The following is a 72,089-nucleotide window of genomic DNA, read 5'->3' as shown; positions in this document are numbered from 1 at the left end:
TGTTCCACCTCTTACACTGGAAGTTTTAGAAGAGTATCTGTGTCTGCGTATGAAACTGTAACTACCTCACCTCAGATCTGTCCCTTGTCTTTAGGGACAAATTTACATCAACAGAATAAAGCTATTTAGCATGAAAACATGTTCAATACTCAGCAGAGCTAGGCTCTGGTGCCCAATTGGCTTCAGCTGATCATCCAATACCTACCAATCACAGCATAATTACTTAGATACTCCTCAAGCATCTCTTTGGAAAGTTCTACCCAACATAAGGATGGCAGAAGGATAGGCTGAAGCATATCCATTTCCCTGCTCTCTTTTGGGTCCTTGTGCCAGAAAATAGTGCCTTGGAGGTCTGGAGAAAAGAGACTAACCAGGGCTGACACACACAACATTCATGACCTTCCCGTGGAGTGGCTTAAAGATAGGAGTGAGATAGCACCCCATCAGAGACCAAGGTATTTGCACCTTTAGCAGCAAGCTGTGCCTATCGCTACTCCATCAGGGAGACACATGTGCTTGCTTTGCTCATGGTCAGGATGAATGAATTGCTTCACTGCTGTGCCAGAAGCCTGACTCTGACTGGCGGTGAGCAATTTTATAGATCTGCATCTTCCCTGCAAATGCGCCAGCTTCAGACATGCCTTTAACTGGCCTCAAAAGGTAATTTAGGTGTTCACTGCCATCAGCTCATTTAAGTTGTCAAATGCAGACCCTGTTCATTAGGTTTTCTCACCATTGCAGTCTCCGTTGTCTGGTTTTGCCTTCCCAATACAAATAAAAGATTTGGCAGAGCAGCATGTGGGGAGAAATAAGAGGTTCAGAATGGACAGCCCTGCCTACATGTAAAATCATTTTCTTAGGCAAAGGGCTCAGTCAGACTGGGCAAATAAAATGTAATTAAACTGATTTCACTTAATTTGTGTATTAAAGGGACTCATCCCTGCTAAAATGGCAGCAACAGGAGAAACCACAAGTTTTGCCTACATGAAACCTTGCTTAGGTCATGAACAGAAATACCAAGTGTGGTGAGCAGGACATCTCTGACTCTGAGCACCCAAAATACTGCACAAGGTTCATCTTCAGAGCACATAAGGATATCAGCATGTATCACCAAATATGTCTGTGATTTAAAATGCTAGTAAATTATGCTTCCCAGACATATGAGCCAGATCTACAGCTTTAATAAAGTGCCACATTTTTCTTCAGGTCATAGTTTGAAACCATGCCTGATTCAGATAAAACTTCTGACACTCAATTTCTTTGTTGATCACAAATATGAAGGATTTTGGTAATAAGGGTTGAGCGCACACACTGGCCAAGTGCACAGCAAGCAAGTCCTTTATGCAGTCCATTTCTTCTCAGTATTATTAGTAAAACTATATAAAGCATAATTGGTCTTTTAAGTTCTTGGCTAGGCTCTCATTCCACTGTCTGAATGAAAATAAAATTAAAAAACTCTAATGAAAAATTCCTGACAGATGTTTTGTGCCACTAAGCTGATACAGGTGCAATACACCATCCCACTAAAGCAAATTATTCTGGCTCTGAAAACTTGAGACATTTATTATTGAGTCCAAATTTAAAAACCTTTAAAATTTGTGTTAGAAGTGGAAACCTGGGAGTAAAGCAAACCAAAGTCTGCTTAAGTTAGTTTTGGCAAAATTAGTAAAGAAAACAGAACAAAATAAAATATGAACAAGGGAAGGGGAAACCCACAAACATAAAGGCACTTATAGTGTAATTTTTTTGAAGTAGATTTTCACCAAAAGTAGTGCATAAACTCAAAACTTCATTAAAACATAAAGCCTGAAAGGGTTTAGTGGGTGAGGCTCTTGTTTATTACGTGTGACTGTGATGTCAGTCCAGGTGAAGGCTGTAATGAAAACAGTTCCAAGATTTTAGTCCAGTTTCTTTGAAGCTTAACCCAACATCACAAACACAGCAAGTCATATAACACCCATGGGCCAGGCCAGGACTCCTTCCATCCAGCTGGCCCTAAGACTGTATGGACAGTACATGTACTAACCTACAAATAGTTTGTGGGCCAGTGGCTTAGTAAACATTGGTTAAACTATTATCAATAGCTTGGAAAAGATGAATGCCCAGTCTTTCCAGAAACATGCATCTGTCTTCAGCGTGAAAAATATCCTCCAGGTGTGAATGCCCTCAGTATTTGCACAAACCTGAGAGCATCTAATTTGCAGTTTACTCCTGAGTGCTGTGCACACTCATGTCACACATGATGCAGAACATTCAAAAAGTAAAGCAAACAGCATCTTTTTAGGAAATATGCTAGAAACCCGGAATGGAGAAGGGGAAAGAAATGAACTCAGCTGAGACAGGAAACTCACCCACATACCAAAAACTTGACAAGATTTTTATGAGATGCTTAAGAGAAACTCCTCTCAAAAGGCCCATTAGGGCCTGAACCAGCCTCCAAAATCCAAATATTTCACAAACTTCTTTGCATAAGCCTGTTCCTAAAGAAGATAAAGGAGGGGGAAAGAAATTCCTGATTTCAATTTGGAAAAGAAGGAATATTTTCTTTTAAGATAGAAAATTTGTGATATGCTACCTCTGTCTGTTGCTGCCCAGGGAAAAAAAATCGCTGTGGGGAAACTTCCTATTAACACTTCTATAACTTCACCTAGGTTAAAGGAATTGCTACAGGCCTTTTTTAAGGCTTGGCCACTGTGCACTGAGGGAACTGTCACACACATGTACACTCAAAAGGCTGCATTACCTTATTATGGAGTATGCACCAGAGCCTGAGCAATGTACCTACATTAAACACAATTCTTTGCTAAGGAGGTCTTTATTCCAATGTTTCAGGAGGGAAACCAGTCTCTTGCAAAGCATGCATTTCAGATTTCTAACTCAGGCTGTCAGGGGTGGTGCTCTGTGTGCTCCCAGTGGGGGGCACATATTCTCTCATGTCCTGCACTAATAGCACAGGGGATCCATTACTCCCATTCGGTACCTGGATACCTTGTCAGACACTTTGTATGGAGTCCTTGGATCTTCTGGAAGCTGAAATGCTGATTGTGAAGCCAGTGAAATGTGCTGGGAGACAGAGCAAAACTCTGGGGCACGTGAGACTTAACTCTGTTGGCTGCAAGATTTACCTCTCAATACCCATCAGTATGGGCCTTGTCCTCATCAGAGGTCCTAAAACCATGTCAGACGCTTTTCATGAGAAGAGGGTAGTGTTATTATTTATTCTATATATACTGAATGTGCCTTTTGGGAAAGGTGGGGGGCAGATTCTCATGTTTTACACAGGTTTCACTCGTTAGATGAATCATGAGGAAACACCTCTGCCAGGAACACTGTGTGTCAGACCCTGTGAGAGCATGAACAGAAAATGCCTAAAGAAGCAGACCTGCAGGCAATATAGATCTGCTAATAGCTTGTTTAAGAAGAGCTTAAACAGGTAACAGCATGGACATATCCACACTTCAGTAGTTATGACATGCTGAGAGGCAGTAATTTGGCAGTCAGACAGCTCCATTGCCTCCCTAGGCAGATATGTTGGAAAAGCTACTTGGAGATTTGAGGGCTGAATTCAGGTAGCTGAAGTGGCAGGTGGGTGCCTCAGCCCATCTGGGGTCTGATCCTCCCCTGGTTTGCTAAATACAGATTAGGAAACTGAAATTTTTCTGCATGACTGAAAGACAAATTGTGCGGTTAGTAAAAAAACCTAGACTGCAAGAAGTCTTCATGATTTCTGCAAGGAAGACCTTGCCACAAGCCCAGGCAGCTGTATCCCAGCACAGCCTTTAGAGACAGATTTATGGACCTCTGCCACTGCCCTCCATTGAGCATGAGCTCCCCCAGTGCTTACACAGTAACACGGAGCACATTCAGACTCCAGCTAGCCCTCAAACATCCAACTCTAGATGTATTTTCCTGACCCATATTTCTCATCACTGTGGCAGTGTTTGGCTCTGGTTTGTAAAAGCCAGCACCAGAAGAAACCATGCATTATATTTTTTTGTTCTGAATTTGTTGGATTATTTTCCATCTGTCAATGCCAGACCCTCCTCCCCTGCAAAGCAGCAAGTTAGAAAGACTTCTGCTAAAAATTGCCACCTAAATAAGCTACCACTAAATTCTGCTAACTGAGCATTTTTGCACGATGTATGAGGGACCCAGATTTGCCTGGTGGCTGGAACTGACTCAGATATTCTGGGTTTCCAGGCAAGTGCTGCCTGCCCAGGCTGTGGTCCAGACCTGAGTACTAAGTCAGCCTTAGGCTGAAGTAGGAGACCACACGATGGTGCAGTGCCTTGGTTTGGGTACACCCAGATTCAGTCCAGGGATACAGAGTACAGGCCTACTAACCAATGCAGAGTAACACACATCCTGAGGTCTTCCATAATTCAGCATCTTTGTAAATGTAATGACCATTGGCACGTTGTACAGACATCCCTTGGATTTTATTTAGAATTAGAAATTTTCATAGAATTAGATAAAGACTTAGGTTGATTAGGACATTCAAAGACTGAGTAAAAGGACATACATTTGAAAGCCAAATGCCATAGGTCATATGCTCACTTATTCCTCAAATCACCTTCTCTGGAAACAAGTAGCAAACATATCTGCAGTTTTAAACCAAAGAAGAAATTAATGCTATTTTAAAATAATTTTTGGTGATTTATGAACAAGAAGTGATGGCAGAATGGCACTTGCATCATGGCCAGCACAGCATATGAGGGGAAAGAAGATATTGCTGGGCACAGCATAGTTCTACCTCAGAAGTTCTCTGAGTCTTGAGAGGGACCCCAGAGCTCTCCTTCCCATAAAGCGTTAATTAGTTTGCTGTTATTGTAAAGTATTTATATTTTTTAGCATCTAACAGCAGTTATGCATTTGCTTTTACACCTTTGTTGGGAATTTAAACTCTGCTGTTCTTAGACTGACCTATTGCTTTATTAGCCAATTCCAAAGAAATTGCCTTAGAAAAGAAAATATCTTTTTTGCAAGACTATTTTTTAAGAGAAAACAAATGCCGTTTTAAAAATGTTCTTTATGTTTCTAACCTCATTTTTATGTTTCCTTCCTTCACACTAATTGCTCATTCCTGACCAGTTTTGGTTCCCAGTATCCCATCTGAACATCATTACACTCTGGATGTATTCAATCACCTTTTTACCAGCTCAGAAAGAGGGGCTAGTAACATACTATTTTCTCTAGCTTACTTTTATTCAAAGAAAAATGTTACTATAGGGACACAGTATTTTTTTCTTTTTTTATTCTGGCTATTGATGTTATCATCTGATATCCATCAATGAAGCCTTTTATTCTGTATATGTCCATGTATTGTATAATTCAATTGTCTGGAGAATCGGTGTGAACTTTTACAAATAATTAAAACACGGTACAAGCTCCTTTATAGGTGATAGCAAGTGAAAGCCTTGTGCAATTAGAGTAACAGAGCAGGTTTGGTTTGGTTCCCAGATGTGCATATTCCACTTCTCCCATAACTCTCTGAAGATCACAGTTTGGCTCAGTATAACGAGTCTATTGAAAAACTCCCCTGTGACATCCATGTTAGCACAGAACTGCTTGGCTGCTAGAAGGATTCCAGAGTTTGAATGTTTTCCTGTTGGATGCTGGGCTGTGACATCACCTTGTCCCAAATCCTATTTTTCTTGTTTAAACTGCTCTGTTTTCCCATACTTACAGCAGTTTAAGCTCCTCTGGCAGCCTGTTAGGTCAGTGGAGAAATTTTTGACTCTTTCATCTGAAGTCTATCAAGAAAATATTGGTCATGTAGCATGAAGGGAGGGCTTTATTTGCTGAAGTCTGCCTCTCAGGGGAAGTTTATTGGCATATTTGGAGAACTGAGGATGTTTTTGTAGTACAGAAGCCAAGCTGACCATGATAAGACCCTGTGGGGTGGGACACCAGGGTATTTTCTTTGTTTAGTTAAACTCTCATATCTGTGAGTTACTTAAAATGCCGATTAGATTTTCTTGAAGACTTGTGATTCTATTTTCTCCAGAGGCCTATAAACATGAGGGTCATCTTAGTCTAAGAACAACTCATATTCCAACGCCAAGATCTAAAACAAACAAACAAAAAACTCCAAATTCTAACTAAGACAATAGCTGAGATCCTAAAGGCTTATAAATTAATAAGCTTTCCAGAATGAAGAGAGGGTGAAGTCTAGGAGAGTAAATGACTTCCCAAAACAATGTGCTAAGCAAGCCAAGGTGGGATCAAGGCTTGCTGAAGGCACTGAAAGGACTCTTTTCAGTTGGACATGAATCTAAGGACTCTGCAACATCCAATAGCACCATGAAATAGGGAACTGTGACTCAAATGTTATGACATATTTGGGTCATTTGCACACAGGACATTTGGAAGCACTATCTACTTTATGGATAAGAACAACAAAGAACTTCAATTTTATATATGTGAGACTATCTTGACATAAGTCTGTGGTGTAGCAGAAGCTACCAGTGGCAATCATTGCTTGAACAGTTATAGGAATCCTTGTTTTAGTTTGTCTCATTAACACAAACACATAGGGCAAACCTACTTCTAAATTCCTGTCTATCCTTGCTGAGTGATGCTTGTATGGTGTGTGAAATAGGTACAGCAGCATGCTATGCACACAACCACTGTGCTGAGAGCTCTACCCTGCTGAAACGTGCTGTTCTATGTAGCTACCATACAGCTAAGAAATATTCATGCTAAACACTACTTCTGTTGGAAACAACCTTCCATGTTTGTGACAGTCACCAAAAGAATTACAAATGTGCAACAATTCCATACACTTTGAATCTGAAATACTCCACAATTTACAAAACTATTAATTTCATCATTTCCAGGAATTCTGCCCTGCTTTTTCCCATTGTCTGACCTGAAGGACTTTCATTTCCATCGAACCCACACTGTTTTCTCGTGACAAATACAGAAACCTCTCTACTCTCTGTAGCAAAGATTGTAGTCATCTACATATGTAAAATATGGAAACACAAATTAAGTAAGCTCTATAATACTTTGCTAACTGTATGTTGGATTCTTTTCCTGTGCTAAGCTTCTCTGTTTCTGTAGGACCTCAAGTTCACACCAGTTGTGTATCTGCTTTAAACAGCCATATGAATAGACATCCCCTGGAGAGGAGGGGATGCAGTTGATGGGATTTTGACCAAATCATCCACAATGAAGAAAGAATTGTATGTGGTTATGTATGTGGTTATCCTGTGGACAGACCAGGATAAATTTGTAGATTTAGATTGGTAGTATCGGTCTAGAAACCTTTCTCTAATTATGAATGTTTTAAAAGTCAACCTATTCAAAGTTTTAATTTTGCAATATCTTACTCAAAACAAAATTGGAAACCTAAATATCTAACGATATGCTTCTGATTTTCATATATTTGAATCTTAATTCATGAGCACCCATCTGCTACTCTTGACTATTAACTAAAAATAAATAATGATTTTAGGAAAAGACAGTTCTCAGGATTTTTTTGTTTTGGGAAATGGAACTTTCATAGTATTCTAGGGTATTTTTGCTACATACATTATGTAAAGTACTGTGAGAAATATAACTTCAAGCACTAGGGTTTTTTCAGTCCTAGAGCTGAGGGATCAAGCAGCCAGCCAAGAAACACCACAGAAGAATGTGTTGAGGGAGTAGCAGTTCAGGTAAATGGTTTGGCCTGTTTCCTTCTCTTGCACTGCTAAATTCCAGAGGCCTGGACTTGCCAGGACTCAGTGCAGCCTTCTGCATAAGTTACAGCCCGATGGGGCTCCCAGATTCACTAGACTCACACACCAGAAACCTGCGAGCAATGCTGCAAAAATGTAACTCTTTGAAGGCCAGTTACAGCCTGCAGCAGCAGAAAGGCTGGTATTGATATTCTCACAGTATGTCCAGAAAATCCCACCTTATCAGCCTCTTGCCATCAGCATTTTAAGAAACCTTTCCAGAGTCTACTATAAATTGTTATTTTTCTGGAACAATATGCCTTTCATTTTGTCACAAAATATAAGACCCTGAGAAGTTTTAATTTTCTTTTAAAATGCTTTAGGAGTTCTGCAGTAATTTGTTAAGGTCACTTTCTGGCTTTATCCTTATCTAATTTTGTGAAATGCTTTCATAAAGGAAATAATTCATTAATGGCAGTAGCCTTTAGCACAGGCCCAAATGAGGAAGGGAAGTCTGGGTTCCCAGTTGCTGGCGATGGCAGTACATAGGAAATCCTTGCCCAATCCTCCCACCCAGAACTTGGCATGGACCTGGTCAGAGAGCAAAAGGTCAGAGCCTGGGGAAGCGCTATATTGAAGGTGATTACGATTTATTAGGGCTATACACAAACAAATCCTCTGCACTAATTAGGGAGGCTGGCAGAAGAGGGGCTAAATTGCAGCTTAAAAGGAAGACAGGAAAGTGAACTGATAAAAAGCCTCCCTGACCAGCAGCTTGCAGGCACTGCTGTCAACACTGCCTGTTTTCTGTCCCATGCTGAACTACCAAGTTAAAATCAATGCTGCCCATTGCGTGTCATGGTCTCAACAGGACCCTCGTTTCAGCTGTCATCTCTAGAGACTTTATTCAACAGGAATGAACTTGAGCAATACAGAGGAACAATAGGAACATTTCAAGAATTCTCAAAAAGTTCATCCAGAAGAAATTACAGGCTGTGTGGCTTTAAATTATGTGGGCTGTCTCTGTAAAGCACTGCTACAGGGAAGGATCAAGGCTTTTCAACACAGCAAAAAAGATCCTTTCTCAGACTATTTCCTTTGGCATCTAAATATTCCTTTGTATTATATTTGGAGTGACAGAACCAGGTTTTCCTACTTTCCATGTACCTCAAAACTCTCTGTGATGGAAAATTCTCTTGTTTAATCTTTTCACAGGCTTAGTTGGTCTTAGGCTTTGCTGGCTCACTCCTGATCCTATAGTCTCCATCTGTAAAGCACACTCAGTGTAGCACTGTCTTAAATTTTGTCCGCTGTTCTTGTTACTAGAAACATGATTTCATTGATGAATGTTTATAACACAGCTTGAGGAATTTCATCCTCCCCTGGTAAACTGTGTAGGAGATTGCCTTAATGGACAAAGAAAAATGTCTGCTGGACTTTAGCCAGAAGCTTGGACTTGCTTATAAAGAAGAAAATACAAGTATAACCTTTTGTTGCTGTGTACAGAAGACATATTTTAAAAAAATATTCACTTCTCTTCTTTACAAAATAAAATTGAACCAGTGAAAGATTTATGTAGTTTTCACTATTTTCTGTTAAATTCCTTAGTTGTGACAAGTTTAATTCCATTTCTTGATCAGATATCTTACAAGGCTATTTTCTCCAACAAATACCTCTAACTGGGAAAATAAATTACAGATGACTGTGAAAAAATGAAGACAACCTAAAGTTAAGAGAAGGAAAAATAGTCATATGCTTCATTTACAGGTGTAAGGAATTTAATTTGAAACAGCAAATGGAAAGTTAAAGCCCAGTTTTAACTTCCCTGAATAATTTACTTGAGCAGGACTTGGGATATGAATTCAGCAAAGCCATGATGTTAGTTTGATTTATGCTTGTTCTGTTTGTTTAATCAGGGCCTGAATAAAGACTTTGGGGTTTGAGCTGTTCTGAAGGCTATGTGAGACTGGGTGTTCCTGTGCTTAAGTTAAATTCCCTGTAGAGCAGTTTCAAACTTCTGCTGAAGAGAAGCAGAGTTCCCCTGTGTTGTCTGGCTAATCTGTTGTGTTGCATTTATGGTAAAGGAAATATATATGCTATATTTCACTGCTTGCTGAAATAACCTGTAGATCCTAGCAGTTTTAAAGAAGAGTTTCAAACAGGACACAAGCATAGCTGAGGTAGCAGCCAGAATGCACTGACGCCTTTCTCAGCCTGAGAACAATAATTTGGAACTATGAATCACTCTCTTGTTTCTTCCCCTCACTCCCTGGTGTAGGTTAAATGCCCTTAACTATATCCCCACAGAAAATGTTATGTGCCAGGAGTGGAGAAGCACAGTAGTCCCATGTAGCTGATGGAATGATTAAAAGTCAATGGGTCCCTTCTGCCAATGCATCTCAGAAAAGGAAAAGAGGACGCCTTTATTTCCTTATAGCAGCTTATCCCTGCTGCTTCTTCTGGGTTGGAGAAGGATGGATGGTCTTTTGGCTGTTGGCATTGCCTGAGGTGCTCTGGAATAGGAGACTGACTGCTCTCTGCTTCACTGGAGCAAAGAGCCCTGGAGAACCGGAATTTGTCTCCCACATTTCTAAAAAGACTACCCATCCAAAGTGGCAATGGGACCTTGAACATACTCCCACCTCTCAGGTTCACAGGTTCCTTCGCTTTCCCTATTGAGCTGTCAAGAAGCCCAGAAAGCATGTGAACTGCCAATGGAGAAAGCCAAGTAAGCCTGCAGGGTAAGCAGGCAGCTTAGGATCCTGCCTGGCTTCTCTCACAGCCAATGTGCTACTCAGAAACCTGTCAATTACACTTTGGGTTATTTTTTTCCCAGAGGAGAAATTTGCTGTCAGAAATTTCCAGCCAGCTCTGCTCTGTGCTGCTACTGCTGCTCCAAATAAGAAAGCCAAAATGGCCCAGAGGGCCTCACACAGGGAAGGTGCAGGGCCTTGGGATCCCTGGCATGACAGCAGGTCTGCAGTCCTGGCTGCCACAACCCAAGCACGAATGCACTTCCAAAATGTCAGAGGTTCCCTCCAGAATTACGTATGCATATTCACTCTAGTGTGACCGCCAAAACACTGCGTGTGCCTTGCCAGGGACTTCAAAGGCTTTTGTACAACACTGTAGTCCTCTGATACAAAGTTCTGCTTCTTATTAGAGCCCTTGTCCTGGTCAATATTCTTTGAATTTAAGAGGTAAGTGAATTCTTCTGTTTTTTTTTTTTTTTTTTTCATAAAGAAGGACTTCCCTTTTTACAAATTAAACTGTTTAATAACTTGCATTTTGTTACCTTGCCTGTCTGAAATAGCCAAGTTGGACAATGGTGCCTATCTGAAGTATACAGAACTACAAAAACTACAGGGTCCAAAACTATTACCACTGAAGCTGAGCTCTTCAAATGAATTGGGACAGTGCTCCTGATGGGTAATATTGTCGAAATGTTACTATGACCGGCTGACTCAGCTTATACAACAAATCAGTTATGTTACTTTCTTAAATAATAACTCTCCATATACTACCTTTTCCGATATATTAGAAAGTGAAACATGATGAAAATTATGATGAAACCTGATGAAAATATCTGCTTAGTGCACTAGGTTTTTTACCTTCTCATGGTATTTAGAAGTAGATGTTAGTAAATTAAGTAGGAGTTAAGTAGTAACTTGACTGGTTAACTAAAGTACCTATAACAATGCTGTTTTCTAGCTCAGTTTGAACTAATTTTTATTATGCACTACAGTTGAACAGAGATTTTGGTCTTAGAATCATCACAGATAAAGATGGCCATTGCCTCAGAACAATTAAAGTATTTAAAAAAAAAAAAGGGAAAGAAAGATGCAGATAAGAAAAAATGCATTGAGAAACCCATGTTTGTTTATAAATACTGGCCAAGCTTGTTTGCTGCACCAGACTGCTGTTCAGTACAAATCTAGAGGAGAAGGCAGCCAAGATAAGCAGGGAAGTCACCACAACTTCGTGATATTCTGCTTGTCCTCCTGTTTCAGTTCAAAATAGATTGCAGGACATTTTGCCAAAGGTTGTAAATAAAGTCACCCTTTTTACTACCAAAGAGATAATGAGTATCACATGGGCTGGCCTCCCATATAACGCAACCCAATACATGCCTCAAATAATTTCCATGACAAGGATGTCTTGCAGGTGGCAGAGGTCAGTATACTCTAGGCACATAAAGAGCAAGAGTGATGTCTACAGCCTGAAGCAGTTGGACAACTACTGACACTGAACTTGAAGAGTTGTTCCCTTTCCAAGCGGTCTTTCTCCCAGAGAAGTTACAGAAAACCTTTAGCTATGTACCCTGGCGACACATGTAAATTCAGGAGGGAGGAATCCAGGTCATGACCACCTTTGTTGCAGAAACAAGCTCTCTTGGCATTTAGAATTTTACAGAGACTTTCTCCACCTTCTTTTTTTCTACCTTTACTTTTCATTTGTGGTTATTCTACTTCTGAGCATCTGTTCTACTGCTTCCATTTCTCTTTGGGTTATTTTTTTTTTTTAAGACTTGAAGGACACACCACTCTGAGCTGAATTTTTTTATTAGGGACAACTTACACCGAGCCAAGCCACACCATGATAATGGACTGTCATTCAGATCTACGTTAGAAACAAGAGCATATACTACAAATACATGCTGCTGTCTTAACTAGTCCTGAGATCTGATAGTCTGCCTCTGGTACAGGTATGAGACACAAGGTGTTGCCTTTCCTTCCTTAATTTGTATCTCTTGCACCCTTTCTCCTACAACAATTGCAATTAGCGATGCACTTCCATGGGATGAGCCAAATCAGTCACTTTTCTCCTTCAGCTCCTGGCCACGCGCTCGTGCCTTTTTTTCTTACCAAGGGCTTTGCCTTGAGCTGATTCAACCCAGCAACCTGGCAGAACAGTGACAACAAAACCACCGTTTTCTCAGCCAAGGCAGTGAGCAGAGCTATCTAATAAATGCTGGATTCAGCGCAAGGAAGGATGTAAAAGAAGTACTGCTTTGGATGGCAGCAGGAACCCATGGCACGCCGCTGCCATCCGATCTCTCCAAACACACGCGCGAAGCACCCGGACAAGCGAGGAGCCCCGGGGATGGGCGTGCTTTAGAACGTTTCCTTCCTTCCCTCGTTTCCAGGGGCGTCGCCGGCCTCCGGGACACGGGCAGGGAGCGAAGGCGAGAGAGGGACAGCCCCTGGCGGCCGCGGCGCTCGGGCGCCACCCAGTGGTGCCGCTGGGTGCGGCCGCGTCCGAGGGCGCCCGGGAGAGGCGGAGGACGGGGTGGCAATCCCTCAGGGACAGTGACCCGTCTGGCTGCCGGGCCTCCGAGAGCCTGTGGTATGTGGGGACATGCTCGGGGACGCGGTGGGCTCCGCGCCCCTCCTGCCCCAGAAGCACGTACGCCATGTATGGCGCCGTGAACCGTGTGCCTCCTGTCCCCTGCTGTCCCAGGGGAAACCGTCCCCTCACGGCCCCTGTGAAACCAGGCAGCGACGCTGCTTCTCACGCTCCCTTGCCAGGCTGTTGTGTAACCCGGCTCCTCTGACAGCTCGAGTCTGCAGGCTGTGCCTGCCCATGCCTGGCACGGACCGCCTTGCTCTTGTGCCAGGTGTGTGCTTTGGCACGGGTACCCTTCTCCCGTGTGAGCCTGGCTGCCCCGCCCCGAGCTCCGGTGGCATCACCCCTCGGCAGGAGCTGGCTTTGGGGTTGGACAAACTCCAGCCCTCGGCAGGAGGCGGCTGTGGGGTTGGACAAACCCCAACCCTCGGCAGGAGGAGGCTGTGGGGTTGGACAAACCCCAACCCTCGGCAGGAGGCGGCTGTGGGTTTGGACAAGCCCCAACCCTCGGCAGGAGCTGGCTTTGGGGTAGGACAAGCCCCAACCCTCGGCAGGAGCTGGCTTTGGGGTAGGACAAACCCCAGCCCTCGTCAGAAGGTGGCTTTAGGGTACGACAAACCCCAGCCCTCGTCAGAAGGTGGCTTTAGGGTACGACAAACCCCAGCCCTCGGCAGGAGGGGGCTTTGGGGTTGGACAAACCCCAACCCTCGGCAAGAGGCGGCTGCGGCCGCTTTGGGGTTGAGGGGACGGTGACAAACACACGGCGGTGTGGCCGTGAGGCAGGTGCTGTCCTCAGGACGGTGTGTGGCCTCGGGCAAATCCTGTGGGCCACGTGTGCCTTAAAGCAGCCCTGCAAAAGCTCTGCTGCTGGGAGGGAACCAGGCTGGTTATAGGGAGCAGCTTAATCCATGCGTGGCCTTGGAGGCAGCCAGTAGCTGGCTTCTGCCCTGACTTCCCTAACCTGGTGTTCTGGATGTGCACAGCCCCACCTTGCCCTCCAGACTCCCACTTGCAAGCCCGCAACAACAGTTCCAAACATCACGGCCCAGAGGCGTAATTGCATCATGACACTGGCACGGTATTGTTTTTAGTGAAAATATCAAAGAATTTTTAAATGCTGTTGCTCAATATTGGTTTGCCGGCCTACACAAATGAGTAGATGGTGCCCGGAGATGAAACAGATTTCCTATTCTGCACATTTACTCATTTGGGATAATGCTGCAGTAAGTTAAAAAATAAGCCCATTTTTTAGCATTCTTTCTGTATTTTGGAATCAGGTTTTGATGCAAAATAGTGCAATGGATACCTTATCTACATCATTTGATGCCTCACATGCTGTTGGCTCTTCAGAGTAACTCTTGATTAGTATCAGACTTGTTCAGGGTGTGGTGCTAAATTTTGTGCATATTTCAAACTTCTTGCTCAGTAGGACTTGTAGTTGTGTGAGGAATACAGATCTATAGACTCCTTTAAAAGTGTTTTACATTTTAAAAATGTTTTTTAAAAATAGAAAAGTGAAAAAAGGATTGTTTCACAACTGCAAGATAAACCATATTTTAGTATAAATAAAATATATTACAATACTTTTGGAAATTATTTTCTTGCCCTTTGGAAGGGCAGGGCTGTATTTGACTCTTCTAGGTGTTTTGGTTGCTTAAATCCTGTTTTCACAATCCAAGACTATTGAGAAAAATATTTCTTTTATGAAAACAGATGATCTTGAAAAGCTGCTTTGTAACTTGGTAAAGTGGATTATAACAGTATGCAATAGAAGTCTGTCAAAAATTCTATGTGCCTGCTGACATACAAATCTGTATGTCCACGTGCTTTTGCAAACTGGAAAACAAACAAACAAGCCAAATAAAAACATGTTTCAGTTGTTTGCACAATTTCTTCCTAGCTCTGGAATTTTACTCTGGTATTTCAGTTTGACTATCAAAGCCCATGCCAATGAAAATGCAGCTATAACAACTAGTCTGGCCAAAAATCTGCCTGTTTCATAGAAATACTGTAATGTTGCGCGTGATACTTTTCTGTCTTTTCATTAGAGATGGATTTTTGAAATTGCCCATTGCACAGTCATGCAATAGCTTTAAATAGTGTTTCTGAGAGGTGGCAATAGAAGAAACAGTTTCGTTGCTTTCACTGCTTATATTTCAGAATATCCTGGGGGGGGGGTTTGTTACTTCTGCTGAAATGCAGGACAAAATTCTGGGCCACACTGAATAATGGTTCCCCATATAACATAATGGATTAATCACACAAACACAGTTTTTCTAAATTAGAAAGAAATGTGCAAACATTTAAATGCCATAATTACAGATCTTGACAATGACTCAATATCAACTTTTGCAAGTGTTGCAGTTGCTACTGCCTTTTTTCCCACAAGATAGCAGCACTGTAACTATGAATGAGCAAAGGACTTGTGAGCCCATCTCACCAAAATTCAGAAAGCCCATATGGTTTATTTACTCTTTAGGAATCTGCAGCTCAAAATCACAAGGAAAATTTCTTAAACACCAGGATGGGCTGCAAACATCAATTAAAAGAATAAAATCTACATTTACATTTTACTTTAACACCTATCTTCTTATGAAAAAGCACATCAGGTGTCTTGAAACCATCAGCAAAATTAAAATGCTGTGTGCATAAATGTATTTGTGTGAGTGTGTATGTGTGGGTGCATTGCATACAGTAATAACCTTGTTACTGTACTTAGGAAAACTCTTTTAAGTGGTTAGGTGTTTGTTTATGCTTCCCCTTAACTCACCTGGTTTCACCACTTTTCCTGGTGCTTTTAGCTGCACTTACTGATTGCCATTGTTCACAGTACTGTCACGATGAAGGAGGAGCCTGATGAAGGAGGAGATTTGCCTGCAAGGTGCGCTCCTGCTGTATTCACTGTGCCCTGAACGGTGGTGGAAGCCACATCAGACTCTCCTAGTGTAAATATGTATGCGGACAGCAATGCTTTGGGTTGGCTCAGGTGTGCACCTCACAGGCAAATCTCCCAATTGTCCCAGCTTGGCAAGCTTTGTTTCAACATGTACCAGACATGGAACACCTGGCTGCACTTTGGGAATATCCATTGCAGAAGCTCGGCAGAGGCACTGCAGCCACAAACAGGCACACAGTCCCTGTGATCAGGCTGGAGTTGGCAAAAGTTAACCCAGGGCACAGCATGGATGTCCTGGAATCAGCACCAGCTGTTTGGCCCACAGACCCACTCCTTTCAGACCCCACTGCTTGCTAATGTACACAAAGCCTTAGTGGCCTAGATGGAAACTTGAAATCAAGAAGGATAATTTTTTGTAAGCTCACAAGAGGTAACAGAGAAGAGGGACAGAAATGATGGAAGAACAGACCATGTCACCTGGATGATTTTTCAATGTGAAATTGTAGGCATCCTAGGGCCATCAGGCAATATTTACTGGAGTTCAGGAAGGGGCATGCTGCCATTTGCAGGTGGAAACAGTAAAGCTTTTTAAAAAACTTCAGTATGCTCTGAAATAGCATATTTATAGAGAAGCTGAAAAAAAGGACATTTTTCATTCAGTAAAAGAAAATACAGTGGGTGATGTGGAATACAGTGTGCACACACACATCTTTATAAAAACTTTGATTCTTTTTGAGTTTTGACTCCCAAGGAACATATACATATGCATATACATATACATATGCATATACATATACATACACATACACATACACATACACATACACATACACATACACATACACATACATATGTAAAATATGTTTTTATACACACATATTATTTTTCTTTTTATGACTGTTCATATATTTTTCCTCTTTTTACCCAGGCACTCCAAGGACACTTTCGCTTTGTGAAGAAATCAGGCAGTGCTGTGAAATTACATCAGATGTAGCCTTGCTTATTTTTTCCTATTGTTGTCAACACTACATATGCAAACTCTTTTGGGCTGCCAACTCTCATCTCTTACATCAAGGAAACTGAATCATCCACCTTGGCCTAAAAAAGTTAACAGAGCTTGTATAAATATATTTTGATAATGTCCTTGAGATTCCCGAAGACACAAAGAAGCAGGAACAGTACGTACATTTTTTCTTTTGCTGTTTGAAAAGCCATGCCATCAGTGACCATTTGTACTTAGGTAAAATTGCAGCACTGGATCCTATCAACACAATAAATAAATAAACAGATGATTGTGAGTGCAGTTGAACTAATGAAGCCAGGTTTCCTATCAGGTTATAACTTGTAGTTCTGTTTGTTCACATCTGATAAAATGTGAGCTCTGCTTTAGCTTTTCCTGTCCTTGCAAAATGCTTTTCTCATGTGTGGATTCTCAGTTTTGCACCAAGGGATAAGCGATCTTTCCCATAGCAATGACTCTAATTCAGAAATTTCTTCTTTAAAAGATCAACTAACTCAACAAAATTTGTTAGAGTTTCTCTGTTGAATTTGACTGAGACTGGCGAAAGATTCAAAAATACTGGGGAGGAGGGAAAGGTACAGTTACATTTGCATGCATGGAGACATAAAGGCAGAGGCAGCCTCATCTCCCCAGGGAACTGTGCTAAGCAGTATATCTTTATTTCAAGCAAACAGAAAAGATCAGCGTGCTATTACCCATCTCCTTTTAACTTCAATTGATTAATTTCTCATCAGGGACACTGGACAACTGTTCAGGCCAAAAGCAGCAGAGAATACTGACAAGTCTGACAGTGAGTGCTTCCCTTTGAGGTAAGATATAACTTTATTTTTATAGCAAAATTTTCAGAAGAATTTAACCAAACTTGACAGAACAGTGATTTCTGACTGTTCTGACATCCAGACAGGATTTCTGGCAGGCTGGTTGCAAGTCTGGTCAAAGGTATTTAAGCTTTCACAATGTTTGGTGACATATTAACAATACAAGACAACTGCTGAAGTAATAAGTATGAACTGCTACTAGCTCATTAAAGGTTTCTGTATCTGTTACAAGCAATAGATTAATCTCTTGGGGGTGGGGGAGGGAGGGGCATTTCAGAAAGAACAGCATATCACGAAAGAAAATGGACAGAAGAATTACAACTAAAGAAAGTGGTGAAAATTGTAACATACAAATGCCTTCCAATCAGAAGTGAAACCTCCAGTAGATTATGTTTACCTTGTCTGGAAAAAAATGGATCAATTACTTACTATGTAATGGCTCTCTCATCCATTGAACACAACCACTCAATAATGTCCTAACTTTTCTACTATGACACAAAAATGTTGTCCAAGTTCAAAATTTCCCAAAAGCCCAGTAAACTGCCTATCCTGGTTTTACAAAAATAGTGCTGTAAGAAGGCTGGTGCCCTGTGCAGGTGTGTCAGTGTTGCAGCACTGGTGTGCTAAGTTCATTCCTGTGCATCTGCCTGGGGCTGGGGGTGGAGGGAGGCAGGATGTTCACAAGGTCTTGCCACTCCAAAGTGCTGGCCTTCTCGAAACTACCTGGAGTGGCCTTTCAATACTTCAAAGAGTCTACAAAAAAAGAGGGAAAGTGGATTTTTACTTGGGCAAATAATGATAGGACAAGTAGGTTTAGATTAAAAGAAGAGAGATTTAGATAAGATGTTAGGAAGCATTTCTTTACTCAGAGGTGTGAGTAAAGAAGAGGTGAGAACAGGAGGTGTGAGTAAAGAGGTGAGAACAGGAACAGGTGCCCAGAGAAGCTGTGGATGCCCCATCCCTGGAAGTGTTCAAGGCCATGTTGGATGCAGCCTGAGCAACCTGTTCTAGTGAAAGGTGTCCCTGCCCATCACAGGGTAGTTGGAATTTGATGATCATGAACATGCCTTCCAACCCAAACCACTCCATGCTTCTACAATTCTATGATCCTGACATATTCTGTCACATTTGGCTGAAATTAAGCTCCATGTTCAGGAGCTAGTGGGTGGAGAAAGTGTAATGTTATGGCTTGTCAGAAGGACAACACATGGACAACCTGGGGGCATAAACTTTGTGCTGTTAGGAAATAAGGCTGAAAATACACTAAAAATATTTGGGACTAAACATTTTATAACAGATGGTTATCTGGACTTGTTTCTTAGGACTTCAGGAACAAAGTTTTTTTAACTAAAAAAATTCATATGCAAAAGAATAGTACTTTTCTAAAAACATTTATTTCAGTTTTTTTAGAACATATGTCAAATTTAGGCCAATTGAATTACGTCAAACCTAGGTAAATTGATGTTTAGTTCTCCAGCTTGGAAAGCTGCTGAGTTCCAGCAAGTTTCTACATATATGCAATAACTTCTTGGGACCAGACAGGTCACCTGATTTTCATAGTTGCTACATATCCAGGCAGCTGTAGATGGTAGTTCTTCTGGGCCATTATATTTGAAAACAGTTTCCTTGTCTAAGGCCTGCAGCCTAAGACAGTTGCTTTGGAAAATCTTCAAAAATACTTGCTTAGCTTTTTCATCCATAGTATTTTGTTTCAGCTCTGTGCTATGTTTGCTCTCCAATTAATTCTCTTTCAAAAATCTTTTCCTGTTTTAATTGGCTTATGGAAAGATTTTGGCAGAATATACTGAAAAAAAGGGAAAAAAAAATTAAAGATTTTCCAACACATTTATATTACCATTCCTGCACACTTGAAACTCTATCAGCATATAGAGATTTATGTTTTCTTGTTCCATTTTAAAACACTGAGGGATTGTGTATCTTAAAACTATTACTTATAGTGAAATTTGTTAAAATAATTGAGTTTAGTGAGGTTTCCATAAAATTGAAGAGATTTCCATCTTTTGTTTAAAAATTTCAAATTACAAGCACATGAACAGATTATACATTTTGTTATTATTATATTGTAACTGGGAAACCTGCAAAATACTGAAACAGTATTAATTTATTCATTCTAACAAATTTCTACCTTTGTCTCAGATTACAGTTTGGTCTCATAAGGGTAATTTCATCCTCAAGATCTTAATGAAAAATTATTTTAGAGTTGTAGTTGACTTAAACTAAATTCTTTGACAATAAATAGACATTAGGCTGATTTACAATTGCTAATTTGTACTAAGATTGAAAAAAATTGAGTTCTTGGTACCTGTTTTAGGTATTTTTTTTTTGTTTTGAACAGCAGTCTGATCACTTTTTAAAGGCAATTAGTATGTTTTTTAAGAATTGTGTTCCTTTGTTTCTGATTGCTATGGTTGAGGACAATTTCAGCTACTGAAGTGGTTCTCCTAGTGCAGAGACACAGTGGTATCCATTATGTTTCCTTAAGCCGCCCTTATACAGAACAGCACAAGTCTTATGCTTGTAAATTCTGGCAGGACGTTGTGCACAGGCTCTCCACAAGCATTCAAGGTCTTGCCACTCCGAGACAAATGGTCAGAGCAAGTTGTCTGTGGTGGTCCTTCTTCCATCCAAGGCCAGAAACAGGAACCAGATAATTTTGTCATAAAAGGGCAAAGCAGAGCCTTGTGAGAGTCACCAATAAAAGTGATCTCAGATGGGGCACAGCAGCAATACCTCCCACACTCTGGTAAATCCAACTTCTGCCCCTCTGCTCTGTCAAGTTTCCACCTCCACTGCTGCATCCAGCTCTGGGGTCCCCAATACAGGACATTGATCTATTGGAATGAGTCCAGATGAGGAAAATCAGGTTAATCAGAGGGATGGAGCACCCCTCCTATGAAAAAATGCTGAGAGAACTGGGATTGTTCAACCTGGAAAAGAGAAGGCTTTGTTGTGACCTAATTGTGGCCTGGGACCTGAAGGGAACTTAGAGGAAAGATGGGGCAATGCTATTTACAAGAGCATGGAGTCACAGGACAAGGAAAAGCGAGTTCAGATTGAAAGAGAATATGTTTAGATTGGACACTAGTACAAAAATGTTTACTGTGAGGGTGGTGAGGCACTGGGACAGATTGCCCAGGGAAGCTGTGGATGCCCCGACTCTGCAAGTGTTTATGGCCAAGCTGGATGGGGCTTGAGCAACCTGTTCTAGTGGAAGGTGTCCCTGCCCACGGCAGGGGCCCTGGAACTAGATGGCCATTAAAGTTCCCTCCCACCCCAAACCATTCCATCACTATTGTAAGTTCCTCCAGACTTTGGGTAATCCATAATGGACTTTGGTAAAATCAGCTTTGGGCCCTTAGATTGCAACGAGGCTTTTGTGCCGGGTCTGCCCGTCCTCCTGGCAACTGGGCGGGGTTTCTCCGTGATTTTGCAGCTTCAGGTCTCCACCAGTGCAGTGGAAACACAATTTCTCTGTGGCCGAGAAGTAGCAAAAGATTAAACCGGTGAAATCGAGCGGCCACCAGACTGAGGACAGACACACGAACAGGTACCCTTGCTCTAGAACAGCCTATTTCCAGCCATGTCCGTGGCAGGTGCAGCCGGCGCCCCGCAGCACAGCAGCAGCAGCAGCAGCAGCAGGGCCCGCCGGGACTCCCAGCGCCGCGGGGATCCCTCTTCCACCGGGCAGCGCGCGTCACCCGGGCGGCCCGGCCGGCGCTGCGGCCCAGGCCCGGCCCCCTCGATCCGGGTATCACCGCCCCGGGGCGGCCCCGCCGCCGCCCCCTGTGCCGCGGCGGGAGAGCTGCGGGCTCTGGGCCGGACGCGCTGCTGCTCCCGGCTTGGCCCGGCCCGGCCCGGCCGTACGTACGTAGCGGGGGAGGCGCTGGGCTCGAGGCCGGCGCTGGGCTCGAGGCCGGCGCTGCCGGGGCGGCGGGGACCGGGGCCGGGGCGGCTGCGGGTGGGCAGGAGGCGAGCGCGGGGCTCGGGCAGCCCTCGGCGCGGTGGGGCTGGGGGACCGGCGTGACGCCCCTCCGGGCGGCGCTCCGGCCTGACAGCTGGGTTTCCGCCTCTCTGCGGTGGCGGAAAATCCGATTATATGAGTTTCTCGCATTAAAACAAAAAAATCTCAGGATGCCGGGACGGTTAAGAGTGAAGGCTTCGGTCCTGCCCACGTGCCAGCGCCCCTCACACCCCCAAACCCACTTTGAGCTTGTTTTTTGCTGCCTCGTATTGCAGAACCTGTAAAAAGTCTAACTTAGCGTCTGCGGTTCTTCCTGCCTTATCCTTTCGTGGTTTCAGAGCAGAGCAAGTCACTTGCGTAGAGCACTGGAAAACATCTTAAACTCTTTTATTGTTGTCTCACAATTCTAGGAGCGTGCAGAAATGTCTCCCTTCGAAAATAGAGGACTAATGCTGGGCATAATGGCAGGGACTGCTGGATTAAGCCTGGTGCTGGTTTGTTACCGCAAGATCCGAAAGCCGGGTGCAGCTGTGCGTATTCGAGGGTTCCAGAATATAGGTAACAGAATTAATTCTGTGGTCTTGCCACAGAATGAGGCTCCTAATGATCAAGGAGCAGTAATGGTTTTACATGGAAGGCAACTGCAGATCCTAGAAAAATTGAATGGCCTGCTACTAACCGTGGACGAACTGAAGAGAGAGGTGGAATTTCTGAAAGAAGCTATTCCGAAACTTGAAGAGCTTGTTCGAAATGAGCTTCAGGGAAGTGGTGATGTTCAGAGAGTTAGCCCATCACACAGAGCAACAAGGCGGAGAAAAGCAGAGACAGCTCCTAGAGAGACTACCAGCTCTGAGGAGGCAGAAAGTGAAGGAGGGTGAGTTAATAATAATCTGCATATTCTACTGTACAAATGCAGTGCAAGTTGCATCATTACCTATATGAAACTGTAAACAGGAGCCTTTTAAAAGTTTGATATAGATTTTATACTTCTGGAAAAATAATTACAAACATTCAGATTAACAGCTTTTAGATCAGAGAAGACTTGGTGACCATCTCTGAGTCTGCACGATGGCTGAAGTTGGCTTAATGCCAAGCATAATACAGATTCTTTTTTAAGAGTGTGTTTGGTAACACTAATGCAGTATTGCTACATAGCTATGCAATAAGAGGCAAAGTTCAGAATAATGGTGTAATTTTAAAAGTTCTTCTAGTGCAAAGTGTCTTTGACAGAGTTTATTCCAACTGTACAAACGCTCATGTGCTTTTCCTGATAATTGTTTTTTATCAGCCTCACAGATGAGTTATTACTGTGTTCTGCCTAGAGGCATTGCGTACTATGGAAGCTACATCTGAAAGAACCTCTGTACAAGTGGCAATGTCTATGTATATCAGCTGTTGTATACACTCTTTGGTGGCTCAGAAAGTGACCATGAGGAATTTAGAGTACTGACTCAGTCAGGTGGAAAGTTCCTAGTTTGATCACATCTTGTAGTCACGTTATAGATAATGGGGTCTTTTATTCTCATGAGTTGAGAAACACACTGGGGGATGATTTCTACTAGGATTCCAGGAGAGGCACTATATTTTTGTCTTGACATTAATCTCCTGTAATTACAACTTTGTTTTGGTATAATCAGATTAGATACTTAGGTGCAATTTACTAATACTATGTTTATAGCAACTGAGTTTTTTGAGCTACTTCTCAGCATGTCTTACACATCTGTGTAGGCAGCATTATGTCTGTAAATTGCCCATCTTATGTCACCTTTTCTCTTTAAAATATTTTAACTAACTGTAATATTCTGGAGACAGCTAACATGCTGCATGTTAATGGAATTCTATATTTAACAGTTTCTCCACATTCATTGTCAGTTCCTGTGAGCAGAATTTCTTTCTATGTTACATCCCAGCCCACATGGTTCACAAGTCTTATATTTTGATACCATATTTTAAGACTTGTCAGTTCTATTATGAGCGAGTTCTTTATTTTTGGTATTCGGGGTTGGCATAAGTATTCAACCAGAGTCCTCCTTCATCTGGTGTGGAAACATCTTGGTTCTCTTAGTTTCCCAGATGATTTCATCCATTGGTTGGTTTGCATGGGCCTTCATGTTATGAATAAAATATTCAGAGATGCAGATAAGGCAAAGGGACCAGTTTACGAATTACCAAGTCCACAGACACAATGCAAGGGTTATTCCACATGCTTTTATAATTTATTATTTGTTGTCATTATTTATTATTTGAGAAAATCCTGTTTTCTGATCAGGAGTGATGTGTTGCTGTTTGAAAACAAGCCAAGGGAACTTGTGTGTTCAGGTTCTTGTGTGTGACGAAGAAGCTGATGCGGTGATCCAATACAAGTGATTATAGTGTGCAAGAGCATTGAGTGTGTCCTTAAGAGAGGCCTTCTCTGACAAGTATTTGTGTACACTCAGAGGCAAGGAAGATAATTCAAGGTTACAGTTAGCATTAGTCATTTGACTATGTTCTTTCCCAATGCTGTTTTTCAGTCCCTTATGAAAAAAGGTGGGATTTTTTCTTATTAACGCCTTGTACTTGATGTGTTTGGTTTTCATATCTTCTCTCAATTTGAGATAATTTGATTTCATTTGAGTAAATAGTATTTTTTTTTCTTCCTCTTGCAAATAGATTGTCAATCCTAATGTGTACAGTTGCAATATATATAGCTTTTTCCAAGGTCTCCTGTAACTTTAATGACTGGTGCATGGCCAGGAGGGTCAATAGCAACACTTGGGTTTTTTCCAGTTACTCTACATCACTACTTCATATGCTGTAGGCATTACACCAAGTGCATTGTTTTATACTCTTCTGTGGCTAATTCCACACACAATGGTGCATTCAGGTGCTTGTTTTTGCACTACAGAAAAAAAGTTTTGCTCTTTGTTACTGATAAAACATTTTTTTCACCTTTCAGTACTCCCATCTAAAGTGCATTGTGTTTCACTGCCTCAGCAGTAATTTTATGATCTAGAAGATAGGACTTTGCTTGAGTTAAGCACTTCTGTTTTTAATTGACGAATGGGTCGATGATGGGAATTGACAGATAAACTAATCTGAAGAGTTTTATGGATTTGTGCTGGATGACTACATTGGTTTCAGGTTTGTAAACTTCTTCCAGAAAAGGTTTTAGTACTTCCTAGTTTTTACATTAAACATTGGAAGCTGACAGTCTCTGATAAGGCCTTCACTGGTTTGATCTGTTCTGGGCATATTCTCAATGTCACTGTTGGTATTCAACACCTTGGGAAGAGAAGTTTTCTCTTTTGCCTTTCAAAAATTATGTATTTGTGTAAGTGGAGAAATATCCTGTGCGTTTTAATAAATGAGCTATATTTTGACATAATGACAGTCTGAATGGAAGGGGCACTGAATGGATGAGACATTAAATGGTAGTCTGTGGTTTCTAGTCCGTGCTTCTCTGTATTCAATTTTTCTTTTTTAGTTTGTTTCAGTTCCAGTAATGTCCTAGTGAAAACTTAAATGTTTAACATTTGAGAATGTGTAACAAGCACTCATTTATTTACAAATACAATAAATTGTGTCTAGATGATCACCTGGAATGGAACATGTCACCGAATTCTCCTCTTTGTGATTTTCAAGTTGTTTCCTCCCTGATATGGCAGTGATGAGCCCTGGACATCAGTGTCATTTTGGAGCCTGTCTTCAGCTGGCCCAGCATCCAAGCTCTTCAAATTGCATTTGGCATCAGGCACCAGAAAGATTCACTTCAGTCAATTCTTCTCTGATAGATGCTCTGTATATAATTTTTCCTTGAAATAGTTTAGTCAACAGGAAAAGAAATTTGCCCTGCCTGCTTCTGAGTATCATTTCACTTAGCATTTTCTAATTTATTTTGCTGTTCATTTATTTTAAATGCAACCTTCAGCTGGCTTAAGAATCCAGTTTGCCAAACGTTTCCTTGAAAGCCACTAATCATTACTGATGGATATGCGGTTTGCTGAATCATACACTGCAAATTTGATCCAGATCCATCTGTGACATAAAATCACCTTTCTGTGGAATTAGCCAGAGCAGATGAGAGGGTGTTTGTGTCAGCCTGTGTTTTTCTTCTAAGTTGGCAGGGAGATGACAGATGATATTTGATCTGTGTAAAAGCTGAAGTGTTGTGAACAAATGATACCTGGTTAGGCCCAGTGTCTGCCAATTTACTGACACCCCAACACAGTTTTTGAACCACCCAACTGTGTTTATACCACAGGGGTGTTTTATACCATGTAGCTTGTTTTAATCCAGTACTGGGTGCTGGGATTTACTGAACTGCTTAGCCACAGTGGGGTGAGTCTCCAGCACACTTTGCATTTGTCCTTTGAACTTTGAACAGTCCATTGTGATACAACTGAGTCCTGTTGGTTGATCGTTGCTCCTCACATTCTTATCACTGTTTTTCTCTTTTATTTAAAATCTGTTGGTAATAAAGGTGAAAACAAGTTGGCACTGACTCTGGACATTTTTTAAACATTGTTCCATTTTTTCAAATATTGATCAACGTGTTTGTCACTTGTAAATCACTTTTCTGTTTATCATCTGATAAAACCTCTTGCAGGAAAATGCCAGGTAAAATTGCAGCTTTCTGTTATATGGAATATTTGTAAAGCAAACAATAATGACTATTCCTTGTTTTCTGTTTATTTCTATTTTGGAGTAGTGTTATCAGTCCTTAAAGTCCTGGAGTTTTTAAACTGTGTTAAGAAGAATCTCCACTTCTGTTTGTGTCAGTACTGATGTCAGTGCTGTAGAATGCATATATATATAAGACTGTTAGCTGCTTTGTTGAAGGCAGATAGTGCCCAACAAGTAAATTGAAAATCATGATGTTCTGATCAACATTTAATAGGGTCTGTTCCACATTTAAATACTTTGAGGGTTCATAAAGCAGGTAAATAGAGGAGCTAGGAGAGTTTGCTAGTACAGTGGAGATGAGAGGGAATGGGTAAGACATGACCCTGATGTCTCTGCTGTTTTGTAATTAGCTCCTTCTGGGTTCACATGGTCTGTTAGATAGTGACCTACTTCACACTTTTTCTATGAGTCTCCCAAAAAATATATTACTTACCTGATGTCATATGAATTTAATGTTTGGCCTCAATTTGATGTTTTGTCATGACATTTGTGCTGGACAAAGCACAAATGATGTTTTGACATGATGTTTTGTCATGACATAGTGCTGCTGGAAATCTCTGCTGGGCCTGTTTGGACTGACAGCCCAATGGGCTTGGGCATCAGCCCAACCTTGTACTTGTCATCCAGCCATTGTATTTTTGCTGGGAGAATAGCATTTTGTAATAATCTTTTTTATCTGTTATGTAACATGGGAACAGTAATGACCATAGAAATTTTAGCAGATGTTTATGCAGCAAAGGTAAAGAATACAACACCAACACTGACTTCCAAACACTGACCTGCCTGATTAGGTAGCATCTGATGCAGTGCCCAAATTCCTGTAACTAAGGATATTGTCTTTACTGCTTAGTTGTTGCTCTTTTATATTGTCTAGTACCCTTAGTTTAGGTTGGGAATTGCCCATATCCTCAGTGCATTTATCTTTTATTAAGGGGGAATGGAGCATCTAAACCATGTGAGGAAAGATACTTTCCAAGCCTACTTCACATCACAGACTTTTGTATTGGAGCTAAAAGATTGTCCCACTCCCAGGAACGCCCTTATACATTCAGTTAAGTTGGGGCTCTTATAAATGCAGCCATGATATATATCTGTGCCCACTTCAAAATAACTGTGGAAGAACCATATGCTGTGTTTTTAAACATGCTTCAGAAAATGAAAACAAATGTTCAGTGACTGAGTATAGTCTCTGCAAGATACAGCATATGATGTGTCATCAACTTCAGCATTATCAAGATTTTGTAAAAAAATCTGTAAAAACATGAAGTTTCCCATCTCTGTTCTGCTCAATGGTATTTTTCAGTTTGAACATGTACACGTGGTCTGTGTATACATTGTTTTATCCAAATGTATTTTTGACTCCTCTTTCTGGTGTCACTGGGTGAATTTTGCAGCTTCATTGATTTTGCCACATCTAGCACTTCTGTAGCTTTATAAGCATTGGTTCATTTACAGGCTGGAAGTGTATCTGCTCTGATACACTCATCTGTTCTGAAGGCAACATACTGAAAACAGAATCTTTGAAAGCCATCATTAATAACCTTCATTTTGACTGCTAGCATTCTGTCCTGGTTATATTTCTGAAAAAATAAATAGTTTTTTTTGTATTCTGACTGTTATGGTATATTTTGATTATTCAATTACTTGATGTGTATAGTACATTCCATGTTTTTCATACTTGTAGTAACCATTTAGAGAATCTCTGAACCTGGCAGCTGATAGGTTTACATTATTACTTCTCCCCAGAGCAATATTTTCAAAAGTGGAAATGCAGAAGATGAGGCTTCTCTGTCCATCTTTAGATGGCTGCTTTTTAAAACACAAAAGGCTGCTTTTTAAAAACAATGCTATCAGCTGCTCCTCTTTGAAATTCGAGTACCCTAATATATTCTCAGCACTTTGGACAGTAAGGCCACCTGCTTATCTCTGTGTGATATTTATGCTTTTGCAAATATTTCTTTGCCCTTGACTGCCTTGTGCACTAAGCATCACAAATCAATATAAGCTTTTTTCCAGTTTCAGATACTCTGAACTTCAGAATGCTCAGGAGAAATAAGGAATTTATAACAATGGTGTTATTTTTATTGGCTTGTATTTAGATCTTAAAAGTGTTTAAGAAAATATTGTATAAATGATTGTTATAGCACTTATATTTTGGTTAGTAAGCTCATTCCTTGTTCAAAAAATAGGGAAATTGAGGTAAAGAGTTGAAGAGGCCTATTCAGGGTTACAGAGCATGTCTTAAAACACATTAATGATTACAAGTGTTCTGCATATGAAACACAAGGCTACATGTGTTTCTAATATGTATCTGCATTTTTTTAATGGAGTATTAGGCAGCAGTACAATTACTTACCTTTTATGTTTGGAATATGACTGTGCTATCCCTTTGAAGATAAAGGTTTTGTAATAATAACAATAAGCTTGATATCCTTAATAAAAAATCCTTTAAAGTTGGACAACCAGGATAAATTGTGCTCTGAAACTCTTGCTCTTTATTTAACAATGCCCCTTTTTTTTTTTAAGAAAAAAATGGTTGTTTTTTTCTGTGATTTTAGTTACCTTACTGCCCATACTGATTCTGAAGAAGACTCCGAGGAAGAAAAGAGATGGACGAAATCACCCGATGCCATGGTGGAATCAGAAAAAGATGAAGACTTACCTAATTTTTTACAGCAGGTGGACAATTTGCACAAGGGTTCAGAGGATGATAAAAAGGAGGGCTTCAGACTGCTGCTTGAGAACGATGACAAGGTAGTGTGGGTAAACTTAACATTATGTTGCTATTGACTTATACTTAACTCTTCTTTTGAGAACTAAATACAAGCTTTAAAATCCACATAGAAATGGACTATGAAATTTCAAGCATATTTTTAAAATACAGTCAAGCAGTATTGCAGAGTGGTGTCAATATTCATGTTGTGTGGACATAGGAGTTCTTCTATTTTATATCCCTTTCTGATTCAATAACCTTGAAGCTTTGTTTGACAGAGGAGTTCTTCCATGAAAGAAAGATCATGGGCTTTTTTCAATGTAAAATACACTTACTTCTGGTTTTGGCATAGTCTGTGTGAGAAAATCCTGTAAGATTAAGTAATAAACCAGACCTACTGTTCTGAAACTGTGAGCATCTCGTCTGCTCATACCTTTTTAATACCATACATGTGAATTTTTCCTTTGGCATTACTGGGCCCATATGTAACTCCAGATAAAATTTAAAGGTGGTTTGATGTGCATTTCTCAGTTCAGTGTACCATTTTATTCTGGTTTGGCAAGCATTAGTTCTAACTGTATTTTCATCTGAATATTGGAATACCAAGAAAGGTAAATGGGATATTGTGAGTGAGTGTGGTGCTTATGACTTCCCTAAAGAAAATACACATCACTTTGTTCAGGGATTTGTTGTGTTTTGCTGGATTACCTTGTAAATGTTTATACTGAAAGAAGTTTAAACTGATTTAAAAATAAAACCTCTTTAGACAGTCTAGGGTATTTCCAAAAGCTGTATTCTCTTTTGTCCATGGAAGATTGGTCAATTGGTTCTCACATGAAACTAAAAGTAGTATGTAGAAGAATGGAAAATTAACAAAAAATTATGCCATCTGATTATTTACTTTCAGCATGTTATTAATTTTAAGCATTGTGAAAGTAAACTGTTTAAATCACATTCTGATCAGTTTAATTATGTAGCTGTCCTCTACTTTCAGTATGAAAACTGTGTGGACTTTCTTTGGAGGCTTGCACGTGCTTATGGAGATCTGTTTGAGATGACTACTGATGCTGAGGAGAAGAGGAAATATGTAACTGATGGTAAGAGGAAAAATGTTTATGAAGAATGCCATATGAATGTAGTGAAACATGCTTTGAACTTTGGTTAAGTTTTCCAATGTAAGGAATTTGCAATCCAATAGATGGGAGCATTTGTACTGTAATGGTAATGTTTTGTACAGTAAACCACCACAGTTTGCAACTTCGGTTCACTCTTTCCTCAATGAGAGATCCAAAATCAGTGGCAGAGAAATACAATGGGTCATAATTAGTGGCTGTTGTCTCTGCAGATGGCTGTAAAATCCTGTATTTTGTTGAGAAACAGATGGATACAGAATGTGAAAACTCCCAGATGTTTTTAGCACTGTTTCTTAATTGCATCTTTGGGAGAGCAAGAGGAATGAATAAATGCTGAGGCTGGGTCAAGGTTTGTTTTTCTGCTTTCCAGTCGTCAGGGAGCACTCCTTCATATCAGCAGTCTCTTTTGTGATGATGAAACTCTGTGAATCTGGAGGAACTGTTGACCAGAAAGAGAAGTGGTGTGTGACAATTGATGTTGCTTCCAGACATCTCACCCCATGTGTCCTGTTTGACAATTTAATCTCTACAAGATTTTAATTTTCTCCATCATAGCACTTTTTTTTGGTTGCTTTTAAAATCATTGCCCGGCGTTTCACTGTCTGGATGGATATTGGCTAGAGGAGCAGTTTGTTTGCTTTTTTATTTTGGGCCTTCTTTTTGTTACATTAAAACCTACATTTTCTCTATACTGTGTCACTCTCCTCCAGTCAAGGCACTGTTTTTAAAATAATCTTTTTTGCCTTTATCTCAGAATATTTCTCTCTTTCTTTTGTCTCTCCATTTCCCCTTCTTTTTTTGCCACACCAAATCGGGTTTTGTAAGTGTAACCCAAATTTGGGTTGTTTTGTCTTTTGTGACACCTCTCATTGACTTTTTGTTGTGTTGGCAGTGACAGTGTCACTGACAAAGCAGTTTCAGCTGCACTTTGTCATCCTTAAAGGCAGTGTGATGCCTTCATGCTATTGTAACATATTCCACATTCACCCTCAGTTTGTTCAACATCCTTCCTTTTTCCAATCCTTTTGTCATCTAAATACTCCTGAAGACTTGCACTGTCTTAGCAACTTACTTGATACTGTCTTTGCTTTAGTAGCAATTTGGCTTTGTACATAAATCCTACAGTGGGGATTATGACACAAAGTAAATGAAAACAGTAAATTCTGTTGCTGAATCTTTTGCTTTTACCAGTGACTGGACTTGAAGCTGGCCAGGACTGTGGGGGACAATAAAGAGTTTTTTTCAAATGTATTAATGGCAATAGGCAGTGTAAAAATGACATCAGCCCATTACAGGATGAAGGTGGTTGCCTCACAAACGGGTGCATGGACAAGGCAGAGATGTTTAATGTGTTCTTTGCCTCTGTCTTCAACACGGGTAATGGAGCAAGGGGTTATCAGTGCCCTGAGCTGGAGTACCATGGCTGCAAGAATGATCAATTCCTAGTCAACCTGGAAATTGTGTATGATCTGCTGCTTCAGCTGGATTCCTAAAAATCTGTGGGGCCTGATGGGATTCGTCCAACAATCCTCAAAGAACTAGTTGGTGTCATCTCAAAACCTCTCCTGATAATTTTTGAGCAGTCTTGGGAATCTGGAGAGGTCCAGCTGACTGTAAGTTGGCTGACATTGTCCTGATTTTCAAAAAGGGCAAGAAGGAGGACCCTGGCAACTATAGGTCTGTCAGTCTTACTTCAGTGCCTGGTGAAGTTATGGAGCAGATTATTCTGGGAGGTACAGAAAAACATCTGGAGGACAATGCAGCCATTGGTCACAGCCAGCACAGCTTCATGAAAGGAAAGTCGTGCTTATCAAACCTGATTTCCTTTTATGACAAAGTATCCGACCTAGTTGATCAAGGGAAACCAGTTGATATAATATTTTTGAATATCAGTAAAGCTTGGGATACTGTCTCTCACAGGATCTTTCTGGACAAAATGTCCAGCACACAGCTGGATAGACACATCATAGAATGGGTGAGCAGCTGGCTCACGGGCCAGGCACAAAGGGTTACAGTGAATGGGGTGACATCAGATTGGGGACCTGTCACTAGGGGGGTTCCACAGGGCTCCATTCTCAGCTCTGTGCTCTTCAACATCTTCATAAATGACTTGGACACAGGACTAGAAGGGATACAGAGGAGTTCACAGAGGATACAGAACTGGGAGGAGCTGTTGAGTACCTTGAGGGCAGAGAGAACCTCAACAAACCAAAGAGCTGGGCAATCACCAATGGTGTGAAGTTCAACAAGGGAAAGTGTTGGTGTCTGTACCTGGGATGGGACAGCCCTGGATGTACAGACAGGCTGGGGAATGAGATGCTGGAGAGCAGCACCATGGATCCTGGTCACTGGCAAGTTGAACCTGAGCCAGCAGTGCCCTGGCAGCCAGGAGGGCCAGCCCTGTCCTGGGGGGCATCAGGGACAGCATCACCAGCAGGGCAAGGGAGGGGATTGTCCTGCTCTGCTCTGAGCTGGGGCAGCCTCGCCTTGAGTGCTGGGGGCAGTTTTGGGTGACACAATGTAAAAATGATACTGAACTATTGGGGAGCATCCAAAGGAGGGCCACGAGGGCAGTGAAGGACCTTGTTGGGAAGCCACATGAGGAGCAGCTGAGGTCACTTGGTCTGTTCAGTTTGGAGAAGAGGAGACTGAGGGGAAACCTTGTTGCAGTTACAACTTCCTCATGAGGAGAAGAGAAGGGGCAGACACTGATGTCTGTGGTGCCAGTGACAGCACCCAAGGGAATGGACTGAAGTTGTGTCAGGGAGGTTTAGGATGGATATGAAGAAAAGGGTATTCACCGGAGTATGGTTGGGCACTGGAGCAGCTCCCCAGGGAAGTAGTCAAGCACAGCCTGACAGAGTTCAAGAAGCATTTGGACAATGCTGTCAGGCACCTGGTGTGACTTTTGGGGTGGTCCTGTGCAAGCCAGGAATTGGATTCAATGATCTGTGTAGGTCCTTTCCAAACTCAGCAGATTCTGTGATTCTGTAACTGCATGTAACCTCAGCTGATGAATGATAGCAAAAGACAGGGAGAGATATAGAATGATGGGATGAAAGTGAGTCTTAGGTGTTGAGTAACCAGCCTAGTTTGGCTCATTCTCATGAAGTGGGGGTGGTGGCATCCTTTTTCATCTCAGTTTTTGGAAGTGCTGCAGAGGGCTTGAGACTGCAGGAGAGCTGGCAGTAGTTTCATGGTTATTTTTCATTCCACTGGGTAGGAGGACTGTGTATGCTATTCTTTGTTTTTATGAAGTTAACTTACAATACAGAAATGTCAGTGCAGCTTAATTGGTTGCAGCTGAGACTCTGCAAACAGCAAGCATCTCATCTGAACTTCTTACTGGGGATGTGGGTTTGATCAAATCACCTACTGTCATCTTTATTCAGTTAAAAGTGGAACTTAAGGGAAGGCTTTGTGCTAGAAAGGAACTTCAGCTGGTTTATTCCTGTACCAAGGCATTGAAATGGCTTTGCTGGTTCTTCTGACAGGTACTTGTCTGACCTGCTTTTAAGGCTCTTCAGTCTTTCAGACATGATGGCCTCCTTTGGCAGTCCAGTCCAATCCTTCCCTGATTTAACTGCATCTGAACTGGATTTTAAAGGAAAATACTAAAATTGCATGTGTAGTTTATATATACTTATATGTAAGTGTATGACTATGTAAATGAAGTAAAGCCAGGATGTTACATTGTTCATCTAAATGTTTCTAAGAACGGGAAGCAATTTCTTTGCTGCTAGAGTAAATCAGATTGCTTTGTTCCTGGGAGTCACCTAAAATGTGGAAGAGTAAAACAAATCCTTTCATATATTGTACTCCATTTACAGGAAAGATTAAAGCTGAAAAAGCTATTCAGCTGGATGCTGGGAGTGCTGAGAGTCACCAGTGGTAAGTTTGACAAAGTTTTTACAAACTTGTGTACATTTATTAAGTTCAAGGAAAAAACCTCAGCTTGACATCAGTTTCATAAAATAGTCATTAATCTTTTTTCATAGTTTTATGAAATTCAGTTATTACCAGTTGCTACTAAAAATTACATTGAAATATTCTGTGAAGCATTTACTATAGCATGTGAAACAACTCAATAACCATACTTCAATAAGTACCAAGAAATGGAAATAACAGTATTTGCTTAAGCCACTGTTTTGTTGCTCAGAGAAGCCATAGTTTTCCATTTGCCTTCCCTTTCAACAATTCACAAAATAATGTCATTTGACCCTGAATTGTCATTTCCTTTTCTTATAATAGTCTAAATTGTGATAATTAAAAATAGGTGTAGAGGACTATGGAAATTTGAATTAACTTCTCAATTTTTGTTTTATCGTACAGTTTTTCTCCAAGTGTGACTCTTAATTTAGTTTTGTAGACCTTGCCAGAACTAACAAACTCTGCAAATATAAATATTTTTTTATCAAATCAACATTATCAGGTAAAAGATAATTCTGCTGAGTTCTAGCTGATAGTTCCTCACCTTAGTATTTTATTAGTAAATTTTACTAAGCTCCTGATTTCTTTTCTAATATTATTAGCTTTTCGTCTCAATTTTGGTTTCTACATTCTTCATTATTTTTGTCTTTGCACTTGTGGGATGGAATTTCACCAAACTTCTTCATATCCAAAACAAATACTTTTACCCCAGGCTCCTTTCACAATCTAAAGGAATCAGCCACTTCTGGAGTGCACTTCACTGGAGTCAGTTTTGCTCATTTAGTCTTGCATGAGGGTGAGATGAATTTCTCCTGGGGCTCAGTTGACAACATCTCCATTGCCAACAAAGGGAGCACATGTCAGCTATCTCAGGTTTAGATACTTGATTAGTCACAGACATTGTAATTTAATTAGGTAATTCTCTGTCTTGCTTTCTCTCTTTCTGTAAGCAATTTAAAGCCATTTCTGCTCTTTGCTTCACAACAGCCATGGCCACTTCCTCAGGGTAATGCTGGTGTACCCCTCTCAGCTAGAACTCTTTGTATAAACAACCACAAAATCACATTCAAGAATGAATCCTGCCCCTCCCTTCCTCCTCAGCCCACAAGACTGACATATCCTAGTATAAATGCAGCTTCACTGGCAGAAACTATTCTGATAAACCCTTACATATTGTGCAAGGAGATGTAGGTGGTCTGCTGGACTTCACATGTGAGATCCTGTCCTGGCAGGAACATCTAGCAGGGGAAGAATTATGAGTGTAAGGAGATGTGTTCCAGAGGTTAGCTCAGAAAGCCAAATTGAGAGGTTTAAGAGGAAAATCTTACATTTTTTTAAGCTACTGCTTCTTGTAACAGGCAATGGATTTTTGTATGGTTTGCAGTTTTCATCCTTCATGTATCTGAGTTGCAAGTGAACATGAGGTTTTTATCAGTTATTGTTTAACTGATGTCTTTCTAGACGTATAGATAGACATTACAGATTTAAATAGTTCACTGTATTTTTTTCTGAATATATTATTGGCTTGTCTTTATTTTCTGACATCTTTCTGACTTACTGCATGATTTTTAAAGTGTGATGTAAGTGTAATGGTTGTGCCAATCTAACCGAGGCTCTAAAGCTGGGCAGAATGGGCTTCCATGCTCCAGAGAGACTTTGGTATATTTTTGTTTAGCATAACAATAGTTGTTCCATCTGTGGTCCCGATAGATATTTTTGCACTGTGCTGCTACTTAACCAATTAGACTTGTTTTGTAACTTATTTTTTAAAGTTGTTTTATTCTATTTTATGCTTTATAAAGTGTTTTACACACATTTAATTGATTTAATGTTTATTTCTGACTATTTCTGAGGTTTGAGGCCATTTAGGTTTGTAAATGCATCCCCTCATGGATTAACATTTTATTTCAAAAGTGGTTTTTGTTATATGGGCTTTTAAAAATCATTAACTTAATTAATGAAATTACTGGAAGATAATGGACTCAGCACTAAACTTTGGGTGACACCAATAGGGATGCTCAGGTGCACATGAACCTGGTTCTGCAACCATCTCTACAGGTGATTTAATCTAAATATTTCCACAGTTATGTTTTGAGGAACATCAGGTAGGACAAAGTCAAAGGCCACATAAACAAGGTGTGTCTCATTTGTTGCATTCCTGTTACCCCAGCTTTTTTATCTTGCCAGAATTCTTCTTTTATCCTGTTTTTTCACAAAAATCTTGTGTTAACTGTTTTGTATGGTTATGCACTTCCAGAATAATTTATCCTGTATTGTCTTCATGCTAGCTGGTTTACCTGTAACACTTCTTCTCCCTGGTTTGCCTTTTTGCTTGCTGTTGGGGCTTTCTGCATTACTTACAAGACTTCTGTAGTCAGCTCTGTGCCAGATCTATATTGTTTGAGTCTGGCCTAATGCAAATTTTTCCAGTTTATCTAAATATTATTTCACATGTTAATCCCCATGAACAGGAAATATGACTTCAGGGAATCTCTGTAAAAACTGTTCTCTCAAAGTTGTAAACAAACAGAATTTTAGCTGAGGTTATAAATAGAAAAGACGGTGTGTAAACAGATAACGATGCAATACAATTAAGTTATGAATAAATAATATGTGAAAGTAATATGAAATCCATAGTTAATAAGAATATTTATAATAGAGAAAAGAGCTGAAAAGAAAAAAATAGAACAAATATTTGTACAAAAAGATGCTAGGATCACTAGTGGGTGGTCAGGATCAGAGCTGAAGGGCAGTGCCCAGCTCCAGATGGACAAGTGGATGTTCTGTCTCTGTCATATGTGCCTGCATGTGAGCAAGGGCCTGATCCTGCACCTAGGGGGGAGGGAGAGTTCAAAGGCAGCATGTGCCATTTGATGTGCCAGGATATTTGCATGGCATGACAGATATCACACAGGACCTCTGGGGTCCCTACACTTCCAGGCCATCATCCAGAAGTGGTGAGAAACCCTAGGGCATCTCCAGTGGCAGTAGGCATCGGTGTATGGGCAGGGGTCCTGTGAATTGAACAGGGTCTCTGCTGGCTGCAACAGAGAGAAATGAGAGCTCAGCATGAGTGCAAGGTCAGTGTGAAGGCAATGCTGTCTGAGACCAAAATCCTTCCTTTTCATCTCACTGCCAACATAACATTTTCTAAGGCTGTACAAGGTAAATAATCCTAGCCTGTGTAAGATGAGCCCATCTGTTTGTTGCATGTAAGGCTATGTCAGTCTGTATCAGCTATTGATAACCAAGCTGGTTTTCTGACCTTGACTGAAGAAAGTTTAGAAATTTTTTCTTGATTTCTTACTAATTTCTGAGGGGGTTTGATATTTCCAATCAGCACAACTGAGTTTTCACTCATGTTGGGTATAGCTGCTATCTATGTTGTCCACTCATACATTATTTCTAGTGTTCTCTTAAACTGTTTAATATATTATGGCTTACTAAGTGAGTGAGGATTAAATGATAGCCTGTTCTTTTCCTGGTCCTGTACCTTGCTCTCTACTTACAGTTAACCCTTTTGCAGCAGGGGGGATATAAGTGAGGAAGAAATTGAATTCAGCCTCGTTGGTTTCATCTTTTGCCATTATTTCCTCATTTCTAAATGTTCTGCAGTTTCATTACTGTTTTTTTTTCCTTCTGGTGTATTTATAGAACCTCTTCTTATTGTCTTACCAATATCCCTAGCTTAGATGTGGACTCTTGTTTTTATTTTTAGAGTAAATTTCTTTTGGGTATTAAGTTAATTGGGAATTCCTCAATGGAACTGAATTAATCTAAAAATATTCCCTGCTGTGACATTTGGAGTTGTGTTGTTGAATATTGTCTCTTACTAAATCTTTTATAGACCTTTTCCTAATATTTAGAAATATTAGGAAAAGGCAGTTTTTAATGATTTCTTTTTTTTTCCATTAAAAATATGCACTATGCCTGTCATGCAGTCGTTAGGTTTGTAGACCCATTTGGACATTTATTTTGGAAGCTTATCCCTGCTGCTTCAAAGTTCTATATACCAAAATAAACAGGTTCTTGTGAGACTTTGACACACATAATTTTCCTAGTGTAGATAAAGTTATACAAGAAAAAGCATCCCTTTTCCAGACCAGGTATTTTTCTATTTTGTGGAATTGCTGTAAGGTGTCTGTAAGACAGAACACATTTTTTGTGTCCACCAGTGGAATTTAGTGGAATGGTTCCATGAGCAAACTTGCTAATGTAGGCTTAGAGTTCAGCTGTATTGCCTTACTTTTGATATTTACTTCAGTTAAGAACAAAAAGATGCCATGTATCTTCTTAGTGTATCACCTATATTTTTCTGTAAAATTGTATGATAAAATGATCAACTCTCCAACTGTTGAACTTACTGATTAGAATACTAACAGTATTCAGCCTCAGATTAAATTTGAGGAAACATATGCAGAACAAAGAAAGCAAAATATCTTGAAGTAGTCAGTTGGTTTTGGTAATGAACTGCAGCTGCAAATAATTTTCATATCTGAATCCAGATTTTTGAAAACATGTGATAATACTTAATCTTGTAGTTGCCAATGAGATCAAAAACCTTCAGACTTTTTGAATGTTGACCTCTAAATAACTGAAGGAAATGGCAACACTGGAAAGGAAAAAGAGAGCTTTAATATTTGTATGAACACCCTAAAGAAAGACAGAGTAAATATTTTAAGTGATTTGTGGCTTTGTTCAGCCAGTGTCAATTTTTCAAGTTGTGGAGGAACTCGCAAGCAAAAGTTATCATCAGCCATTGCAGGTCCTCTTATTTTTTCCAAGCCTCAAACAAATTCATTTTGTGGGTCAGTGATTCCCAAAGGACAGCTGTGAATACTTGCAGCTCATCTTGGATCGTGGAGCATCTTTATCACCCAGATTTTAATTAGAAGTGCTATGTGAACAATTTGATGCTACAGTTGCTTTGTAGTTGTGCTGCTTTACAACTTTACAGTTACAGAAAACAACATGTAGATGCTTAAGAACAGTGCTTTTATTTAAAACTAAACTATCACTTTTAAATTCTTTTGTAAAACCAGTGATTTTTTTATATTTGTGGGAGGTTTGTTGCTGGTTTACTTCAGGAGTTTGGGAAAGAGGTCTGGAAGGTTTTTCTGCTGTTGTGCAGATCCTCACACTTCCTTTTTTGTTGAGGAGAACTTGTTACAGGCCTTGCAAAGAACAAAAAGGTTACTGTTATGGCAAATTTTCAGGAAAGTTGCTTAAAAAGATTATTCTTTGCATTGAGCTTTGGTTTGTTTGCCACAAACAAACTTGGTGCTGCTTTTGAGTTTGTGTTACTCTCTAGAAGTCACCCATTGGTGGGACTCATACAGCACACCTCGTTTAGGTGCAAGTGAAGTTAGCAAGTGAAAACCCAGTAGCTGTAAGTGAAGACCCTTTCTGAACACACCTCCCACAAGAGTTTTCTCTGTCGTGTGTTTGAGTGTTCATCAGAAACACAGATATTTTCACAAGGCCTGGGTGTTCCATGGAAGTGAGCTCCAGAGCTTAGGTACAGTGTCTCACTGGCAGGCAGCACTACAGAAGAGTAGTGCAGGTTGTTTCCATCAAGGACACAAATAATCATTGTCATTTGGGTATTTTGGTGATTTTACACAAACTTCCCACTAAAAAGTGAACATTCCATCTCAGTAATAGAATTCTAACAGATAATTTGTCAGGTTTGTAAGGTGTAATGGCATAAAAGTAATTTTCCAGTGAAACAAAACTTTTAAAAATTTTGGAATATGTTGTAGGATATGGCCATACTACCAAGAACTTTTAAAATTAAGTCCTCAGCTGTTTCTGACTAAATGCTTGTTAACTGCTGCCCTTAATTATCCCTTATTTAAACTTAGATGAGGCAGATAACTTGCAAGTGTCAAGCATCTGTTTCTATCATGCAGTCAGATTTTTCAGGAATTGATAGTTTGTACAGAAATACAAGGTTTCCAGCTCTTAGTTGTTTGCCCTGTATTTGATTCATGGAAAGATCAAAGAAATTTTACAGCAATCTTTGTTCTTAATTACGTGTAATCTTAGTCAGGAATCTTTGAATTATGTATTTTTTTTTTTAATAATTGAACATTTCAAATTCAGAAGCCATTTCTCAAAAGCTCTAAGTTGTCCTGAAGTAAGTGGATCAGTGAAACACTGCAGCATACTCATGCAAGTGCAAAGAAGGAAGGTTTGACATGTGAAAAGATCTGTTTACTACAAGCTTTTTGCCAGAATGGTCACAGAGGAAATAATTCTGACAACCTAATGATGCCTATTACATTTCTATCAAGGAGAATTGCTGTGTTATTGTCTCTGAAAGCTATTGTTTCACTCTGTTTCTACACTTGTGAAGACTATCCTGCTAATTTCTTCAAGATTGTATTTCCATCTGTAACAACTGTCTATTATAAAAATAAAAGTTAAATTTCTGGAAACAGGAATTTAGCACAGTTGTGGGTTTCACAGCCTAAGGAATGCTGAACATGGCATTCACATGTTCTACTAGTGAACTTCTGTGAATACACACTAACAGCAGCATTTTCCTTTGATTTGATATGCTGCATATGTTGCAGTAAATAAATCCAGAATTCTTAATGCCCTTACCTTTGAGTTTTTTTAAACCAAAGTAGGGGTTTGTCATGTTTTTGCAAGTGTTACCTACACAAGTGTGCACTACATCTGCTGTTTCCCTGGAGCTCAGCTTCAATGCTCTGTTGAATTTTTAATGTGCAAAGTGTATTTCTGCCTATTTCTACAGTGTGGACTCAGTTATATTCCCAGAAAAAGGAAAGGGATATCCCCATTAACAAAAAAATCTCTGCAAACAAAATATCACCTAAACACTTCACTTTGCACCTTGGCACATCTTACTTGGTGTGTTGGCCATCTTAGGCATTCTCAGGCACTGATTCCATATCCCCATGAGGATGATCATATACCAGTACAAACCAATACTTTACCTTTGCCTGGAAACTTCGTGTCAGATGCATTTTTGTAGATTAAATCTCTTGGTACCAAAGTGATATGATATGAAGTATGAAAAACTGGGATCTCAGGAAGGGCAATGCAACAGGGATCATAATTAGTAGTTTCAGTTGCAAAATCTCTCTACATAGAAATTGGTATCTCATTGAAATAATGTCAAAAAGAAATCCTGTGGGTCTCACTACATTGCAAAGACTGTCAGAATATATAAGTGGGTGAAACTGGTTAGTGAGGGAGTTGGGGGCTAAAATATAAGATGGCATGCACAGAACTGAGCCATGCAGAGGTGGAGAGATGCAGGAACACATTTAGAACTGCAGTGGGAATGAACTTTCTTTTTACTGGGCCTCTTGTGTACTGCCCACGCATTAGCCTTTGCTCACCCTACTTTACATGTTAAATATTTCTCAGATAAGGAGGAGGGAGTGAAAAACAGTTATGAAACACATGAATTAAACTTTGGTGGTGGTAAATATCACAAACTCTCCTCCCATTTGCAAAGTCTTGTCAGATACAATTAAAAAATTTATGTTTTTCTTTCCTATTGATACTGAGATGCTAAAATGGAGATCTGGATTTCTAAATGTAGTCTATGTGACATAAATGCTTTTTTTTAGATTTGGGATATATAAAAGGGTATTTAGGAGAGGAAGGAACAAGTCTGGGAAGGTGCATGTTACTTCTGGTTTTGGCCATGTGAAATTTATCAGGGAAAATATAAATGATGCTATATTTAACTGCCCTACGGTGGTTCAATCTTCATTTAAGACTTCAAAATCTTTTCTGTAAATCTGTCTCATGTAGAATAAGCTGTGGATGACAGAGTCTTAAGTGTAGGTATCATTTTTTCTATTAAAATTCAAATTGGCTTGATAAAATTATTGGATCAACCTGCTTCTCTTTTTTTGGCAATAGGTAAAATATGACCCTTACAGTTTCCCCTGGCCTGAATACACATGTAGCACCAGAAGGGAAAATGTTAATTCACTTTGATTAGGACCTTCTGCAGGATGGCTACATAGGTACTTGGCATCCATGTCTGTCAGCTAGAGTTTCTTGCAAGTCTGAGTTCCAGGACATCATGGAGGAACATGGTGCTGACCCATTATATTGAGTTTGTTTGATTGTGTTTATGCTTAATAAAGGTTTGTTAATTGTGGGGATTAATCATATGCTGCTACACTGTGTTCAGTAATTTTTCTTCCGTCTGGGAATAACATTTTTTACACCAACCAAGTACTGTATCACTTGAGGTAATTATTGTTGTGTTTATCTAGATTAATGTGTCTGGGGCTGGTTTTTACAATACCCAGGAGTAGCATCAGCTCAGCAAAGAGGTCATTCCTGGCAGCTCTCTCCTGATACAATTTCTTTTTATTTTTGTCTGTGAAAGTTCTGTAAGCAGTTCTCTGATATTCAGAGGGTATGAGGGAGGTAATTGCTGTGCAGAGAACCAGTATTGCTTGTACTTCTAACTGGTGTGCTTTTTACCCATTTCAGTAGATATTTGCATGTTGTTGTATGATCATCCTTTCAGTATTCCCCCTGTCACCACGAGATGGGGCAGGTGACCATGCAGTCCAGGGCTGTGGAAAGAACGACACGGAAAGACTGAGATGGAAGCATTTCTAGTTACTCCCTGCCTCATTTTCTTTGGCCATTTTCTTCACCATGAGAGTGGTGAGGCACTGGAACAGATTGCCTGGAGAATGGGCATCCCTGGAGGCCAGGCTGGATGGGGCTTTGAGCAGCCTGGTCTCGTGGAAGGGTCCCTGCCTATGGCAGGGCAGTTGAAACTTGATCTTTGAGATCCTTTACAATATAGACCACTCAGGGATTAACATTACCCTTTGCACCCTTTGCAAACCAAAAAGTTTGCTTGGTGTTTTAAACTCTTTGAAAATTATTTGAAATGTCTAAAAATTCTTCTCAGGAAAGAAAGGACACAGTTTTTATTTTGTTTGGGGGATTTTTTAAGAAATGAAATGAATATATGAATATCCAAAACGCCATAGAATTTCAAAAATTAAGTAATTACTTTTTATCCATTGGCTGTCTAGTCCATTTCAAAAGTATAAAATTAAAAAACCAAACCAAAACAAATTAAAAGAAACTCAGAAAGACTTTTTTTTTTTTTTTTAATAATGGGTATTTAAAGTTAGTAGGTTAGCTTACTTTTAATTCAGTGGAAATTTCATTGGGATTTCCCTTCCAAGAGATTTTAGCTGTAAGTAGAAGTTTTTCTTTGAACTAGTTTAAACTAAGGCCCTCTTTCTTGTCACGCACAGACAGGGAAATACTGCAAGATGCTGGATTAGCTTGTTCGCTTTTCATTGTTTTCTTTTGTAGCAGCAATCCGTTTAGCTATGGTATGCTGAGTTTATCTGATTAGCACTTAATGAGTGAAGGGAATAGGGGCAATGTTGCCTGAGTTACTTAACCCTAATAAAGTTTTCACTACCTCCCCCCTCTTTCTGAATACCTGAACTTTCCTCACCCCCACCCCTTGCCTTTCCCTCAACTACAGCTCGTTCCCATAGGAAATGCACTCTGGCTGCAGCTCTGTCAGCACTAGTGCTGCCATTAGCTGGATTTTGTCCAGTGCACATTGGTCACAGCAAACACCCTGCCCAACAGTGCTTGACAGTGTGTCTGGAGCTCTTACAAGCTCAACTGCTGTTCTGCTGACTCCGTGCCTTACCTGGGAACACTTACTGACCAAAACACTTCTGGCCAAAATGACCTGTAGCATGAGCATTTCTGGCTTAAAAACCATTAGGTCTAACTGAGCAATAAAGTAATTTCTTGAGTTGTGTTAGCAATGACATTTTGATCAGGGTTCTCTGGAGCTTGAATAATTATATTATATAAAGTAATTTAAGAAAGCTGATGTTTAAGAGTGCTTATAAACTGTGTGTGCCATACAGATTGTGGTTGTGTTGCCATAATTAACTCTGTAAGCTTCTTGCATAACTCATGTTTTCCTCTGGACTTCAACTTGATTTCCTTCTTTTAGGATTATATTTTATTTTTGGTTGGTGTTGCATTGTAAAATATTTGATAAAAAAGCAAAATTCTGAAAAATATTAGAAAAGTAATCTACATGAGGTTTTGCTGCTTAACTATTTCTTTGGTGGTTTTGTTAGTTTTATACAGAGGGGCAAAGTTGTCTTAATACCAATGAAAATAGGTCCAAGGAAACTGTAATTTATATCTGTGCAAGAGATTCCTTATGCATAAAAGTTCTCTAACTGTTGAAGAAATAAGAAGAAAGCAATAGAAATTTAGGTGGAGTGTCAATAAGATACTAGTGCTGCTTAGGAGATCTGGATCTTTATAGGCTTACCTCTGAAAATATGTTCACTTATAATTGCTTAACCATACAAATATTTTATAGAAATTATCTCACATTTCTTCTACCACTCAGTGTCCCCAATTTATGATAATCATAGTAATAATAATAGAAATAATAATGGACTTAGCAATAGAAATCATTAGTAATAGCAGTAGTGATCCTGTTAGAGCAGAATGTGTGTGTATGTTTTCAAATTTTAAAGATACTAGAAGAGTATCAGAAGTGCAGGATTGCACTGGGATACTTGGGAAGGGTAGAAGGCAGCTGTGAATGTTTCTGAGATGTGTGCAGCTTCCAACTGGGCACACCCCAAGCATTTGCCTTCCTGGGTGAGTTTCTGCAGCTGGTGGTGCTCACATTCCCAGTGAAGTGCAGAGCACAATGTGTCAAGGTAAACTGCTGTCAGTAGAGCCAGTCTGGAAGTGTTGCACTCTGAACTAAATGGCTTAAATTTTGGAGGAGAAATCTGTTTTGTCACTTAACTGACAACCCAAATAGTGTCATTTAAACTTCTCCTTGTTTCCATTGTTTTGTTTTGGTTTGTGTTTTTGTCTGTTCTTCAATATGTATAGCTCATACCAAACTTCCGTCCAGCCATTCAGATGGAAAAATAAAAGTGTAAATGTGTGCATTAGGTATTGAAATATTTTGTAATATGATTCAAAGGTTTATTTAAATCACAAAAAGTATGTGTGTGTGTTTTTCTTTTCCCCTCTCAGGTTTGCAATTATGTGTGGCTATATGTCTCAGTTTGAAAGTGTACAAAACAAAATCAGGAATGGTTATCTCTTTAAGGTATGTTTTTGTAGGATTTGGAGTTGTTTTTTTTAAGCTATTCCTTTAAGTTATTTCCTTATATAGTGTCAAAGACAGGTTTTCCAACACAGTAATTCAGCCTCACAGATCTGTTTTGGTGTTGAAGTTAAATTGAAAAGGTTATTATGTATGAAAATAAATTATATGCTTGCAAAATATAAGAATTAAGGTAGGATTCTGGGAACAACATTAAGATTTCTGATTTCCTTTGTAGTCAAAGGAGGGGGGAAAGGCAGTAATGATTCTGTTTAGAAAACCAAAACGTGAAATAGCAAGCGATGAACTAACGCAGTTCTGCAGTCATCCGTCATGTTGCCCTTAAGTAATGTTTGTTTTAACTCTGTCCTTGCAAAGGTAATTGTGTTTTTTAGAGTTAGCTGTTTGTGTTACATGTGCTACTCTCCCCCTCCTTGTCCTCAGCATTGCTTAGACACTTTCCATCCATGCCTTGCCCTCCAAGCTGGTGTCCCCCATTTCTGGGTGACAGTGAAAGGCAGCAGATGAGTTCCAGTCCCTGGGGAATGCCTGGCATGGGCTCCTTTCACATCATGTCTGTCTTAGGACTTGGAGTGTGGCAGAGCTTTCCTGTGAGAGAGCATTCATTACATCTGAGCTGTGCCAAGCCAGCCAAGCCCTGAGCACTGGGACAGGCTGGGAACAAAGGGAAAATGACAAATAACACAAGTGCTGCAGCCGTTCAAGGATGGCATTTTTAAAAGTTTTAAAAGAGTCACTGCAGTGTGAGCAGTAGCTGTTTCAGGGAAGTTTTGCTCCTCACAAGTAAATCCTGAAATCTGTTGATATTGGAAAATAGTAGTATGAAAACATAGCTCCTATCTGAATAGTTTGTGAGTATGATAATATAGTAGTATCTTATATATGTCTAAGTCAAATACTTTTGTGACTGTCTTAATTAGAAAGATATGTGGGGGAAAAAAGGAATGTTTGAATGAAATTTATTTTGAGAGACAAATGGTAAGGCTGAAATATTTATTTTTTCTTCCAGCTCAGGTTGAGCAATAAGCTTTTTTTGGTAAATTAAAAGTACTCATGACCTGAAATGAGAATGATTTGGAAGGGCCTAATTAGATACTGTATAGGTTTTGTAGTTTCACTATAAACAGAACCATTTTATTTTCTTAATTTCACAATATAATAACAATTGGTTGTGTCAAATACCATTTCACTGGGGCTGTCACATCCCAGGGTGGAAGGAACAATGCTTCAGTAATGGGTGCTGGCATGTAAGATCTCTTCAAGAGTAGTTGCTTCCTCACTGATTTGATCTGTGATAGTTTCCTAATATTAAACTGTAAATGAAATTAATTTAATTGAAGTTGTTGCCTTTTTAAGACAAAATTCTTGAATTATTTGACTGAATTTTAGAGCTATTTAGTCATGTTCTAAGTACAGCATGCCTTCTTGCATTGTGTGCAACGTTGCTAAATAATTTTGTGGTTTCCCTCCATGAGGAAGGGATTTGCTAGTTGAAGTTTTAGGTTGTTAGAAGACAATTGCAGCAGGAGAGAATTTCTGAATTTGTTTCTGACTTGCAGCAAACTACTTAGAATGTAAACACGCTTGCCAAACAAACATCTAAAGTGATACTAATTTTCTTTCCAATAGGAGCACCTAGACAAGGCAATTGAACTTAAGCCTCAAGATCCCTTTTTATATTACCTAAATGGAAGATGGTGCTATTCAGTAAGTTGTGTTTTATTTATCTAACATATGAATTGAGTATAATAAAGAATTGTAATTAAATAGTGGGACTTAAGACAAAGTAGGTGTTTATTTAAGTAGATGTTTTGAGCTAAGTGAAACAGACATTTACACTTCCTGAGTTCAATACCAGACGCATGATGCTCACAGCTGACCATTCCTGCAATGTAATTAGGTAAGCTGTGCTTGTATGTACCTCATTGTCTATTCAGGTTTTTTTTTCTGAATGAATGAATGAAAAGTAACTGATTTTTGGAAAGGAGGAAGGATGACCTCTTGAGTTTACTTCTTTGTTCTGCCATAAATTTTCTGGGTGGACCTGGGCTGGTAGCATAGCCTTGTTGTAACTTTATTTCCCATCCATAACTTAAGTTAAAGGCACTGACAATGCTGTGGGATTATGTCTGTGGCAGCAAGGCTACCATACTGACTTGCTAAATTCCAAGGAATGTCCCAAAAATATTGATGCATAAAAATCTGTAATTCACCAATGAGTTTTGCAAAAATGTAATTTGTATCCTACTGGTATAACAGCTGCTTTTAAAGATTGTTTTAGTTATATATTTTTATTTTATAAAGATTATATTAGATTATAGTAGATTCTGTAGTGATAAGTACTCATATATGAAAAAACAGGATAATTGGTTTACAAGATTAGCTATTCATTAAGTTTTTAGAATAATTGTTCTTGTGCTTTAATAAGAGAGTTGTCTTTTTGGTAATCCACATCTTTGAGGGCTCAGCTGGCTATCCATACTGGTTCATCTCTAGTGCTTTGAGGAATCTTTTGTTGGAAGAAAACATTCTTACATTGTCTATGCTGTAAAAGATCACTGTGAGTCTTCTCAGAATAATGACTGCTAATGCACCGTGAATTCCAGCCAAGCTTTTTTCTTTCGGATACTTCCAGTGCAAGTCACTACAAAGTGCCGGCAAACTGGAAAGAAGGATTTGCTGTGACACATTGCAGACTTTGTCTTTATCTGCAACAAGATTTAATGCAAAGTAATCTTTCAGCAGTTTTTCAGGTCGTATATATAACTTCCAAAGAGCTTTCAGCAACCATGTTTTTTCTCTGTTGATTTGAATAAGGAATGACACCAGCTTGTGCAAGGAATTTGGCTTTTTGCTTTTTGTCACAGTGTAATCTTGAATATCAGCATTAGCTATGCAAAAATAAGTTGCTGAAGATGATCTTATAGTATGCCTGCTGTCCTGCCTCTGGGAAGCATCTCTGACCAATGATTCCTTAAGCACTTTTATACTGTGCTGTGCCCAACAGCTAACTGCAGCTTCCATTTAAGCCAAATACTCCCAGATGTTTTTCATGGCTTATTTCTCATGTGAGCTGCTGCTTTTTGGAAACACACAATCTCAGTATACCTCACTTTGTTCTTATTGCACTTTTTTTTTTTTTTACTCGTTTCATTTTCATGATAATCACCACTTCCTGACTGAGTAATACATGTGGTTTGTTGTACTGTATTGTTACAAATTCATATGCCACACTTGCAACATATATGCAGGACTTCCTTACTAAACATTGAAACCACAGATTAGCATTTGCTTTAGGTTATGACCTGACCTGCATTTATTTAAGTGAAACAATCTACCTAAACAGATGCAGCCACTGAAATATGTAAGGATTGAACTCAGATTTCTGTTGTTCTTCTTTTTTTTTTAATTCTTGCCCTCTGTGACTGCCATGACAAAATAGTAACCTGAAACACACAGAACAAATTTTCGTACTCTAAACAAATGCAAGTATAGGACTGAATAACATCTTGTTCAACTTCTAGGGCTGTCAGTTCTTAAAAACTTACTGTCTTTGTACACTTTCAGTAGCAAGATGAGGTAATTTGGAAACACTAGTGTTGAGGCATTACTAATTTTAACTTGAGCCCAGTGAGATTGGTGATATCCTCACTCATTTTAGCAGAGTGAATTGTTTCTGTGCTGATCCACTAACCCAGGTTTTGGCCATGCCTGTGATATAGGTAATCATGGGAGCTTGTGCAAGGTATACCAAATTCCTTGCTCCTGTTCTGCAGACTGTGAAGTTTCATGCTGTGGTAATTATCCCAAAAAAAGATTGTTGGCTGTGGCCTTGATTCCAAATACTTTGTCAGGGTAGAGATTATGATGGAGCGTTGAAAAATTCCTTTGTCACTCATCTGTTCTGGTAACTCTCTCTAGATGGAGTGATAATGCTCTTCTTAGCTGCTCTGTTTTTAGTGTTCAGTCTCACTGTTGTTGAGGCTGGGAAGTGTTGTCCAGTGTGAGATAATTAAAGCAGAAAAGGGATGTTTCAGGCAAGAAGATAAGTTTTTACATTTAGCCTGACTTGGGAGCAAGTTAGGATAGGCCACAATGTTTGTTCTTTTGTAGGTATTGCTTCCCAGGGTATTTTTATGTAATTTTGGTCACATATTCTTTTACAGAAGCAGTGTAATTAAAAAAAATAACAAATTTTTGATATTTTATAGGTTTTGGTAACAGTTTTGTGAAATCTGATATACTTAAATCTTCCCAGTATAGTCAGATATTTCCCATTCACTCCTGATTTAATGTTAGGGGATCTTATTACTATTGTCTAGCATATGGTTTTTTTTGGATGACAAACAGGAATTGCATAAGATATTGTAAATGCAGATGCTTCAAGTGTAACTCAAGGCTACAGTTCATTTTCACAAGTGAAAATCCATTGAAAAGACTTTGAGGTAAAAAGTATATAATCATAGAATCATCAGTGTTAGAAGAGACCTTCAAGATCATCAAGTCCAGTTGTCAATACTGTTACCCCTAAACCAGTGGAGGCAGATGCGGAAGATTTATTGAAGACTGAAATCTATATGCAAAGAGTGCGTGCTGTGCTAGTAAAAGCTGTTTAATTAGTGGAGTTTAATGTGGCCTGACTGGCCTGCCATTTCCCACCTTCCTCAGTGTGGCACAGTCCTTTGCAAGGAGCAGTGGTACAGTGCTGCCAAGTTTCTTACCAGCAGTGTTCCTTGCTGGGCCAGAAGTGAAGCTGATGCAAGGTGTCATAGCACCTTCCAGCAGAAGGGATGAGCTGGGTTTTCACTGCCTCACATCAGCTGGGGTTTGTCTGTGATGCAGAGCCAGTGGCAGGTGTGCACCACCTTGTCTAAAAATCAGTTTTTGCTGTTTCTTATTTCTCTTACCATTTAAAGTCAGTAGAGCTGTACAAAAGAGGAGGATCACAGAATCCTCTCAGCTCTGTTAGAAAATTACTCCTGGTATGACAATCAGGTAGGCAAGATTTTCACCAGTCATTTCATAGATCTCATAGTGGGCAAAATTTGGTCTATGAGACCTGGTGTGTATACAAGAAGTGAATGGATCTATGATGCATGGTATATAAGAATTATTTCCTTAAAGTTTTGGGCACAGTTATCTGATAATTCTTTATAATTGTATGGTCAGGGGGGAGGGGAGTTAAGTGTTTTAATGTTTCAAATAGCTGATAAAACTTTCTAGTTAAGACTTATGTCTACTTGCCATTACAGGACAGGTATACAGAACAGCTATCATGTACTTGTGAAACGGGATCAGAGTCCCTGGTAAATGCTAGTAGTGTAATAAAAATTAGATCTCCTGGGATTTTCCTTCTGCAGGTTATAGGCTATGTTTTGGGTTTGTCTGTTGTGTATCCCAGCATCAGGCTTTGGGTTACATCAGGGAATAAATTGATACAGTTCCTTTGTGGGCTTCCCTTACTGGAAAGTGAAAAGCCCAATTCAAGTTGGATAAATACCTAGATGCCTGTGCAGATTGTCCAGGTTCCTCAGCTGGCAAGAAAGAGAATGTTTTTGTTGGAAGCCAGTATTTCAGAATTGGTGTCCAGTTACTTAATCTCTTCCAGAAGTCAAAACATTGCAAAATTATTTAGTACAATTTTACATTAATACATTGTAATGAAAAAGAAAAAGAAACTCTCAGGGGATATTTAAATAGATGCCATTAATATTTTACTGAAGCTGGATCAATGCTGTGATTTACCTTTATGGAAGGCAATTGTGTGATATGTGTTCAGTGAGCTATTAGGAAAGAAGCATTGGAAGGGGATGTCTTTTAGGGGTGAAAGTCAATCGTGGACGGTTTTTCAATTCCACTGGGTTAGTTTCCTTCGAACCAACATCCTGGAATTTGAAAGGAGCTGTCAGTGGGGGAGGGTTTGCTTCTCATAAATGATGAACAGAAGACAAAAATCCAGCCAGCGTTACAGTGTATATATATATATATATATATATATATATGACTTTTGCTGATCCTAGGCTAAGGAAGAGAAAGGGATATTTTTGAAATTCATTTTCCCAGTATTTAAGGGAGAACCACCAGAGATCCAAGAGGCCTGATGGAAGAGTGCCGAGTATGAGCTTAACGTTCAGCTGCAGTTTAACTCTGGGAGTGCCTTTCTTCCATCTCTGGATATAACAGAGATTTTGGTATAGGATAAATTGATGACAGCTTGTTGACAGATCTGTAGGAGAGGTTGGTTGGTACAAACATCTCTATTTGCTTTGGGATACTGTAGAGTGGCCTCCTCTCCTTGACAAAGGCCGGGCTGTCAGGATGACCCACTACCCTTCAGCTCTAAGGAAGATCAGGAGTTGGCTGATGGTTCCTCAGGCCTTTGTTGCTCTTGAGTGGGTGGGAGTAGCTCTCCTTATGTTTGGCAGCTCAGGAGTCATGTTCCTTGAGTGACCCAGCACATTAAAACCTGATATTCTGTGGAAACACAGTGTTCCTTGCAGTGCTGCTCTGAATTTTCAGGCTTCTGGCAGGACTGACGTCTGGGTTTAGGAGTCCTAAAAAACCAAATTTCATTTAACATTTGTAAATCATCTGTAGGGCAAAACCAATCTTCATTCCTTAATTTTGTGGTTGTTGCAGCTATTACTTGCAGCAGTAGTTGTTTGCCTTATTACCTGTTGTACTCTACTACTCCTGGAACACTCACTAAGTGAAATCATGGTTCTGCTGTAGCTGATGACAGTTACCCTCTCTTTATACTTGATTTTATATGGACCTCCAGATGCACTTTGCACTATTGGAGTAGCCTTGACTGTAGCAGTCAATTCTGCACTATGCTAGAGCACATTCCACCAGGGGGTCCATTCCCTGTGCTTGCTCACAGACAGAGAATCATTAATATCTAGGTATAGTAGGAATGATGTTTCCATTTCATTGAACATGGTGTAAGAGTTACTCAAATGAAGTTATTTCAAAGTAAAGACTTTGCTTGTGGGTGTTTAGGGGAAGAGTATAGGTTCCTGTTCATCATTATTGCTCTGGGACACAGTTTTTTGTATTCATATAACAGGTCTCTTCCATTTGTCCCACTTCAGTCGTAGAGGGGTGCAGATGGACTCATGTGGGGCACAGTTAAGCTGTTGTAATGGGATTCACCTCACCTGCCTTTAGCTATCCCCAGGGTCTGCTCCTTTTGTAGTTGAAGAAAAAAAAAATAGGAGTGTTCATCTCAGGCTAAGGTAGGGGAAGAAGATGGAAATGTATTGACCATGCAAGGAGCCTGGACAACTTGTGTGAACTAGGTACTTCATATATGGAGGGCTAGGCTTGCTGTGACAAATTCACAAAGGCAGTGGCATGTAAGTCTCACTGCTGAAACATCACAGAATTCTCAGATTGTCTATGGAATAGTCACGAAGTATAATGCTGGATAGAGTGCACGTTAAAAAAAACTCACTATTGCCATAGAATCATAGAATCATCAAGGTTGGAAAAGACCTCTTAAGATCAAGTCCAGCTGTTAACCCAGCAGTGTCCTGTTCACCACCAACCCATGTCCACAAGTTCCACACACACATGTCTTTGAACACTTCCAGGGAGGTGATTATATCACTTCCTTGGGCAACCTATTCCAATGCTTGACCACCTTTTCAGTAAAGGAAATTTTCCTAAGATCCAGTCCAAACCTTCCCTTGGTACTATTTTGTCTGGTCCCATCACTTGTTACCTGGGAGGAGAGACTGACCCCCACCTTGCTACAACCTCCTTTCAGTGTGGGTGGTTTTGTGTGAAATGTGCATGTGCTTACATGCATTTCACTTTTAAACATTGTTTTAGCTTGATAGGGATGGTGAAATAAAAATGGCCAACTGCATATATGTTTGGGCTTTTTAGAAATTTGAGTAGTGCAAAGCAGCACCCAAGCCAGACAAAATAAAGACTAAAACCTCAGCAAATCAGTTCTGATTAAATCTTATAAGAAAATAAAGTAACTGCCAGGAAGAACTTGTGTTTTCATAGTTAATTATAACTCCACATGGAAAAACTGCAATTTTGTTTCCTCATTATTGCATAACAGCAGACATGAGTGTGGTAATTGTATCTGTGCAGTGTGTATCTCCAGGGTGTTGTTTGCTTTTGCAGAGAACAGTGTAACACATTCCCTTTATTTCTACCCCCTCTCTTCTTTCTTCTTGATGCAATGGAGCTAGAAATATAGAAACACCCTTCCTCTTCCAAGAGGAGAGAGAACAAGGCGACAGCAGACATGAAAAAAACAGCACTTTGGCAAAAAATCTTTTAATAACTCTTGCAGAATATGTCTCAGAAACTATATAACAGTGAGAGAAATGAAATGGGGAAGGACATTTTATCTATACCTACAATTAGAAGTTTTAAGCAGCATGTTGCAGTTTGAAATGCAGTGGGAAAGCACTGCAGGGGCAACAGCATCTTGTTGCTCCAGTGAGTAAGAACTCCATGATTGCTGGAGAGGTTTTTAAAAAACATTTTCTGTTCTCAGAAGAAGCTTCTAAGGCAAGGTATGTGAAAGAATGAAAACAAAAGCTTTTTTTGGTAATATTGTTTCTCTCTGGGTTGTAATTTAGGGCTTTGGTGTGAGACACTTACCACAACATGTAACAAATAAGGCCTTGGGACTCTACTGAGCAGCTAGCAGGACTGGAACAGGATGCCTTCTGTCTCCATGCAATGCTGCTCTCATGTAGCTTGAGGCATTGAGGCCAGATGAGAAAAGATGATCCTGTGCATTTCCCTGCTGACCTGTATTTCTGGTCTTTGCAATGGTATTTTTCGTTTGCAAGAAGAAGTAGGTAGAACTTGATGTCTGTTCAGAGGAGAAGCATTCTGGTTGGTAGCTGTGGATATTTAGGACAGAGTGGATTCTCATATTTTACAATTATTAGCTGACATCTCCTGGATAATTGCTGGATATAGGTGGAGCTGGTATGGGGAGCAGCAGCAGCCCTGCAAATATTGAGAAGCCAGGGAATGAGGCAGGAAAAATCTAAAGCAAAGCAAAACCCTTTTAAATTTCATAGCAGTAGGAGAGACTTGACTTCAAGGCTGAACTCTGTTATTTGAATTGCAGCTCCTTCTGAAAAAGAGATGTCCCTATGTGATTCATATCTCATCTCCAAGTCTCTGATGAGGGGCTCTCTTTCACACACCCTGTGTGTGCTTCTTCTCTGTGTTGCCTCTGCATAGATCAGGCCAGAAAATACAGAACCTTGGTTTTTACCATTTTTTGACTCATCTGCTCTGTGACAGGAGCCATCAGTGCTGTGCTTCAAATACTGATACGAAGGAAAAAACTTCTGGCTTTTCTTTACAGATATGGTAGAAGTGACCAAAGGAAAGTGGCTTCACTCCTCCACTTAAACAGGCTCTTCTTTCACACTGCATTTCTTAGCAACTCCATCCTTTCCTGGAGATGTGAGGGCTGGGTGATGGAGCCAAATACCTTATGGCAGTAACCAAAGTAACTGTCAGGTGTCAGTGTATGTAAGTCATATGCATTGTGTGGCAATATGACAGTTCCCTAAAGTCCTTTTATAGCAGCTGATCTTCCTGAAATGAGAAGAGGTCATTGGCAAGTGTTATTTGTCAGACTGGAGGAGCTAAAAATTGAGCCTGTTTCTTAACAGTGGTTGTCACCAGCTTCTGTGTAATAAATGAACTTGTTACACAAGCTCCAAAACCACTCATATTTTTACAGCAGCAACACCTTTTTATAATGTAGGAAAGGAGTCAGGTGCATAGATTACCTTGCAAAGCTGTCTATTTCATGAAAACCTCAACAAGTACTATTTCTAGCCTTAGGTTTTTAAAAAAGACAAGACGCTATGAAACCTAAAATGTACTTTAAACTTTGAACATGGAAGTAGCCTTATATTGAGGATGTTGGTGTTTGGTCATATGACTCTAAACTCCAAAAGACTGCTTTGAGCTGGCCAAACTGACACTATAAAGCAGCATTCCTTTACAGGTTCTTTTCCAAAATATGTTGTATAGGTAGTGCAATACAAAAGACAGTATTTACTGCAAAACTGAAAAGCAACTCTTAAGAAATCTCACTTTTTAATGTTTTGTTTGTTTGATTGGTTTTTATTTCTAGGTAGCTCAGTTGTCGTGGCTTGAAAAGAAAGTAGCTGCTGCTCTCTTTGGGACTCCACCAACTTCAACAGTAGAAGAAGCATTGCAGAATTTCCTTAAGGTAAGTCCTAGCCAAGGATTTTCCTATATTGCTGTTTGCCAGCTGCTATATGTGAGTATTGTCAAGATGTCTGTTCAACAGGCTGTGTTCAGTAGCTATACATTCAGGGCTCTTCTAAACACCACTGAGCTTTCTATTAAAATATTTTTTTTCTTTTCAGTTTTAAAATTAGTTTGGACTGAGTGGTTAGCGCCTTTCTTTTCTTTATTTAGTTTCAGGAATTTCTCCAATTAATTGCTGTGGTTAATAGTTATTGAATTGAATGTGTTGTTAATATTGATTAGTTACATATGCTGCTGAAACAGATAGTGATTGTGATTGCAAATTTGCCTGTTTCTGCAAGAGAGTTGACATAGGCAAAGAAAACTTTGACATTGTGATCCTTCTCTTTTTTCTGATCTGAAACTATTTTCCACTGAATTTCAGTAGAAGTCTTTCTTATTTGTGAAGATGAAATGGCTTTTGTAGTGAAGTAGAAAAGAAAGCCCTGTCATATATAGGTCCATATTCCTGGGCATTCTATTTGAACACAGTTATGAGAAAACACCACATGAATAAAATAAATCTATCTTTTATTGCTTTCCATATGAATAATCTCTGCTTCTGGAGCTCCAAAGCATACAAGTTTTTCACATTCATAGATTCAAAGCATAAACTTCTATCATTACAATTACTATCAAAGTTTTTCAAAGAAATTGGACAGGCATCTTTTCCTCACTGTAAAAAGTTCTTCTTTTCTGTGTTCTTAGTCTATTTAAAGACTGAAAATCTCCTGAATTTTGGACAGTACAATACATTACCATCTTCCCAGTTTAAGAGATTTTATCTTGAAGGTCAAATTCCAAAAGTCGTAGAAATAATTTGAAACATTTGCTTTAGCTTCAGGGTATTTTGTGGTGGGCTGCAGAGTGACTGTGGTTTTAAGTCATCTTCAGCAACAAAAATCAAATTACTGTCTAAAAGACAACTGTTTAGGTTTCTTTTTCAGTTGTTTGATTCTACACAGTTGTGGTAAAGCAGCATTGTTTTGGTCCAAAGATTACAGCTACTATAAATTTCACTGATGTAATTTTCCCCTCCCAATAGCTGTTCTTTGATTAAAAGCTGCTTCTTTGTTAGTAGATAATTAGTAGAAGTTTTACTCATCTTGCAAGCTTCTATATCCTTGATTTGTTTAAAAAAAAAAGACATTATTAAACTTTTAAAATTACCTGAAATTTTTAGAAGATGATAATTTAAAAAGAAAAGTGAACCCAAAGCCAGAAAATAAGAGAATGTGGAAGGGAAATAATTGTAAAATTGATAAACACAGTTCTTTACTCATTACACAAAATGTGAATGTTGGTTTCTTTCTCACTTCTTTGATAAGGAAATAAATGTTAATAATCTATAGACAGTGGTATCTTTAAACCTACCCTGTAAGTGAATGAATCCAATAGATCTTGTACAGAATGACCCTAGATCTTTACAGAGTGCTTAGGGAGAGAGGAGAGAAAGCAGTACGGAACATTTTCTGTGTTCACTGTCAGCATCTCATGTGCCTGGTTTAGGGTTGGAGTTTTGTAATTTTTTGTTTTCTTGATTTTTTTGAAGTGCTACTAAACAGATTGCATTACACAGAGTAGGGATGATTTGGTCTGATGTTTGAGGAAATGTAGTGCATTGCTAAAAATGTTAGGCAGACCGCGTAAATCTCATCATGCAAGTTTTATGTCTATTTTCTTTCCTGTTTTTTATTATTTAGGCAGAAGAAATGCATCCAGGATATTCCAAATGCAATTATGTGTATTTGGCAAAGGTAACCAAGTTCTTTTAAAAATAATGATTTGTAGACTCTGGTGTTCTTACAGTGGTTTGATTGGAAACAAAATGTTTTTTCTTTTCAGTGCTATAAAGATCTTGGCCAGAAAAGCAATGCTCTGAAGTACTGTGATTCTGCACTGTCAATTCTCTCAGTTACTAATGAGGTGGGTATTGAGAGTGATAACTTGTTCCCTTGTGACTGCTCTCTTGTCTTTGGCATCCATTATTGCACTGCTGGTAACAACATAATGTTTCAGTTTTTCCTCTGAACACAGAACATTCCTTTTTCCTCCACTCTAGGTTGCCTCATTACAGTTGTCTGTATCAACAGCTTAAAAAAAATCTTTGTTTGGGGAACTGTTAGGGACTCGTCTGTATCAGAAATTGAATTGTACTCTTTGTAATTCAACCCACCTCATTAGATCATCTTGAGCATAAGCAGTTGAGTGTGTCACTCTAGCTGTGCTGAAATTTTGCCCCAGACCTATGCTTTTCTCAATTGAAAGCACTCTGGATTTTTGTCCTACAGTCTCTGTCTCTGCTCCTGAAAGCCTCTGATTTGTGACTCTTGTTAAGGGCAGTATGTTAATTACAGCAGAGACAGATGAGTTATTAAAGATTGGCTTTGTCTTCAACCACAGGGCAGTTAAGGGGGCACAGTTCTTCAAATCACATCTGCTAGCCTAGAGTCTGTTCTAAGAGATTACTAGATTCCTCTTGGAGACCCATTACAGTATTTTAGGCCCATTAGAGCATTTTTGGTATGTGGACACAAAATTTCTACAAATATTTGAGAGATTTAAGTTGTTTAATTTCTCAAATATAAACCAAGTCATGGCAAGAAGGTTCACTCTGTCTGATCTCATGTAGAAGCAAGTTCCATAACTGACCTATAACTGGAAACATCTTACCATCCTAGAGCATGATGGGTTCAAACCTGAGCTTTTTGAGCCTAAGGGACCCCCTCTGAGCACAGCAGATGTGGTATGGAGAAAGAGAGGTGATTCCTGAGAGGAATTGGCCCCATCCCATTTAATTCTTTGAAGTTAAGGAAAAAGACCATTAAATAACTCTTTAACTTGATTGACAATAAATGCTGTGTGTGGAGCACTAACATGTTTATGTCAAGTGTTCCTGCTGGGAAGAGAGACCCCTGCATGCCTCACCAGCCGCTGCTCCTGGGTGGCCTGATTTTTGGCCCCAGTTATAGTATGTACCAATCATAAATTAAGTAATCATTGCTTAAGGTCAGTGTTTCTTTAAATATGTATTGATACTGATATGACATTAACAATTATTTAATTCTCTTTATTCTTTACTTACTGTTAAAATATATCTTCAGCTTGCCTATTACAGAACATAGGAAAGGCTGCTATAGAGTATCTGTTTAATATCCCATCACATTTGTGAAGTATCAGCAGACCTGAGAAGGAGAAGGAACCCTGAGATGAGAGCAGGAATTCAAAAGGAGTCTGAGGGATAGGTGTATGTATTCTGACAAGCAGGGTGGTGATGGGAACAAGAATTACACTGATTTGTGTAATCAGAAGAGTAAGCATCAAATGGGCCCTAAAAATCTTTTGTCCATCTGAAGAGGACAAGATGATTTGACCTCTCCTGTTTTGAAAAATCCTATAGATATCACAGATTAATCTCCTTTGTCTTGTTTACTTGTGATGTGTTTTGAGTTAGATTTAGGAAAAAAGAGTCCAGAAGAATATGGCATTAGGGCAGTAGTATGTAATTCAATTTTAAAAAAAACAACTAAGCACTCAGCACAGGGTAAAAAAACCAAGTGCATGCTGAAAGAAATTACTGTGAAATGGAGATCTGGAACATGAACTCTGCTGTTGCTGGCTGTTACCTCAAATCCCATCTGAATTCAAATATTACATGTTGTTTTGGTTATTGTGTTACAGAAAGACTGTTACTGATTTTTGGGAAAATGTGTTGGAAGTGAAGTGGTTCAGGGCTTGGAGCTGTATGTAGGAATAACATTTAGTGAGATTAGTTTAAGAGGGGAGAGAGACTGTAATAAGACTGAAGAGGCATTGGGGAGAGACTAATAAACAGATGCTAATATGCACTTTATTATTGCCTGAATTTACTGCAGCCCTGTAGAAGTTGGGGCTCATGGTCTAAAAAAAAGCACAGGTCAGCAGCAGTGTGATGATTTCTTTCCATTTGCCACAGCTCAGGATCTCAGGGTTGTCAGCAGTGTGGTATTTTGTCACAGTCATGTGAAACCCATAATTCCCAAGTGTAATCATAGTTTCTCATATGAATTTTCTCTTTCTTCAAGCAGGGGAACTCCTTTATTGTTTTTAAATGTTGGCTTCTAGTGAGAAACATGTATTTGTATAAAGGCATAAAATCAGGAGCAGGCTGAGAGACAAAGTTTCTGGAAAGGTGCCACATTGAGGAAATGTATAGTATTTCATGATAAAAATCATCCTGCAGAAAAATTATCAGAGACAGTGGTTTACTTTTTATTGCTTCTGAGCATCCACAGTTTCCAGTGCCTTCTGGGAACCAGAGGTGCTTGGCATCAGTAAAGTAGCCCATAGCTCATTTTAATCCTCAAGTCAAATTCTGAGCTGCTCTAATTCAGGACACTTCTTTGACACTTTTTCTAGGATTCATTTCACATAACATTTCAAGTTAAGTGATACTATTTTTGTCTTGAATGTTATGTCACATCCAGATATCACTTTTGTGCCTCTGTCTTACCATTTACAGAGTTTGTTTTAATTCAAGGGGTAAAGGGGCTTCCAAACATAGTTAATTCTTATTAAAGGAAAAAAACCAACAAATGGCCTGTTTCAAACCTATTCTGAATCTTAGAAAGGATACACAGAAATTATAAAAAAAGAAACAAGTTCTGATTGAGTGAGTCCTGTAAATTAAGAGTTACAGGACAATTTGTAAAAACAGGACAGTTTTTAGAAATAGTTTGGCACATTTTTAACTTATCAGTCTATGCATTCTTTTTATTTTAAAAGGATATATGTGTGATTTGGTTCAAATTACATCTGCAAAAACATAGCTGATATTACAGTGCAACTTTAAAGACCTTTCTCTATCCTTTCTAAACAAAGAGCCTCCAATGAATCATGCAGTCCTTCCTTGGCCATAAATAGTGTAGAGTGGTACTTCACTGCTGGAGGTGCATGGGACATTAAATTGTCCAGTTTTCCTCTGGTTGCTACCCAGGTGGATAACCTCAGGGTCCTGGGAAACATTTGCCCTTCAGTAAAAGAGATCCAATGTTCAGGGCTGCTGTGAGTTATTGTTAAGTGCTCAACAGCTGCTCTGTTCATCTAGAGGATGTTGCATTATCCTTACTGAGACTCATTACTTTGTAGTGTGCTCAGAGCCTTGCTGACTGTGACTGTGTGAAGGGCTCTTGAAACCAGATGTGGTGGAACAAAATTACTTTTTTTAATTTTAAGACAAAAATGTAACTTAATTTTGAAATCATGAGTATCTGTCTTGGATACAGAAAGACAGAACAGGTAGAGGGTGCATGTGTGTGTGTGTGGTTAAACACATGGTGCTTTGCTTGTAAGGGGAATAAGACCCTAATTTCTTGTTTATATTAAAGATTGTTGGAAGTTTTCAAGACTGGAACTCTTAGAATTTCAAGTCTTAATGTAGAATTATAAAGTATAATAGTCACAGAACTGTTTTTTCTTGTGTCTGGAGACAAGCATGAGCATGACAATGAATTCTGTGCTTGTAGGACCAGTAAGCTCATCACAAAGGAGTTAACAGCCTAGCAGAGAAAGAGATTAAAATTTCAAGGTTCTAGTCTCTATTACATTTTTTTAAAAAATTAATCTCAAAAGCAGCAGTTGTGTTACAAAAGGTGTAGTCTTGGAAGAGATGAAGACAGGAAAGCAGGAAAAATGCAAAGGAAATCAATTTGTACTGAGTTGCTGAAAGTCTTACTTAAAATGTAGATTAAAACTTCCCTAAAGATAAGTGTTTTACAAAATTATTAGTGATTTTGTGCACTCTGTCCTTCCCAGGAATTAGAAATTATGGCAATTCAGAGTTGAAATTAACAAAGAAGAGAGGTTTAGATCTTACAGAAATTCATGGTTATGACATTCACTTCTTACAGGTGTAGAATAGTAGGAAGCAGAGATTTATTAAAGACTCTGCTTTCAGCCTCAGTGACATCCGAAACTTATGTGGAGGAGGTGATAAATGTAATAATAGGCAGCAACAATGGCTGAATTTTTACACAAGAATGCAGCTCCTGAGGAGAACTTACACAATTTTCTTCTTTCACTTTTTTGTACAACACCATAATTGATTTCCCTGGCTATTAATTTCATTTTTAGTATTGTCTATAAGGAAAAAAGTGGGATTTGCAGAGGGATGGAAGAGAGGTCAGAGTATAAATTTCAGCACCCATCAGCTGTTCTGTTCCAACAGACCATTTCTCTATCTGTATTTTCAAGTTTTTCCAAGAAATACCACTCCAGCAGCCATGGATTGGTCATATGAGCAGACCTTGTTGTGATATTTCCAACAGATCTTATTTGAAGCTGCTATTGTAATCTGTCCTTCTGAGTAAGATTTTGAGGAAAAAAAAAGTAATTTACTCTTGCTTTTAAAGTGAAGGTTGCAAATTATGACTTGTTTTTGAAAAAAACTACCAATTGAAACAGAGTAATTTCAACTAACCTTATAAAATGTTTTTGTTTTCTCATCAGCCAGAATATTTTCTTTTCATATCTTCAGCTCAATACAAAATGTCATGCTTTTCAGACAATATTTGTTGCTTTAGATTTTTTGCATATTTGTCCTCCAAATGGCCAGCAAAAATCAATGATGTTTCAATTGAAAAATAATGGAAGTGTTCTAATTTGTGTTCATTTTGAATTTCCTGCTAGTACTGTTTCTGGAGTTGAACAAGAATTTCCTAATAGCTACCACCAACTCAAAGCTAAAATATTTTTTGAGTGTGCTTAAAAAAACTATTCCTTAATTAGTGTGTTTGTATACAATGAATGTGACTGCTTCAAGTGCAGGGAATACACTTTTTAAAAACTCATTATAAAGAAATCAAACTTCAAACTAAAATTCTAGGGGAAGGTGAGACATTTGTTAGAGTTGCTAAAATAACTTGAGACTGCCCATATTTTACATTATTTTGTACTTCAAAGAATAGTCTGTTTTTCTCTATCTTAGTGATCAGATCAATTTTCTATCTGCATGTTTTTGAAGTCCTTGAAAAAAGCTTTGTTTGCATTGTGTACTTATTTCTTCTCTCCATCTGAAAATTATTCCGGAAAGTGAAGATATTTTTTTGTGGTGTTACAGTTTCATACATAAGGATGAAGTTTATCCTCATAAATACCAAGCTTATTATATTTATGATTAAACTGACTATCACACAGTATTCATTTCAACATCCTATCAAAGCCAACACAGTTTTAGCATAGTTCTTAGTCCAGCAAGACTGGTCAGCAGCCAGTTCCCCAAAGTATGGAGTGTGTCTCTTCCACTGGCATTCTCATGATGCAGGGACAGAGTGGAAGAAGTATTCACAGAGATAGTGGTACACTCCAGGATTACAAAACAGATTGGCAAAAACCCATTCTGAATTTTTGTAGAGTAGCTGGGCCAAGTCAGACTCCTGGGATTTTGAAATATATTGTCTTGGAGGCAATATGCAGGGTGAAGGAAGCCTTGACAGGCACCTTTCTGAGAGGGCTGTAACTGGGTGTGATTGTCTTCAGGCTGTTTCAGCAATGACTTTGCAGAAAGAAAAGCTGTAGGTCCCATCATGGGAGAGGCAGACAGAAAGAGGAGAATGTCTTGAACACCAAAAGCTCCATACTGTATACAGTAGTAAAAGAAAAACAGATCATAGGTGAAATGTAGTCTTTCAAGTCAGGAAAGAACTAGCCAATTAAAATTTTACATGACTTCTAACTATTCTGAATTGTATTCTGCTGGTTTGTAATTTTTCAACAGTAGTCCTTGAATAAGCTCATTTTCATATTCTTCTGGGTGAGAAAGGTTATTTTCCCCTCTACTTGAAGTAATATCCAGAAATCTGTAATTATTGACAGCTGCATATTTTAAAACTGTGCTTGCCTTGATCCTAAAAGCCTTGAAAAGTTATGGTTAATCCCAGAGAAGATAGTGATAATATGAAAGAACATAGAATACACCAGATTGTGGCATACAGCAGTCATGTAGAAGAAGAAGAATCGTGTGAATGATTGCATTGGTGTGTTGCAATATCAAAGGAGAAAACTCATGGTACTATACAATTGTTAGTGCACACTACAGTCACACCATCTGTGAGAGTCTGTCAGGAAACCAGGAAGGGATAGTTTAGCATTTAGCTTTGCATGATTTATACTGTCCACAAGAGCTATTGCTCTCTATCAACCCTTGTGCATACTTGGGAGTCTCTTCTGCTAGTCCAGGATTTCTGCTGGAGCTGTGAGGGAATGATACAGCTGTACCCAAAAGCAGGAGTGTCTCTCAGCACCTCATTGCTGTTACTGCATATCAGAGTACAGCTTTGGACCACCCTTGCAGCCCAGCTCATTTAATATACCATGCTGCCCTGCTGACTTCAGTGAAACCCTACAGGATGCATGTCAGCTTGGGATTTGGCAGTGGTTGCACACAATTATGTTTTCATTGGCTGGTGTAACCATTTTGGTTGTGGTCATGGGGCTGTATCATTCTCTGCTGACACTTGGGACTTTGTCAACAAGTGCACACATGTGCAGTGCCTGGGTTGAGTGTATTAGCACATAAGGAAATAATTAACAGAGATGGAAGGTAAAGTCATTCTCTTTCTGTCTTGGCTTTAATTACCATTTAATTTTTACATGCATATTTATATGTGCAATTCTCCATGTATATGTATCAGTAAATTTTTTTCAGCAAAAATGAACTGTCAAAATGTGAACCACTTCCAGTTAAGCCAACATTCCCTTTTCCCCACCAGCTCTCTCTTCCTTCTTGCTCTTGTTTTCAACTCCCTCTCTCCCCTTGTTGAGTCCCTGGCCTCCCAGGTCTTTTTTTCCTGTGCATATCCCCTGTGAATGATGAAACATAAAAGTAAAGCAACAAAATAGCAATAAGGCAAAATACGGTCCCTGACCCTCTAATTTGAATACATTTTGTGTAGCAGTGTGCAGAATATTTTGAACTCATATTCAACTCTGAAAATGATATAAGGAGTGTTTAATAAATGTAAGCCTTAACAGTAGAAAGACAAGGTTGAAAATGGCTGTGTATTTAGTCAGTGCTGAACTAAGCCTCAGGGTGAACAAATGGGATTGACGCAAGTATGTTGCATTCCTCCTACAACTTGCACCTCTTCTTCTGCTTGCCACACTCTAAAGAGAAACCCTGCTGTCTGGGAAAAAAAAAAAAAAAAGAAAGAAAGAAAAAAAAAAAAGGCTGACCTTATTGTTCATTTTTCAGAAAGCCACAGACCCAGAAGTCAACAAGGAAGAGAGTTGGTCCAGGACAGGATTTATGGCTTTTTCTTTCCATTAGCAGCAAAGCTTTGGGCAATAATGAAGTTTTCACCCTAAAACCAGAAACTTGTACACTGAACAGAGTTGTGGCTTCTCTCTCCTTTTAGCATGACACACCTTTTTGTCTGGAAGGAGTCTTTCCAAAGGTGACATAATATTCCTTTCACTGACCATTCTCAGCTCTGTTTTTAATGCCATTACTGATTTTTTTCAATGCTTTTGCCGTACAAGTTGTTATTGACCGGAAGCTGCTGGCTCAATTAATGCAACCCGTCAAGCAGTTTGCAACAATAATTCCTGCTTTAGCTGATATTTGCCTGTTTAGAACTGGCAAACCAGAGGTAGAATGCTTTGCACGTTTGCAGTTTCTTCTCCAGACAGTTCTCAGAACAATCTTGGGTTTTGTTCCATTCTTTTTCCTAAGCCCAGAGGAAGATTCAGGGAAGATTGCCCAATATTTTCTGGACCTTTGCAACTTGTAAAGCTCGTTGCCCAATAAAATCCTTTACTTCTAAAGAGACAATTATCCAAAGCTGTTTGGAGATATATTTTTTAAATGCTGTATCCTGCAAAATGAGTAGAGAATGCCATCAACTCATGAAATACTGAACACTATTCAGATATGAGAAAATCTGCACCTTTATAATTTTCAACTTAGAAAGGTATCATAAAAGTACAACCAGATACAACTAAGCTTTTCCATTTCTTCTAGCATGGGACAATATCTGGCTTTTCACTTTTTTTATTTAATGGAGTTTAGAATCATTTTCACAAGTTCACCACAGTCAGTACAGAAAAGAGTCTGTTTTCCCTGAATTAAGAGAAAATTTTGAGGTTTTCAATTTTTGTTGAAAGCAATGGCATGGTGCTCCAGACAGCCTGTAGTGACATGGAGTTTAAGGGGTGCTCTATGCTGCATGACATTTCCTTCTGTTAGAGTATTTTGGCAAGAGCTTCCTAGCTTTGCAGTGTGTGCTTTTAAAGGCCTCTGATAAATGATTAGGCAGATAGTTTAGCCTATTGTTGCCAGTAGGAGTAAGGCAGTAACTCCAAGAGAAGTGTCCAGCTAATGTATTAATGCCTTAATCCAGACCAATAATATGATGTAGTTTGACATGTCTGGCATATGGTTTCTATCATCTCAATATTCTTCTCTGTTCCTCCATGACATTATAGACAACTAACCAAAATAAAGAGAAGCAGGAATTTCTTCACCCATAAAATACATTCTAAAATGTTCTGTATTTTGTTCCAGCTCTTTGGTTGATAGAGTAATGAAGTGATCCTGAAATCTAGTGATTACTTCACTGACTGTCTACAGTATTTTCCTTCAGAATATCCCGTGGCATTGTCATTACTGGACCCTGTCATTAGAAATACTTACACAAAATCTGTGATGTGCAGGCACTTTTCACTTGCACTGTTAAATATCCATGGGTGCATGTGTTGTGTGTTTGGACCCTTGTGAGCCTTCAGGCACGAGGTGGTAACATTTTAGAAATGTGGTTTTTAAACCAAGGTGCATTTTGCAAGCTAGAAGTTTCACAGCAACAGCAGCTAAAGGGAGCAGATTATATCCAGGGGACACTTAAAAACAAGTAGAATAACGGAGTTTTTGTACTGTGGTTACACGTTCATATGCATGTGCCCCTTTCCAAGCAGATTATACATGGAATAGCCAAAACATATGTCAGTGGGTACCTGTGAGACAGTCTTAGGCTTGGCTTAGGTTTGAAGCCCCATGCAAGCTGTGCGCTTAAAACATTGGGGCCTAAAAGGAGCCTTTTTCTGCTTTTTCCTGCTGCCCTAAGAGTACAGTGTAGTGTTGGCTCTGAGCATTGGTCTAAAAGGAGCCTTTTCCTGCTGCCCTAGGAGTGCAGTGTAGTGCTGGCTCTGAGCACAGCAGGACACCTGGCTCTTGCTCCCACTTTGGCTCTGCCGTGAGCCCAGTAGCATAGGCAAAGCCCAGTGTGGAAGCTACTGAGGGTGGAGTCAGCCCATGGTGGCTGTTACAGGTAGGTATGGCTGTATGCTCTGAACCCACAATCTAACCTATGTCATTAATTACATTTCCCAATGTTTTCTTCTTAGTTGCATAATAAATCATTAGCAAACATCACAGAACATCTTTAGAGAAACTGCATGTGGTCGGGATGCAAAATTACATCAGGTATAAGGCAAGGCAGTACTTTATGCAAAGTACACCAATAAAAATTATATCCCAGGCTGAAGGGCTTACTGGTCTGCTGAGAAGGCTATTTGTGGGCTAACATTTTAAGTGCTTTAACAGAGCTGTAAAGGGAGGGCTGCCATCTGGCTCTTGTTTTCACTTCAAACTTTATTTTTGTATTCACTGATAAATTAGCTTACTATGCAGTCTTTACATTTTGTGGCTGTTGCAGTTGTGTGTTTTGTCTGTTGTTAGTAAAGAAATGTGGATAGGCACGTATTAGGCAAATGAAGGGATTTATCCTCTCTAAATTGATGCATGGTTGTCTGTTTCTTTCAGGATAAAGAGGCCCAGAAAGACTTAGAGGCTTTACTTCTTACGCTGAAGCTCTGATACTACGTACTTTTAACTCTTCACGCTGTAATAAAATTGTAAAACTAAAATGAGACTGGAAACTGCGGGTAAATTTCAGCTAAGTCAATGGAAAGACAGTCATTGATTTTGGTTGGCTTGGATCGTGGCTTTTAAGTGTCTGGCAATTATGGTATTAAAATAATGCATTCATTTTTGATTATTTATAAACTTGTACTGAAATTTCATTTTAGATTTCTGACACTGTGAGTCTGATTCTCTGATCATGAGGTCCACTGCTGGCAATGGACATACTGGGAGTTTGAATGCAAAAGGAATAAATTTCGCTCTTTGAAAGATGAATCAACTAGTACGTGATGCCAGCATAGAACTGTGTGTAGCATAAACAAACAAAAAAATGTTTCTATAGTAAATTATATTTATATCAACTAATTTACACAGATGTGTACAGAAGAAAATCATTAATATTTATGTTTACACATTTCTCTATTCTTAAAATATTACAGTCTTGTTGAAGTTAAACAAAGCTGTTGCTGCAACAAAGCTCTTTTTACTTTAAACCTATTGTTGGTTTTACAAAGACTTGTGAAAATTTTATAAATTAAATATTATAATTTATTTGTAACATCACGTACAATATTAAATATAAGAGCAATTAAATAAAGTGGTTTAGAATATTCTATTACAGCTCTGATATTTAATGGATTTGTATCAGGATCTCCATCAAGTTTGTGAAGTCTGGCTCTCTGTCTTTGAAGAGTTGCCTAATGTGGTTTCATCAGAGTGTCTTTGAAGAACCTAGTCTAGCATGTATCCATCACTAACCTTTTATATCATCTATGTAACATAACCTGTACATAAAAATAGACTACTAAAGACTTACTACTTCTGAGTGTGTTGGACAGCAGCGTTTTCAATAAAATGTAGCAGATAGGTAAAGAATTTCCATTCACCACTGGACTGATCCAGAGTACACCAGAGTCTGTAGAAGAAGAGAGGCTAGTTGTGATTGGCTTTTAATTCAGGTTCTTAATCTAGATGCAGGGAGTGTACCTTGAAGAAGTTGGCGTTTCTGTTAAAGAACATTGAATTGAGTAGGGACAACTGCATGTTCCTTTGATCAATTTGATGTGTAAGATAATGTGGACCACTTTATAGCAAAGACGGGGAGATCTTCACAAATTGAAATATGCCTTTTTTTTTGAATGTTCATCCTGTGGGAAAAATAGTTTCCATATGTCCTCATTTCAAGAGTTCTTTTTTTTCATACATAATCTCAGAGAAAAGGGAAAATGAAAGATTAATCCTAACACTTTCTTCTATGACAGTCTTGTGATTCACACAGAGTAACTGAGTAACTGGCTTATGAATGGGGAAGCTGGAAAGGTGACACATCGTGATTTTGGTAAGGGGCTCTTGGTAAAGTCTGCTTTTGATGTTTTCATAGCCAATGCAAGAAGCATAGCTTAAAAGAATCTACAAGAGTGATTTGTACTTGGGGTTGTTGTTAACAATTCACTGTCACCTAGGAAAATGTAATAAGGAGACCTTTTCTGAAATCAATTTTATGCTAATTTATATCCTTTATAAAATAAATTGGATTATGCAATAGATACTTCATTTACAAGTAATTATTGCTGATAAAAGCTGGAAGTGCGTTGGAAAAATAGATTAGAACAAGAAGTTACTTACATTAATTACTGAAATTACATTACGTAAGTAGGATTTACTTCATTGAGGGCAAATATAAAGTCTTGAATTGAAGTAATTAACAGAGATTGAAGGAGACCAGGCTAGTTGTAATTCTATGGAAAAGGACATGCAGATTCCAGTGAGTGGCAAGTTATTCATGGGTCAATAATGTTATGTTTTTGTGAAAAAGCAAATTTCATACTAGACTGAATAAATAAACATTCCCCATTAAATTCACATGAAATAACCTTTTACTCTAATTAGGCCTAATAAGTTCTAATGAGGTCTGAGCTGGTGTGCTGTATCTGGTTTCAGGCACCACACTTGAGGGAGGTTGAGGTCTAACTGGAAGGAGTCCAGTGAAGAGAGAGACAAGAAAGATGAGAGTGCTAGACAACATTATTTTGTGTGTAAAACATGAAAGAATTTGGTGTGTTTAGTCTGCAGGAGCAAGTACTAAAGGAGTATTCACATTTGTAAAACGCTTTTGCAGACAAGACACTAAAAAAAGAACCCCAAACCTTGTTCTCCAAATTCCCTATTCGTAGGACAAGAGGTACTTGCCTGCCTTCAGATTAGGCATTAGGAGAAAATGATCCTGATGGTAACTTTGCAAAGCCCTGCAATACATTTCCTGAGAACATTGTAAAATCATTTACTTAAGTTTTAGTATAAAAGTTAAATCAGATGTCATACATAGGCAGTGTTTAAGGCATGTCATCCTCTGACAGAGGTTGGACTAGATGACTTGTTGAGATCCCTCCTGGCCTTGCTGTCCCTGGGCAGTGCACAACTCCAGCTCCCTGCGAGCCGCAGGCACTCCTGCAGGGCTTCAGAAGTCGGTGGGCTGGCTCTGCACACACTGGCTCAGCTTTGGGCCCACACTACCAAATGAGTTTGTACTCTGAAGTATTTATCAGCATGTTTCAAGACTTGAATTTAAAGATATGCATCATGACTGCTGTTGACTATTTATTATAACTGTGGTTTTAATCCACATGGTTACATTTTTAAAGAAATTTATGATTTTATAAATGAAATTACTGATCTTTCTTTTCAGCCTTCTGAATTAAGCCCATTATTCAGTTTTAATTTTTGCTCATTACTAGTGTATGTGTAGAATTACAAATTAATATATGTGAGAGAAATGCTGGGCTTAATTATTTAATTCTAAATTGTCTTTAGTAGTTTGCAGAAATATTAGTCACACAGATAAGAAACAGCTAAGATATTTTGTGCTTTTAAAAGTTTTTGCTAATTAGTATACACGAGCATTCTCAATTTTTTTGTCTCTGATTTGCTAATCTGAGAACTTTTAAAATTGAAGCACGTTCCCTAGATTGCTCCTTGGAATAAAGCTTTTGCATTTAGTTGTAGGCCCAGTCTATCTGTTCTCTGTGTCATACCAGCTGGAGAAAAAGCAAGCATAGCTCCAGAGGCCATATGTTTTCTTTTTTGTTTAAAATATCCACAAGCAGACAGTCACTTCCGTAGTTTTGTCTCTGTGGAGGAGCTAGAGTCTGTGATTCTGTATTAACCCCCTGCGGGTTTGAGGCCATGTGGAGCAGATGGGGATGCAGGCTTCCTGAAGCCATGGTAGCTCCTTCAGTTCTTCTGCTGTGGCATCTCTTGTTTGGTCTTTGCTACAGTGTATGTATTTACAGTACATACACTGTAAATCCTCTGTGTAATTTGTCTCTTTACATACTTGGAAAAAAGTGAGCTCAGGGAGCCTTGCCCTGGTACCAGGATTTCTGTGCTTCAGTACAGTTAAAACTACTAGTTCTGCCATCTGTGATGACTGAGGTAAGTTTTATTTCTTGTGGTGAGGCTAAGGCTTCTGTCACTGAAGCCTAATCCCTTTGCAGTTGTCCCTCACAATGCACAAAGCATGTGATACATTTTTTTGTAGCAATGGCACAGGGACATTGTGGAAATGGTAACAGAGACACACTCTCTCATACTGCTTTGTTTAGAGCACTGTGTTTCCTTCTGCTGAGTCATGGTGAGTTTTGCATTTCTGTGTAGAAATATCAATACACTGACTTCTGCAATCAGTTAGAACGCTGTCCCCCAGTGGTGAGTAGCTGATCTAGAAAAGAAAGTGACAAGTTCAAGTTAAAAAAAAACCCCTCACATAAATCCATGCCTAAAACTCTGTTATTATAGTAGTAAAAGTCTACTAACAAACTAAAAAACCAACCAAACAAACTACCCCCAAAGAAAGCAACACTGATACCAAAGCAACAATAAAACAAATGCCATGAAGGAATGGCTACCCAGAGATCCAGCCAAGTTGAACCCAAATATAGCAGCTTATTTGGATCTACTTACCTTCAGCCATTACTACCTGATCACATTCTGGTTGAAGTACCTAGAACTGTAGGGAGGTATTATGAATTGCAGCAAGATTGGTGGGTTTTCTGGAATTTTCCTGGACATTCTGGAGGCTAGTCTTATGGTGTTTTTTTCAGTGGGCACAGTAGTGCATTATACCTACTCCAAATCAGAAAATCTTGTGGTAATGTGATGAAATTGTATTGCAGCATTCACCCAGTGCAAACTCCAGAAGGAGTGACTCTGAAAGGCCAACATTATTATTTGCTCTGTTTTCCTTCTGCATATAAGGTTATATTCTTATTTTCCAGCACTTTTCCTTCTTACAGGCTTCCAAGTTCCTTGGAGAAGAAACAAATCAAACTGTCTTGACAATACAAAAAGAAGTTAGCTTTTCTGGCCCTGTCTATGTTTGTGTAACCCATGCATGTGTGATGCTGGGAAATGAAGCACTGGAACTAAGAATGTGAAACATTAATAATTTTTTTTTTTTTTAGGAAATATTTTACTCATTTAAATAAACAACCAATTACTCTGGAAGTATCTGTGGGATCCAGTGCGAACTTGAATATGAACAGTCTGAGCTCTGTGCTTGGTAGTGCTGCTGACCCATGATGTGACTGTGGGGTTAA

The 72,089-nt window shown here is 39.3% G+C and overlaps 1 protein-coding gene across 2 annotated transcripts; it reads left to right on the top strand.

Annotated features, from left to right (window-relative positions):
- Positions 1-21,264: 21,264 nt before the first annotated feature.
- Positions 21,265-68,110, top strand: RMDN2 (regulator of microtubule dynamics 2). 2 transcript variants are annotated; one of them, XM_059469491.1, is made up of 11 exons: positions 21,265-21,313; positions 22,138-22,601; positions 28,951-29,146; positions 30,100-30,202; positions 34,069-34,129; positions 45,233-45,308; positions 46,956-47,033; positions 55,462-55,560; positions 57,305-57,358; positions 57,447-57,527; positions 67,396-68,110. In XM_059469491.1, exons 2-11 carry the CDS (start codon positions 22,150-22,152, stop codon positions 67,447-67,449), a joined length of 1,254 nt encoding a protein of 417 aa, XP_059325474.1. In that variant the 5' UTR covers positions 21,265-21,313; positions 22,138-22,149; the 3' UTR covers positions 67,450-68,110. The 2 variants fall into 2 exon arrangements, with proteins under 2 accessions (XP_059325474.1, XP_059325473.1); XM_059469490.1 differs by lacking the exon at positions 21,265-21,313 and adding an exon at positions 21,540-21,630.
- The last annotated feature ends 3,979 nt before the right edge of the window (positions 68,111-72,089 follow it).

This window comes from Ammospiza nelsoni, chromosome 3 (assembly GCF_027579445.1).
Source record: "Ammospiza nelsoni isolate bAmmNel1 chromosome 3, bAmmNel1.pri, whole genome shotgun sequence".
Classification (NCBI taxonomy): domain Eukaryota; kingdom Metazoa; phylum Chordata; class Aves; order Passeriformes; family Passerellidae; genus Ammospiza; species Ammospiza nelsoni.
This window is presented reverse-complemented; position numbering and strand designations above follow the sequence as displayed.

Excerpts from the sequence above, each read along its gene's own strand:
- RMDN2 (XM_059469491.1), top strand. The coding sequence starts at position 22,150 with ATGTCTCCCTTCGAAAATAGAGGACTAATGCTGGGCATAATGGCAGGG. Across the intron at positions 45,309-46,955 it reads GGAATGGTTATCTCTTTAAG|GAGCACCTAGACAAGGCAAT; the intron begins GTATGTTTTTGT and ends TCTTTCCAATAG. Across the intron at positions 55,561-57,304 it reads CATTGCAGAATTTCCTTAAG|GCAGAAGAAATGCATCCAGG; the intron begins GTAAGTCCTAGC and ends TTTATTATTTAG.